The 72,089-nt window shown below is 34.5% G+C and overlaps 1 protein-coding gene across 2 annotated transcripts; it reads left to right on the forward strand.

Moving 5' to 3' along the window:
- The first annotated feature begins 1,910 nt into the window (after nt 1-1,910).
- Nucleotides 1,911-36,716, forward strand: RBM46 (RNA binding motif protein 46). 2 transcript variants are annotated; one of them, XM_051966994.1, is made up of 5 exons: nt 1,911-2,067; nt 2,712-3,179; nt 3,943-4,725; nt 29,810-29,873; nt 34,671-35,864. In XM_051966994.1, the coding sequence occupies exons 1-4, from the start codon at nt 1,917-1,919 to the stop codon at nt 29,863-29,865; spliced, it is 1,458 nt and encodes a 485-aa protein (XP_051822954.1). In that variant the 5' UTR covers nt 1,911-1,916; the 3' UTR covers nt 29,866-29,873; nt 34,671-35,864. The 2 variants fall into 2 exon arrangements, with proteins under 2 accessions (XP_051822954.1, XP_051822953.1); XM_051966993.1 differs by lacking the exon at nt 29,810-29,873 and having other exon boundaries at nt 35,772-36,716.
- The last annotated feature ends 35,373 nt before the right edge of the window (nt 36,717-72,089 follow it).

Here is a 72,089-nt window from a genome sequence, read left to right on the forward strand (position 1 = left end):
AAAATTATTGCCCCCAAAAAAGAGCCTAGACATCATCTTATAAGAAATTAAGGAAAAGTGCTTTAATATTCTAGAACCAGAGAATAAAATAGAAAATGAAAGAATTCACTGATTACCTCCTGAAAGAGATCCCAGAATGAAAACTCCCAAGGTTCTTATTTAGCCAAATTCCGGAGTTCCCACGTCAAGGTGAAAATTATTCTAATCAGCCAAAAAGGGACAGTTCAAATATTGTGGAACCACAAAGATTTTAACACGAGATTTGGCAGCTTCTACATTAAAGGACTGAAAGACTTAGAATATGTTATTCCAGTGGGTAAATTAGCTAGGATTACAACCAAGAATCACTTACCAGCAAAACTATTTTATAGTCTAGGGAGAAAAAAGGATACTCATTGAAATAGAAGGCTTATAGAGGATTTTCAAGATTTCCTGATTGAAAAAATGAGAGCTGAATAGAAAATCTGACTTTTGACTTTCAAATACAACACTTAGGAGAAGAGTAAGATGATAAGGAAGGGAAAGGAATTATAAGAGATTCAATAAGATTTAGTACATGGGAAAATCATACTTGGAACTTAAACTAGTGATTGCTATGGCATGGGTGTGAACTGAATATGCTAGGATGATTATCTGAAAAAGTGGTAAGGACGAATGTACTGAGAGGTAGAATAGGATAAATATTTGACATATAAATGGTACCAAAGAGTTTTTATAGTGGAGAGGAAGATGGGGAGAATGCATGAACCTTAAAGATTTCATCAGAATTGGCTCCAAGAGGGAATAATATGCTCATTTGGGTATAGAAAACTGTTTTACAATCCAGAAAAATAGGAGGGGAAGAGAATGGGAGAAGAAAGGGCAGATTTAGGAAGATAAAAGACTTGAGAATGTATAAGGTGAAAGGAAAGAGAATAGTATAAACAAGGGGAAAATAGGTTGGAAAGAAATACATCGTAATCATAACTAAAATTTTTTCCAGTAAGTTTCTTGGAGGATAAAGACTTCATTTCTCAAATATATAGAGAACTGAGTCATATTTATATATTGATATATGGTCAGGGATAATGGATAGAGAATCATTTATAGAGTTAGGAGGTTTAAGATTTAAGTTCTACCTTTAAGTATACACTTTGGGGAAGTCACAACTTTTAAGTGTCATAGATTTAAGGTTGCAGAATGGGAGATGAAAAACTTATTCTGCATTAGTATAAAGGTATTTTGAAAGTAGTAGTTTGTCTTGCTGATGAAATCATAGATCTAGACCAGGGGAAAAAAAGGAGAATGCAGGGAATGATTGATTATAGAGGTAGCTTGTTATAGTGGGGTAGAGTTCTGACCTTGAATCAGGAATTCAAATAATTTTAGAAAGTGTTCATTAGATTCCTACTTTTAAACTCTGGGGATAAGTTAGCTTAGATTCTACTCGGGGAAGAAAAAACATGGGAAACTGGTCAATTCACTTAGCTGCAAACATTTCTATAATGTTATAAATTGTATATAAAATGTAGATAAATTGTAGATAGGGTCAGAAACTGATAAATGATTCTTACTTGGGAGGACAAGTATTTGAAATGTTCTCATTGGATAGGACTGGGTAGAGCTTGAGATGTGTTATATAATCTTGGAGAAGTTGGGGGTCACCTTTATGATTGTTATTGAGATTGTGAAACTCTTTAGTTTTCTCTTCATGAGATATAGAATCCTAAGTGTATGTAATACTGGGGCAGAAATTTAGAATAGGTGGAACATATAGGAAACTTGTTACTCATGGTGACTACATTTTGTTTTTATGAACCCATGGAGGCCACACGATATAATGGAATGAGACAGCTTAAAAACTATAATGAATGCTGTGTTACTGCATGCTCTTACTTTAAACCTTTTCTTAATCTTTTTACATAGAAATCGCAACTATGAATGAAGAAAATCTAGATGTAACGAATGGATGCAGCAAAGTTCGAACTGGTACTCAGAATGAAGCAGCCTTGTTAGCTTTAATGGAAAAAACTGGTTACAACATGGTGCAAGAAAATGGACAAAGGAAATTTGGTGGGCCACCACCAGGTAAGACTTTGTGTACCAAATCTTTTTGATCTTATGCATTAGTCATTGAGGTTGTGACTACCTTCTTATTCTTTTCAAGTGTCTTCAGCAGAAATTTTCTCTTTTTAGCCACCTTAGTTATTGTTATGTTTGATTGGGAAAGAAAAAATGTTCCTGAATATTCTTCTCTGTAACTTTTTCAGATTTAATATATCAGTTCATGTTATTTTAAAAGACCAGCTTTGATGGATAGGGTAATAATGGGAAATCAACCCTGTCAAGGTTGTAATGATAGATGAATAGGAACTGCTCATTTAGAAGCATTAAAAAAATCAGGGAATTGTCAGGTTTCTTAACAAGTCATCTAATCTCTATAGGTTAGGTCTTTCCCGAAACATCTGGACTCACAGAGACTTAACTGACTTGCCTAGGACCATACAGGCTATTAAAGGGCAGAGCTAGATTTCAAACTCACTTTCTCTAAGTCCCTTTTTTGGTCACTAATATTTTGAGAGGAGTTGGCAACTTTGGGAATTTGACTGAATTGGCAGTGGGTTTTGGAACTGAAAATGGATCAGTAAAGCCAAGGAATAGCTAGCTATCTTTCAGTAACAAACCTATAAACAATTATTATACCTTCCTTGAAAATTATGCTTTCCTTTCAGGTTGGGAAGGTCCACCTCCACCTAGAGGGTGTGAAGTTTTTGTAGGAAAGATACCTCGTGATATGTATGAAGATGAATTAGTTCCTGTTTTTGAAAGAGCTGGAAAGATATATGAATTCCGACTTATGATGGAGTTTAGTGGTGAAAATCGAGGATATGCTTTTGTGATGTATACAACTAAAGAAGAAGCCCAATTAGCCATTAGAATTCTTAATAATTATGAGATTCGTCCAGGGAAATTTATTGGTGTGTGTGTAAGTTTAGATAATTGCAGATTATTTATTGGAGCTATTCCCAAAGAAAAGAAAAAAGAAGAAATACTGGATGAAATGAAGAAAGTTACAGAAGGAGTCGTAGATGTCATTGTTTATCCAAGTGCAACTGATAAAACCAAAAATCGTGGTTTCGCATTTGTAGAGTATGAGTCCCACAGAGCTGCTGCCATGGCAAGAAGAAAACTTATTCCAGGTGAACAAATCATTGTTTTGGTTTTTATTTATTTATTCATTCTTAATCTGGAACTGTGATTTCATAGGGGTAGAAAATTACTGGTGAGAAAATTCTCTCTTAGGGCAGGTCAATAAGTATTCTTCATCTTAAAATTTATAGAGCATACGTGGGATACTGAAAGATAAAGTGATTTCTTCAGGCTTATGTAGCTAAAAGGTGTCAGAAGTAGGACTTTAATGTAGATCTGACTTTAAGCTTCTCTATTATATGTTTTACACTTTTGCTGAGGAAAAAAAATCAATTTTTAAAGTAGATTTTCTAAAGGAAAATTGTTATAGATGTCAAGTAATATATCCTCATTATTTTTTTTAAACATAAGAGATTATACTGCTTTTGAGGTAAATTTTGTAAAAGCACATAAAGTATTTCAGAAGACTTTAAAAGTTAAGCAGGCCATTCATTACAAGAAGAAACAATTTATAAAAAAAAATTTTTGATTATTTCACATTTAAATTACTTGAATTTCTCTCTTTTAAGAATGAAACTTAAATATGGAGCTTGAAAAATATGAAGGTCAATATTTAATATATTGACAAACAATTTCAAACTAAATATGCCCAATTTAGATTTTATTTAAATAGAAAAAAAAATTGTTTCAGGATTTCAAATATTTCAGATATATCAGCTTTTCCTTCTTTGGGAGTAATTAGTCAAAACTTTGATCTTTATTTTGTCCATTTTAATTTTGTCTATTAGTGAGTATTATTTCTAACTTTTACAGGCACATTCCAGCTTTGGGGCCACACTATACAGGTAGATTGGGCAGATCCAGAGAAAGAAGTTGATGAAGAAACAATGCAGAGAGTTAAAGTTTTATATGTAAGAAATTTAATGATCTCTACCACAGAGGAAACAATTAAAGCAGAATTCAACAAATTCAAACCAGGTGCTGTTGAAAGGGTGAAGAAACTCAGAGATTATGCTTTTGTTCATTTTTTCAATCGAGAAGATGCGGTGGCTGCTATGTCTGTGATGAATGGAAAATGTATTGATGGAGCAAGTATTGAAGTAACACTGGCTAAACCAGTAAATAAAGAAAGCACTTGGAGACAGCATCTCAATGGTCAAATTAGCCCAAATTCTGAAAATCTCTTGGTGTTTGCTAACAAAGAAGAGGGTCATCAAAAAACTCTAGGAAAGCCACCAAGTCTTCCAGCTCGTCTCAATGGTCAGCACAGTCCAAGTCCCCCAGAAATTGAAAGATGCACTTACCCATTTTTCCCTGGAACAAAGCTTACACCAATAAGTATGTATTCTTTAAAATCTAATCACTTCAATTCTGCAGTAATGCATTTGGATTATTACTGCAACAAAAATAATTGGGCACCACCAGAATATTATTTATATTCAACAACAAGTCAAGATGGAAAAGTACTCTTGGTATATAAAATAGTTATTCCTGCTATTGCAAATGGATCTCAGAGTTACTTCATGCCAGACAAACTATGTACAACGCTAGAAGATGCAAAGGAATTGGCAGCCCAGTTTACTTTGCTTCATTTAGGTAAGTTAAATGCTCATATAAAATTTGAAAATTGTAATCTAAAACTAGGAAAACAGCATTACGGATTATACCTTAAATTAAGATTTTTTTTTGGCAACTGAATAGCAAGCAGCTGTTTTTTTAAACAAATTTTACCTTGACTTTATAAAGTCATAAAATCTTTTAAAATTGATTCTAATATAGCTTTTAAAATGTTGCTTTTTTGTGATACATGTAAAGTGTCTCTACCCTAGAGGATATGGCCCTCTTTATTTATTCTCCTTGGATCACTTTGACTAATAATTTTGATTGAAGTGATCTTTTTGAATGGCGGTAAGTATAGCATCTGCTACCAAAGTTAGTACATGAATTTATTCCTGCATCTTAAATAGTATCTTCACACTGTTCTGACAATTGGTCTGTAGTTAAGTCAGTTGATTAAATAACCATTTGATATAGTTAAAATATCAGTTCAGTTGTTGGATAAATTGATTTGTCTTTTCAGTCCAAACAGCCAATCCATTTAATAACTCTGTGTACACACAGACTGAAGTTCACCAATCTGGAATTTTGTTACTATTACTCATGATAAAGCAAGAAGCATCTTGAAAAATTCTTTTGTGTTAATTCTGATATTTTCATGCATTTTTGAAAAGTAAAAATATTTACAACATTGTGTGGATATTTAGTTTGTAAAAACTAACACAAGAGACTGAGCTTTTCAGAGATGAGTGGAAGAAAGTACTTGAAATTATGAAGAAGGTGGTTGCAATACTATTTTTAAAAAAATTTTTCTGTCTTGAAAAAAGCTATAAGCTTTTTTTTTCTCCTCTTGTTGGTCTCCGTTTACAATGCTGTCCCAAAGTTGTATCATTTCTACTAGAAACATTCACTGATTAATGGTTTCTTGAAAGTCAACAGTCAAAAAAATTTTTTTTTCCTTTTTGTTAAATAATGGCTATATACTCTTAATGAGGAATTAGAAATGGTTCTTGGCAACCACAGTTTTAGCCATTAAGTCTTTAAAGTTTGTATATCGCAAGAGTAATGAGAACAGACAGCAAAAGTAAATAGATCAAATAGTCCACAAGAGAGGATGTTTATATACATTATTTTTTAGTACTTCTAAAAACACCTCTTAGATCCACATTATTGTTTAGATTCGTTATAGACTGGTTTGTAAGTCTGAACTTTTGGCAGCAGTACTACCTGAAATATTAGATTTAGAATGAAATTTAAGGTACATATCTGCTAGAGAGAATGCAGATATGAGTATATTCAGTCAATATATTTTCATTTTTCTTGATTGATTATATAAGCATTTAAAAAATCTACCCTCCTAATAAAGACATTTTACTTATAATTATTAAAATATGAAAAAGTCTTAATAGTCTTTGACTTTACAAGGAAATAGTTGACTTTTTGGGGAAGGGGCTGGGTTGAAAATGACTGCAGAAGCATTTAGTTAGATAATTCTTTTGGTAAGATTTCATAGAGTAGTTGTTAGTGAACTAGATTAGTCATGTTAGAAAATCTTGTTGATATAGCCTCTGCTTTTCTTTTTCCTTCTTTTACAAACTCTTAAAATCTTAACACCTTATAAACCCAATACATATGCTTTCTATTCACTAATCTGTTAGTTCTTTAGACTACTATTTTTCTTTGCCTATTTTGTTGTTCCCATGAGAAGTTGGTACCATAAAAGGAAATTGCATGATACCAGAAGTGTAAACTACTAACCCTTGCCTCTGTTATTGGAGGACTTTGGCATAAAGAATAGGTAAGAGGACAATCATTGTAAGTTGGTACTAGCCTAAATAAAACTAAATATATGTTAGATTGAATAATAGTCCTAATTATCTCTGCTAATGGGTGTCAGGGGTTTGGGGGGGGAGAAATTAATATGTTTAAAAAATTGGTAGCTATTCCCCAAGTTCACTGTAGCCATCTATTTTGGCCTTCTAGCAAACCTTTTGTTAGCTGCAAATAAGCAGCATAATTTTTACTAATTTGAGTTTCTTTTCTCTCAGTCTCTTCGTGCTATCTGAGGGAAGGGCTAACAAGGAGTTCGCGTGGCCAAAAGGTAGGAAATAGGTGGAGTACAGGGCTTATTAATATTCTATTTGTGTGGAGAACACAGGGACTGAGCCTTAACCTATTTGACCAGGATGTGGACCCAGATGGTTGATAAGTGCTAGACTTAAGAACAAGACTGATGAAGGTAAAGCTTTGACTTATAACAGACTGAATGCTCTTCACCTTGAGGCAAGCTCCATCCTGTCCAATGTGGGATGGTTAAAGGATTGATATCTTCTACACAAGCTGGAACTAAAGAGGTCCATTAGATGATGGGGTCTATCTTTAAAATCAAATATAGTTATAAGAGCTACACATGTCCTCAAGGTTTGAGAAGGACTTTTGGGATTCTTAGTAAGGTGTCTATTTTCTTAGTTTGAAGTTTCTAACAGAGTTGTTTGTTAGGTCTTCAAGGTGATTTCTGGGTACCATGAAGCCGAAGTTATTCCTTGAGTTCACTGTGAACCATTGATGAATGATTATTTTTCTCATAAACTTTGAATCTGATTTTCTAGATACTCATGTTAAGTATTTAAGCTCAATTTGTAGTTTCTACTAATAAGACTTTTAAATTTTATCTCTTCCTTAGTTTTAAGTTTATCATCTTTTTAAAGGTGGGTTGGATTGATAGGCTTTTTATTCACAGTATTTTTGAGTTTCATGTTAAAATGGTGTTGTCCAGTTTTTAGTCATACTTTTACATTCTTGGAACTGTAACCTATTCGATCCTTAAAATACCCTGATCTAATGAATATGGGTATACTCTCCATGGATTCAAATTGAGACCCTGCCCATATTGTACAATTTTTATCTGTCTTATCAGAAAAGTGTTTTCTGGAAGCTTCTTCAAAGTCTCTAATATTACTTTGGCTGCCCATTGTTTTCTCCAGTGCTTTATCTCATGTGATTAACCTAATTTTTTTTCCAATTACAAAATTCCTAGTTATCATTTTTTATGCAACTTCTTGAACATATATCCTTCTTGGTAATATGCTTCCACCTACTTGCATCCGCTATACTAATATCCTTCGTCCTTGGGGTGTATGTTCAATTTTGCTTGTTCAAAAATCTGAGATTGACATCCAAAGATCAGTTTTGATATTGGTTTTAGAAAGATGGGTTTCTGTGTGAGGAAGCAGTTTTGGCTCACTGAATATGCTGCAGTTTTCCATTTTCATTATAGCTTTCTTCCCTCAATACAATTATAGGTCCTGCTCATTGTGATGCCTATACACACACACACACACACACACACACACACACACACACACACCCCTACATGTATTGGTATGGAAAATAATTTTCATTGCATTTTTTTGGTTGGTTTATTTGCTATTTAGATTGTTAGGCTAACCACTTTTTAGAGATTGTGGATTTTATTGAGTTCTATAGTATTCTTGGGTTTGTTATAGTCAGCACAATTGCATATGGAAGGAGGGACATGTGGATAATCTCATTATTTATAAGGAATCCTGTTATATTTTGTATAAGACATTGTCTGTGACGTGAATATTTTTGCCAAACATTATCTTTTATGTTTTAGACCTCATTTCATATTGATAACCATTAGAGGAACATTGGGAAAAATTATGCATCTATGAAGAAATTCTGTAAGGTTATTACTTATATATAAAAATAACTTTATAGAAAATAGACTTTTAAAGTAGCATTTTGGTCCATTAAAGCAGATCGTTTTTGGTAATCACTGATAAACTCAGTGGGATCTTATATTCCTTGGTCAGTTGTATTATTTTATTTATTTATTATTTCATTATTGTTAACTTGTAGTGTTCTATGGGAAGTAATCTACAGAAGTGTGCCTACTACCATCAGTTCACATGTTGATGATTCCCATAATGTTTTTATTTAGTCATACAAGTGAACGTGGGCCAGTTGTTTCTAGCTAGTATCTTTATAGTCTTCTTTTTCTTATGATAAAATAACTCTGATTTTCTCTCTCAACTTTTTGGTACCTTTGTCTCTTGAGATAGCTTGAAAATCAATTCTTCAGTGCTAAAACTGTTGTTACCCCCAGCATATATGAGAACTGCTTTCTTGGAGTCATGGGTAAATTGCTTGGAATAACCAATAAAACTGGATATGGTTTTATTTTGTGTTTGCATTGGTCATGCATATATGTTTGTGGTGACTTCAGGTTGACTCAGAACATCACTCTTTGACCAGATGAAACTAGATCTAGTTGCTTTCCCTACCTTTGGGGGGGGGGGGGAGAACACCTTGGATTTTTGTACCATCAAGTGTTTCTTTGATTTCTTCTGTTGTGTTTTTAATTCTTTGGTTTTAACATGGATGTTTTGCCATTAAAACGGGCAAAAGTTGTAGCTCTTAACTCTTAGAGATAATTGTAGTGTCTGTTGGTATTGGAAAATCAGACATTTCATTCAAGCATCTCTTAAACCTACAGTGAAGCAAGAAACAGACAAGAAAAGTAAAGTTGAACATGAAAACTGACAAACTGTTGCTCTGAAACAACTTTAGTTCTCCCTTATGCCACCCCCCTCCAAAAGCAAAAACCTTCAGAAGGACCCAGCAATTGGAGAAGCTGTTATTGATTGTTCTACAGTATATTCAAATTCTTGAATTTGGAAAAATAGCCAGTAAAGCAATAAATAGCTCAACTGACATTGAGAAAAAAATTTATTGTAATAGATAAGATTTGGTAGATTGGATTTTACTGATAAAAACTTTTTCCTTTAAGGCTATACTAGAATTTTTGTTAGAAGTATTCCAGATGAAGCTGTAATATCTAAGCATTTGCAAAAGGTTGGAAAACATCCACTGAGAAAACTGCTTTAGGGATTGTTTACTAACTGTGGACCTTGACGTCTTGTCCCCATTAAGGCAATTATGAACTTTATACTGAACTACTTAACACTCAAAATTATCCTGGAAATTCAGGAATTCCCAAATAAAGATGGAAAATTGAAGCATGATCTTGTGTCATGCCAAATATATCATTAATGGTTTATAAATTTTTCTGAGATATGGAGATGAACATATTTTACTAGTCTGCGAACTCTTAACTTATACCCCATTGAAAAATTTGTGGACTGCAATCAAGGATAGACTTGGGAAAATTGGTTGTCAAAGATACACTTTTTATATTCAATGTTGTATGTAGTTTAATGATGAAGAATTACCAAAATTCCATAAGCTCAGTACCAAACCATAGAATATGAGACATTTTGCAAAAGCACCTCAGCATATTAAAAATGATTTAGATGTAAAAAAGTCACATTAAAAGTTAATTATTTGTCTTTATCCCAGTTAATTTTGTAGGACATTGGTACTGAGATGTTTGAATCCAAACAGTAGTTCCATTGTATTTGATGGATCACTAATCATTATAGTAGTATAAACAGTATAAACAATATTCTCTTCTAGTTCTTGTCATCTTTTTTCTCTCATAGCAAGAATATTAATGTGGTTCAGTTCTTTCAATAATATTTGTCAGTGGTGTCAGTTAAATAAAGTTCTAAAATTTGGATTCAAGAATTAGATGCTGTCACAGATATGGTTTATCTTGTCTTTTCTCATATTCTTTTGAAGTTTATCTTCTAAAATTTGGATTCAAGAATTAGATGCTGTCACAGATATGGTTTATCTTGTCTTTTCTCATATTCTTTTGAAGTTTATCTTCATCTTTGAATAATCTGAATTCTTGGTTCTTAGGCTGAGCTTTTTATAGGCTCATTTCCCTGCACTTCTCCCCCCCACCCCATCCATGTTTTTGTTTGCTTTATGATGCAATCCTAGTTTAACCATCTCTTGTGCTTATACTCGAAACAAATGTTGTCTTGTCTACTACTATTTCTCCTTAGCAAGAAGACAGGTGTTATTCTTGCAGCAGTTTCTTGGCATTTTTTTTTTTTGCCTTCTTGTGTTACATGCTTTTCTTTGTTAAATTTCTTTAAGAAATGTGAGTTAGTTTCAATATTTAAGTCACTTATTGGGATTTGAATAGCAAGGAAACAAAGATGAATGAAAAGTAGTTCTTAATCTGCATCTTACTTAAAGAGATAATAAATCAAAAACAGTTTTAAGAGGGAATGCATTAGTAGTTTTAGGGTAGAGAAGTAGGGTATAAGGCAGGACCACATGTAGAAGTGATACTTGAAGTGAATTTTTCAGGATACAGTTCTTAAGAGGTCAGTATGAGGAAGTAGTATATCTCAAGAATGGGTGAGATGAGATGATAGGTATGTTAGATGAAGTGCTAAGGGTATAAATAGCAAAAAGGTCAGAATGACTGGAACACAAAGTGTGTGAAAAGGAGTGATGGATAATAAGGTAGAAAGATAAATCGGAGCTGAGTATATAGAACTTGGAATGCCAAACAGAAGTCTATATTTGATCTTGAAGATAAAATAGAAGCAATAGGGAACCTGTGGAATTTATTGAGTAGGGAAGTGACATGATCCAGACCCGTGCTTTAGAAAGATCACTTTGTCAGTTGTGTAGAAGTGTAGAAGATTGATTGAAGGAAGGTAAGACATGATGTAGCTGGACCAATTAAAGGAGGAGGGCAACAGTCCAAGTACAGAGAGTTGAGGTCCTGAACTCTGTGGCTTTGTGAGTAGAGGCTCCTCTTGTTATTGCCATATTATTTTTCTCTATTATATATTTTTAAACATTATTCTGAACCAATAATAGTGTGACTTAAAAGACTCCACTGACTGGGAAGTGCCACCCATGTCCAGTAATCCATTTGTTGTAATCTGTTAAGTTTGTTACTGTCCTTTTTTGGGTGCTATTTCAGTGTTCATTCTGTTCAGCACCTACACACTGTTTTTGAATAAAACATTTGGAATAGCTAAATGTCAGACTTCTGAGTCGTCTATAATTTTTGGATTCCTTTAAATCCTGAAACTTTTTTGTTGAAATCAGTAACTTATCAAGATACTTGGTAACTTGATTCTGAGGATCTTCATTGAATTTTTCATAGAGTTTTAAAGTTTTGCCCATTCAGGTAATAATGCATATGTTGCAGTGATCTTTTCAGTGGTCTTTTCACTTGTGCCCATTATGAATATTGGCAAGGTGAGATGATAGTATGCCATGAAATGAGGTTTCCTATTATTTTTTTCATTGCCTTTGGACATTGAATAAATGACATGGATTCTACCAGCTCCTCTATTTGACATTGGGAATCCATGAGCTATCTCTTCCATTTAACTATAACTTAATACCATCTTTAAGAAAAAAAGTTTTATTGATACCTTTTGTCTTTTTATTGTCATTTCCCTCTTCACTTAACCCCTAGATTTAACTCTTCTCTATCACATGGACATGGAAAAACAATTAAGCAAAAACATACAATATAGAATCCAGTTTTTGTCTTAGAATGCAAAAAGTTTTTGCCCTAGTTGTGCATATCTAGTTGATTTTCTTATAGCAAGAATGTAATTATTATTGTGGTTCATTTTCCTCCAGTAGTGTATCATTTTATTGATAGTTGAAGAGAAATCTCAATTTAAAGTATGAGAGGTTTAGTGTGTGTATATGTGCACATATATTTTATATATATATACATATATATATACACACACACATATACACATATATGTACTTGAGAGTATATATGAACATGTGATTAACATGTAATTAATTCTATGCCCACACAAAGACAGTTGCTTTACAAGTCCCCCCCCCCCCCCCCCCCGGGAGGTCTGGTTGAATGATTACTCAGTGTCCTATAGTTAGACAAAGTACAAACCCTGAGTTACCAGATTATTAGTATGCTGATCCCTCATCATGAACTCTGGTAGCTCACTCCCTGGCCTCCTGTACAAATAAGATTCCTGTCCTTGAATCTCTGTGCCATTCAATCTTAGTGCCCTCCTAGTTTTCTGTCTTGATCTAGATGCATGTGAATATTGTTAACAACTGACATTTGTTTCCATTTCAGCATGATCTTGGAAGGATTAACTAAAATGAAGGGTCATGTTAAAATTTTGGAGCAACAAGGCCTTTGTAGGCAGATCTGAAATCTAATTCCTACCCAAACTAATGTACCTGATTTGCACAGGAATACAGGTTTTTTTTTTTTTGGGGGGGGGGCAGGGTAGTGCTCCTAACTTTTTTTCTAGATCATCTCAGGAGAAGGAGAAGTCTTCCCATTACCCTTAGTTCCCACATCTTGGCTCCTAGATGCTACATTTCCTTTCCTTCTTGTCATTACTTCACCAGTATTACTATGGAAAGTTTTGAATGTTTTGGTTTTTTCGTTTCATCGGTTTCTTTGATCAAAGAGTTTCTTATCTTGCAGATATTGTATTTGTACCTATTTACCCAGGCTGAGTTTTGGACATTACATATGGTGGGCATTATATCTGCTAGTATCTTATCTAAGACCTTTCCATTTTGGTAGAACCTGTCAAAGTTTTTGCTTTGTTGTCATATCCTTTAAGAACATAATATTACCTCCATACTGTAATCAATCACTAAGAATTTATTAAGGACGAGTATGTGTTATTGATGAGGCCTGACTTTCTGAATGTTGGAATCTCTTCATTAACACTTCCCTTTTCATTTTTTAAAAATAAGATTTTATTTACATGCCCCAGACATTTCTGTGCATTTTTCATTGAAGGAATGACTTATAACAGCCATTTGGTGGCAGTTAGCACTTTGAGAGAAGAGCAAACCTGAGAACTCAGATGTAAAAAATATGCATTCTGATGTCATCTTGTTGCTTCTAAACTGAATCCCCGAATTGTGCTATTTAAATTCCATTTTTCCTCCTAATTTCTATTTCTCACTAAAATGGGAGTATATTTTAAGCAAATTAGCCTAAAGGAAATGGGTGAGAGTTAGATTCAAGGATATCATTGCATATTTCTACATTTTTCTACTCTCTTAGGACTCTCTAAGAGTGTTTGGATCTGTCAATTATGGTACATTTTCCATCTTAATATGATTGCATAAGTTATATCCTCAATTTGTATATTTAGAAACTTATAGTTAAGTTGGATTCAAAACTGAATAATTGAGTTTATGTATAAGATTACAGACTTGAAAACTATGTGAAATGAATTCTGTTTCTTTTTGTGATGCATGGAATGATCTTGGAAAACTCACTAGACCTCCACTGCATTTTCTATTTTTTAGTTTATAGAACTATAGTGGAGGGAAAACATTGGTTATTACCATTATAAAATAACTAATGAGTTTCCTTTCTCTGAACTTTGACTGCTTCTGTTTTTTTCCCTGAGACTTCTAACATTGTTTTTGTACTTATCGGGGATGTATTAGCAGGGACAGTTACATTGTGCAATGTTTAGAGCACTAGCCCTTAAGTCGGGAGGATCCGATTTTAAATCTGGCCTCAGACACTTAACACTTACTGGATATGTGACACTGAGCAAGACACTTAACCTCAATTGCCTTGCCAAAAAAATAAAAAAGGACTATATCAGCAGCTGTTATTTGCAATACACATGGAACATAAATTAAGCTATTTAGACAGAAGAAATCGAAGATAATTCAAGGAGAGTAAAGCCTCAAGCAATGGAAACAGAAAAAATTTCCAATGGGAAATGGCACTAGACTTGAACCTAGAAGGGAGGTAAGGATTAGTAGATAAATAAGAGAGGAATTCTAATTAAAGGGCATGTGGAACATGCTATCCACGTAGGAAATGGAATTCTGAATTTGGGAAACAAATTATCCCCTTTAGTTAAATTGTAGTGTGTGAAAGTTATTTTTTTTCATAATTATAACTTTTTATTGACAGAACCTATGCCTGGGTAATTTTTTATCCCTTGCACCCACTTCTGTTCCGACTTTTCCCCTGTCTCCCTTCTCTCCCCCCAAGATGGCAAGCAGTCCTATACATGTTAAGTGTGTGTGTGTTTGTGTGTGTGTGTGTGTGTGTGTGTGTGTGTGTGTGTGAAAGTTATTAATGGAAATTCAATTTGAAATATAGACTAGAGCCTGGCTTTAAATGCCAACCTGAGGTATTTTATTTTTTCTTAGAGGCACTAGGGAGCCAGTAAATATTTTGAAGTATAGGAGTAATGAAGTTATATTTTTGCTTTAGAAAGCTTATTTTGGAGGCTATGTGCAGAATAGGTTGGAGAGGAGACAAGACTATGAGTAGACGTACCAATCAGAAGATTGATGCCATAGTCCAGTTGAGAGAATGAAAGTTAAAAGAGTAAGGGTAACAGCTTTGTGAGTGGAGCAGAGAATGATAGGCGATTTTTGTGAAGGCAAAATTGACAAGATTTTGGCGACTAATTGGATGTAGCAGGTAAAGGAGAGTGAAGGAAAGTTCCTGAATGTGATATTAACTTAAAAGATATTTAAGACTTGGGAAGTTAAAATTATATTGGCGGAAGACCCGGAGAACTTGGGGGAAAATCAAGCATATGCAGTTAAATCCACAGTGTTCATTAAATGTTATCAAAAAATTGATTCTATACACAAGTATTATGAATAACAAATTTTCCCACTGTATATATGTACTTGAAGTAAGCAAGTGAACAAGTCAGTATTTGGAACATTGATAGCAGCTTTATCTTTTTTTTATCTTACATTAAATATTTAGAAAAGGATTCTCTTTATGCCATTTTGCCTCTAGGCAATATTGCTCTGGCTATAGTTGAAAATGATGACATTTGTATACCTGGTGTGACTTCAGTAAAAGTAAAAAGATTCAAGCAATTATAGAACTTTAAAAGATAGCTAACCAGTTAATCAAAGCTTTAAAAGTATGAAAGCAGTATGTTGATAGCCAAAACTTATATTAGCACATAACAATAACTGCTTAATTTAAATAATAGACTTTAAGAACATGAATTTTCTGTATGTTTTTCTGTTTGCTATTTCTTCATGTGTGCTTTTTCTTCTTTTTTGTCTGTGTAACTCTATCCTCCTCTTCATTTCTTTTTCCTCTTTTCCTCTTTTCCCTGTCTTTTTATTTCTATTTTCTCTCTCCCTTTTCATTTTTCTCTCCTTTTTCATTTCCTTCTCATTTCCTTACTTTTGTGCTTTGTGTCTGTAATATGGAGTTAAAATTCATTTTAAAAATATTTGCTCTTAAATATTGCCTAGATTTTTATGTTTCTTCTTGTTAAAGAGCAGGCAAGTCAAACATTGCACCTTTATTTTAAAAAAAAATTCGAAAGGCAGCACAAAGGATCATTGGGTAGAAAACTTGTTTTAATTGGAAAAACCTATATTATCTTGGTCCAGTCACTTAACCACTGAGGCCAGTGTTGTTGGAGGAGGTCTTCTCACTTAAGAGCTCTTTATACACATGAAATTGCAGGTTTTGAACACCTCCCCCCCAATTCCTTTCTCTCCCAATATAATAACAAAAGTTGCTTTTTTTGTGCGACCCCTGAATTGTGTGTGTGAAGAAGCAGTACACATTGTCATCAACAGGAAGGTTTAACAATCTTCATAGAAATAGAGAATGTGTATTTGTGGGTATTTTTCTCTTGCATGTTTTATAGATAGTTGGTTTTTCTACTAAAAATCTTTTTAGTAAGCCACTTTATTCCTGTAATAGTCTACTACTTTTGACTTTAATGTGTCAATATGTTTTTTCTTTTATATATTTTTATCATTTATAAAACTTCTTTTTTAGTATAATCTTATCTCTGGTTGAGCAACACTGGCTATACTTCCTTTATCAGAAATGTCAGTACTTAGGACATTTGGTACCTAAAAAGTGATAATAAATGACATACACTATTAATATCTTACATAAAATTTCTGGTTATTCTAAACCATTTCTGAAGCTTCCTTCCATGTACTAGAATTTATTTTCCCTTACATATTCTTAGCAGTAGTTCTTTTAGTCTAACTTTTGATTTTCACTGTTGACTTTGTCAGAAAGTGATGTAAATAGGAGACATTCCAGGGGAGAAAGAAATCTGCACTTAAAAGGCCTTCATGTCATAAAAATTGAAACATTTAATTGGTGCTTTCATTTCTACTTCATGAGATATCATTATTTCCAGATTGATGGGCAGAAATGCAAAGAAGGAAAACAATTCAGTTGTTCTCTTTCTATCTAACTTATTTATCATTTTGAAATAAATCATGTCTTTCCAATTTTTTTATTTTAGAAGTGTTATTTTCAAGAACATTTAAGACTAAATAAAGTTTTTAGAAATATAAAGAAATGTAATTTTATTAATAGTTAAGTCATATTTAATGATATTTTAAGAAATGGATATTATTTCCAGTTTTACAATCTGATGTTATTATTTCAAAGAATAATTTTCTCAAATTGATTTTAAATTCACTTGATAAAATAAAATGTAGCTATTAGTGGTAAAATTTTGCACATTCCTTTATTTTAATGGTGACCAATTTGTGAGTAGAAAGAAATTCCATTAACTCAACTATGTATCTTTGAGGCAGATGGGATCATGACAGGCACATCTTGAACACTTGACTTTTTTTTTTTTTTCTGGACAGAATCTTTTTTTTTTTTTTAAACACTGGTATGATCTATACTTTTAAGCTTAGAATGTACTTCATTAATGAACTAAGTGAATAGTAAGTTGAATTGTATTAGAAAGGTCTCAGATTGAGATGAGCTCTCTAGTCCCCCTAAATTCCTCATAAACTCATTGGGTCATTTTAGATTAATCACTTGACTTCTCTGGACTCAGTTAACTCACTAGAACACTGATGGAATTGAATTAAATATACTTTCAAGCCATTTCCATCTTAAGCATTTGAAATCTGATTAAAGTATTAGAATTTCTAAGATCCTAAGAAGGATCCAAGATAAATCATTGAATTCTTTATATTGTTGATTGAAGAGATAACTTCAATTTATTTTAGTTGTACTTAGTTTAAAAGCAAAATATTAGAAAAACCCTCCCACTGAGTTATTAAATAAAAATTGTATTGCTATCACTTCAAATCTTTTAAGAATGAATGGTTTAGTTATTCAACCATTTTGTTTGTTTCAATCTAAGCATTTTTTGTTGTTGCTTAATTTATCAATTGACCAAAATTAAAACTACTCAAAAATCTATTTTTTGAAACAACATGTCCAAGAAAATAACTACATGAGGTGTATTAGTATTCATTCTATGGTTAGGAATTTTGCTTATTTTTAGTGTCTTGTTTCTTTCCTATTATAATTTTGGTAACTGAAGAATAAATTTCTAAAGAAAAACATGATGCTTACTAGTTTGTAATATTTAACATTTTTCTTTAAATCTCAATATCATTTAATTTAAAATTTTTTGGTATCATTTTTTTCCTTCAAAATAATTGCTTTATTTTTCTTTATATCAAATGCCATAATTAATACTTTATATTAGTGTTGATGAATTGTTGTTTGGCAGAAGTTTGATTTTGCCACACATTGTCAGCTAACATGTATATGAATTATAATATATGTGGTATTTATGTAATATGTGTGTGTGTAGAAAATTGATATGACTATACGTTCTGAATTTTATTTAGTACAATTTTATTGTTAATAATCTATTTTAAAGCAGAGCATTATATTGTTCTTTGAAAATTGCTTAATTATAGTTTATATTTGACATCCACTGGTTTGTACTATGGTATGTAAATTTTTATCTTAGTATGACATGCTTTAAATTTCTACCTTCTACTAGATATTTCGTAGGCCCTTACAGTTTTATTCATAGACAATTATATGTTGCTAATGAGAAGTAATGTGACTTAGTGAGTGGAACACTGAACTGAGACAGAAACTGGAATAAAAGAAGAAGCTTTGGAGTCCTGTCTTCATCTCTGATGAGTTTACTTGAGGCCAGTTATGCTTTTAAGCACTTTGAAATGTTTAAAATGTACCCGCTATAACCTTGAAATCTGTTAGTAAAAATTTTAAGTGACAAGAATATTAGTAACAAAAATTAACTTCTTGATCTTTAAATTTATATCATTTTTAGTTAATTGTTAATTGATTTTGTAATTATAATTTGCATTATTACAGATCATATATAAATACTTGTTTATCAATTTCACTAAAACATATATATACACACATACATATGTATTACATATACATACACACATAGACATACACATTTATGTGTATGGATTTGCTGTAGCTCTACTCATTTTATCTACATAAAGAAACTATATAGAATTTATATGCCCAATGGAATGGTTCCATATATAGTTCCTACTCTAAAGATTGTTCAACTTTTATTCATGGCAGCATAATCATTAGAAATCTAACATTAGTTAGTGTTTGGTTGTTACACGTTAATATGTTGAAGGATACCTTTGATAGTTTGAATAGCAATGATCAAGTATTTCAGAACCATACTTATTTCTACAGGTTTAAATTGTATTTATAAAAGTAAGACTAAAAACAGGTATTAAAAATGCATTGTAAAAACTGTATAAAGAGGCTTTTCCTTCTAAATTTACTAAATTGTTTTAATTCATTCTACTTCTTTTTGTAGAAAGACCCAAAGGACTGAGGAGTCTCAGTATATTCATTTTATAAACTAAATTCTAATACTATGTTTATTTTTCATGGGAAAATTATTTTGGAATAGATAATGTAACTCACAAATAATGAGCTACCATTTTCCTGAATTTTAGCCTGTAATTACCTCTTTGCATTTGTTGAAATCCCATCATGAAATATAATTTTTCTAAAATTTGTTTCTACAGTGTTTCATAGTCTGTTTTCTGACTAGACAATAGAGTATAAACAATAACATGATTATTTTGCAGGTATGACAAGTTTGAAAATTTCTTTCTTTCCCTAACAATCCTTTTTGTTTATTTGCTTATATATTTTATATGTTGTTATATTTTCACTTACATTGTAATCTGTTAGAGAAAAACATCCATCCTAAGCAGTTCCCTTTTAATTTGATATAGTATTCTTTGTGCCTTACAGCTTTGGTTACCCATTTTTCCTTGCCTTTGTTGATCTACTAACTTGTTGCATGCCTGCCATTCTTTTATCTACTTTTGAGCTCCTTTTCTCTATTTATACATCTACATACTTTTTAATTTCCTTTTTTCCTTATTTTTTTTTTCACATACATAGACAACTTCTTTCTTAACATCTGAAGTGGTTAATAGATAAGATCTTAATTGTATATGTTGCATTGATGAGTAGAGCTGATTTTTGATGGTTGTTGCTGGAACAATTTATCAGGAGATAAAAATGTCTGTCTCTGAGAGACCTGCATGCCACTATGCGTGCAAGAATCTTTTTGGTTAGGCTATCAAGAGGCCATCAGGATGAAACCAAGCTGGAACAATAGACTAGGGACAGAACCAAATTTTCCTAGGTATCTGTTGTTGCTTTTAAGTACTTCTAAATCTTTAGTTCAGAACCAGTCTCCCAACCAGTATTAATGATTTCTGCCCTGGTGGGTTGGGTATGGGTTTATAAAAAATATGTAGCTTCAGTCTTAAAGTGAGAGTAGGATTATGACATTGTTTTCATAGACATACGAAATTGTTATTTATTTTTTACTTTTATATCAGTGATTTTACAATATAGGTATAGTACTACCCTTTTATTTTGAAGAATTAGTCTTTGAAGAATCACATCATTGGAAATGAATTTATTGTAGCCATTTTTAGTTACTGATAGCCATCCATACTTTCAAGAAATCAATGGCCGTTATCAACCTCTTTTGTTTATTATTTTTTTTTTTGTGATATTACTGCTGCTTATTTACACTTGTTCCAAATAAAATTTAAACTCTAGTAGGACCTGTGATGAACACCCAGCTGCTATAGTACTGGAGATGATGCTAAATCAAACTGTTTATCATTGTCCCCACTCATAAAGAAGTTAATGATTTAAATATGACAGCAACCATAAATTCTATTTAGATTTATACACTGTATCATCATGGGGAATGATTCTTCCTATTTCTAGCATTAATTAGGGAACAAAACAGCTTTATGGGAAAGATAAGTCTTTGCGTTCCATTCTGGATTAAATCTTTATACCATTATTTTGTTTCATTGACTGTTATAAATTTTCAGCACATCATATGCACCTATATTCAAATAAATATAAGTACATTAAAGTCATTCCAAGACTATTACATGTATAGTATGGATACTTAAAAATTGACTGTTCAGATATTCCTTGTTGTAAAACTCATTTTTTAATTTAATAATTAAAAATTTATAAAAGATATTCAAAAAAGTTTCAGACTAAGAGAATACTGAGTCTTTGGACCATGACACATTATCTGATTTATCAGTTCAGATGCCAAAATGAACCACCACTCTAAGGAGCATGTATGGTTCATTTTTTCATTTTCTCCTTGTATTCTTTTTGGGATTCAACATCATACTTTTTATGAATAGAGAGAAGACATATATCTTGTACTTTTGGTAGATTTTCAGATGTTTTGCTGTCCCACTGTTAAATTCATTAGTTTTTGATTTTAGCTAAACAGTGAGGAAAGAGACACTTACCCTTGTTTTTAAAATGGTAGCATAGCATTGTATTAGAACAAAAGACAAGGGTTTAGAGATGAGGAGTCTGATACTATCTCTGTTCCTGACCAGTTTGGGACAAGTCACAGCCTCTGAGCATACCTCAAGTTTTCTCATGTTTCAAAAGAAGAAGTTGGATTAGATGATTTCAGTGGATATTCATAATTATGTCATTTGGTAATAATGTATACTCTTGCTTCATAGCCAAAATGTTTGAATTGAAAGTGGTTCATAGACTTAGAAATTTTCTATTTGGGTTTTATTTGTAATGATTCTGTTGTCATCTAAATGTTGGACTTTTAGCAGTTTCATGAAGAAGTATGCAAAATATATTAGGGATTTTATTTAAAATGGTTTTCTATAGAAGCAAGATGTGGTAAAACATGTTATTCAGATCTTAGGAAAACTATATTTGCCATCCAGTGGAAAGATCATGGACCCAGGGGTAAGCAGGTGATGGAGTTGGTGTGCAGGGAGGTTGGTCTCCAATTCTGCCTTTGACACTTGGTCCTTGAGTATCGTGGGACAGCTTATTTAGCTTCTCTGACCCTCTGTCTTCACCTGCAAAATGAAGACATTGAATTAGATAAATTCTTACATGTATTCTAGCTCTAGATGGATGATCCTGTAAAGTCAACAGCACCAACCAGCACTAAAAGACTTGGACATTGAATATCCATGAGAAGAATTAAATAGAAACAAAAACACAGTTTAATTAAGAAACTTTATGTTTGGTCAGTTTGTTTACCAAAGAAAGGAATACTGTAAACTGAGAAAAGCTGTAAAAACTAAATTCTGGACATACTGATTATGAAGAAAGTTTGAGGAAACATAAGAGAACAGGAGTATATAGACCAGGGAGACATGGACAGAGTTGAGTTGAAAACAGGGATGAATGTCAGCATTTAAGAAGACATCAAATATAGCCATGATGAGTTGAGACTAGTTTGCAGGAGAAAAAATGAAACAATGACAGTCTGGAGATTGAGGTAGTGAAGATCTAAGAGACTTCTTCAAAAACCTGAGCAATGTGAGTAGGACACAATATTTTTCAGAAAGTTTTTAAGAGTATCAAAAAGTATGTAGATTATTAATAATAATAAAGACATAACATGGAAACTGTAGTTTTCAGTACATAAATATAGTATATAATTAAGAATAATGCTTATTTTAGGAATAAGTTATAATAGAACCATTTTATCCTTATTCATAAAACATTTTCCTTCTTTAAATGAACTTTGGATTAGAGAAAAGGGAATACTCTAATAGTTTGACTAAAAGTTTACTTGTATTCAGAACATAGCAGCGTTCAACATTTCAGTCAAGCATCACAACTGTACTTTCTGACTCCCCAAAAATGTTACATCCAAACATACCTTCTCCTTTAAGTCTCTGCTCTTTCCCTCAAATACTAGTACAATATGGTGGCTTTATGCCCATAAATATTTGAAGAATGGAATTGAGTAATGGTAAATAGCATTCTATCTATTCCACATAAATCTAACCATTTTATTTCTTGTATATATCTTATTCAAGTCCCTTACCCAAACTTGGCTTTTCTATTTAAAAGTAGCTATAAAATAAACACTATTATTCTGTGAAATAGATAAAATAATTATCTCCCTATTTAACAACAACAAAAACATTTCCTAAGACTAAATCTTTTTTATATACTTTTCAAATTTTTGACATTACTCTTGTCTCAGATGCATAGTACTAAATTCTTTGAGCTGTTCTCTATTTTTATTTCTCCTATACTTTAACAAGTTATTATATTTTCTTCCCTTTATAATGTTTTACTTTATTATTTATTCTCTTTTATTAATCTCCACCCTTATAACTAACAAATAGCTAAATTGTTCCATTATTCTTAGTGTGCTAACCCATATGTAATGATTTAATGAGGTTTATAATTCTTTTTCCTTAGTAATATCTTTTTTTCCTGAATCCCATTACTACCATTCTGCTGCTGTTTCCTTAAACATTGTTTCTGTGAATTATTTTTAAAATACTCAATAATTCTCCCTGCTTACAATCCCTTCCCAGTCCAGTGCTTTCTGGGATGCTGAAATTGTCTTAAACCACTGTTTTATGTTATTAATTTGTTCAGGAAAATCTGTCATGGCTTCCCCTCTAGGAAGGTCATACTAAATCCCTAACTTCCCCTTAAGAATTGTGACCCATCTTCTCCTCTAACTTCCCAACACATATTCTCTGTTCAGGTTTTGTTCCTTTTATTCATATGTACCATGCCTCTTCATAACCTTTCTCTTTTGTAAATTCTTTTATCTTTTGCCTGAAAAGACTTTGATCCTTTCTTCTCCTCTCCATCTGTTCTTTAGGATATGTCTCAAGCCTTGAGCCTTCCCAGATTGTGTTAGCTGATACTAATTTGTCAATTTTTAGAAATTTTGTAACACTTAGTATAAATCACAAAGTTTGGCAGTTTGTCATTTATTTTGTCTCTGGTTATTTCCCATCAATATTATTTTTCCTAAATCTTATCTCTCAATTGAAATTTCTTTAAGCATGGTCTGTATTTTACACTTTGTTTTGCTTTAATTCTTCATACAATTTTGCTATTTGTTGTATAGAATCTTCATGGTACCTAACACCAAGTTAATACTTGGGATTATTTTTGTGATTAGAAGAAAAACAAACTTGTGGATTTATTAAGAACATTCATTAGTAGTCAGTATTATGGAGACATGGTGTGTTATGTTAGAAAAGATACTGGGTTGGAGTCCAAAGACTTGGGTCAAAGTTTTATTTCTTGTACTTAGCCTTGTTAACACCCCATCCCCAATCTTAATTTTCCTCATTTGTCAAAAAGGAATAATAACTTGTATTACTTATTTGCTGTGAGAGCAGTTCTTTGTAAATCTGAAAGTGCTAGATAAATGTGAATTATATGTTGAGTAACTGCTAATAGGGGCTGACTAATAAAGTGGAGAGAAAAGAGGTAAAGTCTAAGAAATAAAAAAAAAAAAAACTCCCCATTTTTAAGGACCATATCATTATCATCTCACAACTGACCAAAAGATGTGGATAAAGGCAAAACCTTTGTTTGTGGTCTATTTGATTTTAATAGAGCAAAATGCTGCTTTAATGTCAAATCATTCAAGGTTAAAATTAGGACATTCAAGAAAAATTAGGACAGAAAAAGCCCTTTTCATTGTCCTGCCAGATGTGTCTCTGTTGTGATTGAAGAGATACAGTGCAACCTCTCAATAAAGAGGTTTTCCTGTGGATGGTGAAGACCCTCAGAAGTTCTTGTTTGTAGAAGACAGTATTGATTGATCAAGCCTTTCAACATGGCAGAGATTCCTGGAAGAGACTATTATTATTCATAGAATTGTGATTTCACAGAAGAGATGATGATGAAGAATTTTTACTGTCTAAATGCATTTGGTTGGGCACTTTATAAACTTAATTATTGTATTTATTTAGTATAGAAAGCACAAAAGGGTAAACTGGGTCCTGACCTGAACAAGAGATTTTTGAAGTGTGCTATGTTCTTTTTGGGAAATCATAAATATTTTTCCCACCTCCACTTACTTTCTACTATCAAACTTCCTATTATGAAAGCACAAACCCATCTTTATCTTTCTGTATGACAGAAAAACTTGAAATATAATTCTTTCCAGATAAAATGATTAGTCTAGTCATATTTCACTTCATTCCTGACTCTGGTCCCTTCCACTATCTTCTTACCAACCTCCTAGCTGGTTTTATTATATTTTTGGAGGGAACTTCCAGATCAGTATGATCACAGATCCTTTTGAGTATCATAAGTTTAGATGAGTTAGAGGTGACTAAACCAAGTTAGTAGACTAATAGTGACATTTCTGTAATTCTAGAAGGCTTACTTTTTTTTTTTTTTATTACAGTGCAGTGTGCAGTAAGAGGTAGGTAATTAGAAACAGTTATTTAACCAGTTTAAAAGAAGAGGAAATTGAGATCCAGTGTAGTTAAGTGACTTGACCTCTGTCACTTGATTTAAATTTCATTGTTCTTTTTACCTCTGGGAAAAATTTTATTTTCTGACCTAGATTAGGCATTACAATAAGATAAACTGCCTCTTCAATTGGTTTTTTTTTTAATTTACATGATTGTAAGTGTGCATGAAGAAATGAAAAAATTTTAAATGCTTATTATGTGATAGGCATGTGCTAAATCCTGAGGTTGCAAATGAAAAAAATGAGCAGGGCCTCTTAATTCAGGGAGTATACATTCTAAGGGAGAGGAAATAATGTATATAGGCACAAATATGATTTGAAGGAGGGATTTTTTTGTGATTAGAAGAAAAACAAGCTTATGGATTTATTAAGAGCATTAGTAGTCGGTATTATGGAGACATAATGTATTAACGTTAGAAAGGGTACTGGATTGGATTCCAAAGACTTGGGTTAAAGGAAGAAAGGAATTTTTAGTCTAGGAAATCACAGGAATACTTTGTTAGTGGACATGCTTCTTGAAGAAGCAAAGGAATATATGATTGTATCGAGTTACTGCCCAAGATGAGAAATGAAAAGTCAGGGGTAGGGAATAATTGGTAGTACATATATGATAGAACAACTGACAAGCTCTCATGGATGGATGAATGAGAGAGGCCAAGTGGTCTGTGGCTACCTGGCTGTTTACATTCAGTCATGACTCAACCCCATGATTAGAGTTCTAGAAGTTAATGGATCAATTTCCCCAAGTTTGAGGGCATGAATTCTAAAGGACTGATAAGGTAATTGTTTCTTTTTAGAAGCAGGACAATAGCAGTAGGGTAGATAGCAACTGGATGGAATGTGAAACATAGTCTAGTGGTCTGGGTCTCTGTAAAATAGTGAACAAGAGATGTATGTTCATTTTGTTGGGTTCTGCTTAATTAGTTTTGCATCAGTTCATGAATATTTTTACAAGTTTCTCTGAATCTTTCATATTCATCATTTATATGGTGGGAATATTTCATTATATTCCTATGCTACAACTTGTTCAGCTACTTCCCAACAGTTAGTTGTCCCTTAATTGTTCCTCCTTCACAAAAAAATACTGTCATACTATATTGACTAGGTATGGGATCTCATCCTATATTTGATCTTTGGGAAGTATTTACCCAGTAGTAGTATCACTGGGTCAAAGGGTATGAACAGTTTGCTTTAACATCTTCTCATATAGTTATTCCAAATTGTTGTGCAAAAAAATTCATATCAGTTTGTGGCTCCATCAGTAGCATTTAGTGGCTGTATTCTCTTGGCTCCTTTTACATCGACTATACTTTTTTTGATCTTCATCTATAGAATAGTATGATTATTAATATACATAACTGGAACAGTACAAATGGAAATATAAATGAGTTGGGTCCAGAATTACATTGAATAGGGAAGGTGGGATAGAGTACCTTCAGAAAATTATAAAACTCCTTTTTAATCCTAGTAACAAAGGCTAATTTTAGTACCAAAAGTTTATTAGTATGGTTTAGCTGTGAACCATGGCAACATACCACAATCTCTAAAGAATTAAAAATATTGCTTCTTTGTGATACTTACGATGAGTATCTCAAAATAAGTTTCATAAAAAGGGCAATAAAGAGAACTACAACAGGGAAAAAACAGAACTTGAAAAAACAATTGGAGAGGACAGCCTGGGCATGTGACATGTATGAAAGGTGACAGGTGGAAAATCCATGTGCTGTACTGTTACCTTCACAATATTTGTAAAAGGCAAGGAAGGCCTAGAGCATGTCAGTTGTGGGAGAATGTGGAGGAGTCGTGTAGGAGAGTCAGGCCTGGCCATCCCTTAGAAAGAGCAACCAAATCATTGAGTTCACAAAGACATTTGATTAGTTGAGTGTCATTTGTTTCCATTTTGGGAGGGGTGAGATGCAATTTAAGAGGTATTTGAATTTTTTCTTAGTAATATGGAACAATTCTTCATCATGTCAATATTTTATAATTTTTGAAAACTTTTTACTTAGCTATTGGGAAATGACTCTCTTTATATGTACCTTAAGTACAGTTTTGTAACTCTGAGTCATACTGCAACTTAAATTTAACACATATAGTCTACAGCTATTTAATATGAATAAAACATTTTATTGTCATCTACAACAGTTTTATAAAGTATGGATAATTTAAGATAGCCCGTTTTACATATTATTTGAGAGCTTTAATTATAATAGCATTGTATTTCTCCTTCATTCTCCTACACAGGTCTAGACTGAGGGGATGGAATTCTTTCCAGTATATTGATGGAGGCAGAAAAAAAACTGAAACTTCAGGATATTGCTAGTTTCCTCATTTGGAGTGCATTGGAATCCTGCACATTCAGTTATTTTCTGTCTTCAAAAGAGAAAATAACTGTGACAGCTTTGTATAAAAGTCAGAGAAACATTTCATCTTCATTGTTAGTTAACTACCTTTGTCCTTCTTTATTCTTCTAACCTGTAAAGTACTCATCCTGTGAAGTTCAGTTTTAAACAGGACCGTACAAAATTTACTTTCTATTATAAAGGTTTTTGGAAGTTGAGAAAAAGGATGAGATTTTCACCTAGTTTATTTACTTTTTTCCCTAGCTCAAATACTTAAGTGGATCTGTGATCTCATTGATTTGGGAGGAGGTTGTAATAATTTTAATGATAATAAATCATAGCCTATCCATTTTTTCATATCTGATGTGATTCTTGTTTATGACCTTCCATATTTTTGTTATAGGAGATCCCACCCAACATGCTAGGGGCCTTCCTTACTTTCTGTTCACGTGGTCAGGATACCAGTAAGTTATCCCTTGCTCTTTCCACAAGCCTAGCCCAGATTATTATTTATTTATTTCTTTGATGATATTCTTCACAATTTCATTTTTTTATAATTTGTTTCAATCTACTTATACCCACTTGAGGGTTCTTTCTAGTAACCCTCTAACTGTATATACTATAAAGTTTTGAGACTGTACCCATATAGTAACACTGGTAAAAATGGATCTTTCTGCAGATCTTTGGGCTATAATTCCTAACAATAATAGAAAAGTAGGAATGTTATATTAAAATTTTGAATTTTATAGAAGATACCAATCAAATTAATCAGACTATTAAAAGGATTTTACTTCTTTCTATAAGTCTTTAAGTTAGAGTTCATCCTGTTCTGTTCCTTTTCTACTAGTAATTCCTATGAACAAATGTAGCAGTAGGAGCACTTTGTCAAAACAACTGTTCTTTTCCCGTTTTCTTTGCCTTATATCTTAGTAAAAAAGACATTTCTGAATTCATTTTTTTCAAAATTTCTCATAAGATCTTTGAGAAAAGAATGGAGTTATGAATAGAAGCATGTTAGAAGTATCATGTTTTAACCCTCCAATAAAAACTTTGCATTAGATATTGTCAATCTTTTAATTGATCCTAACAGTTTGTTAGTCACACAGATTTAAATCATTTGACATATTTACCATCTCTTATTTCTTTGATTTCATATTAATTAAAGATTAGTAAAGTAATTCCAGAGCCCAGATGTTAGCTGCTGTAAATATTAAAAAGAGAAAAAGAGTTTTTTTTTTCCCATATGTTATCACCATTTCTAGTGCTCCTCTGGGAGAATTTCCATTAAAATCTGTTTTATAATGTTATTGTCACTAGCCTAGGTTATTATGGTCATAGGATTGAAGATCTTAAATTATTTTTTTAGTTCTGTTCTTTTTCTTAGGTATCTTTATTTCATGATCAGTGAGTAATTCTTTTTGGTTACTTATAATATCATCGTCTTTTTGTGTATTTTCATTCTATTGTTATATTTGTAAATTCTTAGTAGAGATATTTACCTAATTAAAATTAAACATCTTCGGAATTGCAAATTTCTAGTTCTATTCTTTATGAAGAATATATATATAAAATTAGAATATTCTATTGATCATCAAACTTCTAAACTAATTAAAATCTTAAGCAAAATAGCTTGGAGGACCAATTAGACCATGGCTTTTCATGGACATGAAGAGAAAATCAAAAGATTAGTAGTTGTCCTTTATTGTGTACTATTGTTTGCATTGAATTAGGTCTTATATAGGAAAGCTTTTAAGTATTTAAGGCAGAATATCTTTTATTGCCAAGAGTATTGAGTACTCAGGCAGTCTTTCATTACTTTTCAAGCAGATTTCACCATATAATACAGCTGCACTTTACATATTTCAGATTTGCTACAATAGTGTCTTTAATATTTGCTATTAGGAGAAGTCTGAAACTAGTAATTTCTTTAAATATTTTTAATTCTTTCTTTATCTTACTAGTTTGGCCACAGTTCTTAGCCTGTTATTTTTATCTGTGTAGAAAAGTTAAAGAGAAAAATTTAATCTTTTCTGCTAATTTATTACCTCATTAATTCTCTTTGGCAGATTCAAATATCACTTTCTTCTGTAGTAAATCTCTGTAGTCCTTGAGAAAGCATGACTGTAACTTGTTTCTTCCTAATTAATTTCTTATTTGCTGCTCAAGTGGTCCAAAAATTTTTTTTTTAATCTGAAGCTGCCAGGGTTCCATGCACTTCCAGTTAGGGATAACATATCCTAAAGATTCAATTCTTTTCTGTCTCCCTGCTTACAGACAGGGAACACAATCTCTTCAGCCTGGACCTGTGTAGGCGAATTTGGAGAAAATAAATTAAGAGGTAAGAAACATACCCATAGGAATATTTTATTCTATTGCTGAAATATTTTACACGATGTGTTTGGCTTTTTAAAAGCCAGTATCATGAAAATAAATGCTAAAAACTGTCAAATGAAATGCTGATAACTATCTTGCTATAATTAAATCATAGTTTCCTTTTATCATAAAAGTTGACTTCTCTTTGTTATTAAAATTGCAGTTGTTAATATTTTTAATATAAAATAAATTAATAGGATTTGTTTTATATCTTTGTATTTTCATTGTACATTAAAAATAGATTATGGTGGTTTTATTGTAAAGCAATGAAATTACATGACAGATGCATTACAGCTAGTCCTTACAGCTTTTTGTATAATTTCCCTGTTATATATGAAGAAGAAAAAATCCTGAAATCATTATATGAAAATCAATAATAAACCCCAAAATGTGATATTACTACACCTGTAGAGAATTAAAATTGTGGGGTGGAGATTGATGATTATGATACAAGAACTTAGCTTAGTTTTTATAGTGGTTCCTAAAGCAATGATGTATTTACTTCCATTATACACACCACTGATTTACATATGATGGATGTATTTTTTTTCCATAAATTCATAGTTAAACACACATTGTTCCCCTTACAATCTGAAATGTGAACTGTGATTGTTTTAGTAGCTGAAATGTTCTTTCCATTGAATTTGTGTTTTTATTCACAGGCACATCCGTAAAAGTAGTATCTTCTTTTTTTTTTAACATTTTATTTTTTTAATATTTTTAAAAATTATAACTTTTTATTGACAGAAGCCATGACAGGGTAATTTTTTACAACATTATCCCTTGCTCTCAATTCTGTTCCGATTTTTCCCCTCCCACCCTCCACCCCCTCCCCCAGTCCTATACATATTAAATATGTCACACTATATCCTAGATACAATATATGTGTGCAGAACCGAACAGTTCTCTTGTTGCACAGGAAGAATTGGATTCAGAAGGTAAAAATAACCCGGGAAGAAAAACAAAAATGCAAACAGTTTACATTCATTTCCCAGTGTTCTTTCTTTGGGTGTAGCTGCTTCTGTCCATCATTGATCAATTGAAAATGAGTTAGATCTTCTCTTTGTCGAAGAAATCCACTTCCATCAGAATACATCCTCATACAGTATCATTGTTGAAGTATATAATAATCTCCTGGTTCTGCTTATTTCACTTAGCATCTAAAAGTAGTATCTTGACCAAGAAAACAAAAAGACTTAAAACTAAAATAACTGGTCTCATATACGTATATAATTGTTACATATTATTCAACTTTAGTTTTTGAAAAATAAAAATGCCATCTTTGAACTAGACTATACTTAAATAAATCTATAGGCAAAAATAAAATCTTTAAATCTAAAATCAAATCATTTTAAAAGAATTCCATGGAAAAATTTTAATATTTGAAAAATAAACATTTAAGCTTGAAAATAAAAGCAGGCATTTTGAGTCTAACCCTATACAAAAATGGTTATTTTTCAGTAGCAAATATTGTAACACCTAAATCAAAATTTTAAAAGATAGTGATTATAAGTAATATGGTATACTGTTTTCTCATTCCCCTGATGAGTATAATTCCAGACTACCATATTATTCTAGAAATTAATAGAGGATTTGAAAAATATATTTTAATTGTAGAATTGAAATTTCAAAAAAAATATTTAAAAGTATTTATGGAGACCTTTGAGAACTGCTGTGGTTCCTCTCAGGAAAAATAGAAACAGGAAGTTCTTCAAATCTGCCATTTATGATAAAATGTTGGAGGGGGGAGTCTTAACATTTCTTATTATACTTGTACTAGAATGGAAAGAGTAGTGAAGAGGAAGAAAATAGAATAATAAATATAGTAACTCCAAATTATATGAAGATGTACCTAAGAATGAATTTTTGTGGGTTATAGACAACTTGTTAAGAGGATATTTGTAAAAAGTGATTCTGAATAATGCATATTTTGTACTGCATTACAATAAAATCTAAAATTATGATGGAAGGAAACAATAGGTTATTAATTTACATTCACCTTGGAAAAGCATTTTATATTTATCTTTTAATACTATGTTTCTGTTCTGATAATTCATAATTATTAAGATAATATTCCCTGGAATGCTAAAGTCACCATTCTGATAGGAGAAAGAACTATTATAAAGGAAGAAAAAATATTATTAAACTATAGAAAAGGGAATTAAGTAAAATGGGGCCACTAGAAAAAATATAAAGAAATAATTTTAAAAGAAAATAATCTACTAGAAATGGAAAACTTCCTTTAAGAGACTTCTGAAGCCAACTCCTTTCCCCCATGTGTTCTATGGGTACAAAAGACAAGACAGTTAATGAACAAAAACAACAAAACAACCCAATTTTGCTTGGCTAATAAGTAAAAATAATTGAAGCCATCACAAAAAAGAAGACATCTCTTATTACCGAATATAAAATGGCCCATGTGGGTAGAAGATAAATTTTTAAAAGTATAAATGGATGATAGGATTATTTGAGAAAAATCATCTAGGGAATTCCTGAATCACTGATAAGCAGTTTTAAAAATATCAGTAGAAGTTAGTGAATATTGATAATCTATTATGCTTGTGTATACTCAGGATATAGATTCCAGGGACTTTTTGGTTTAGGCTATATTAACAGATGTTAGGAATATTCCTTTTTCCAAATTCATTTGAGACTATGGATAAGTCCTTTTATTTATAAGAAGCCCAGTTCTTAGAGCTAGTAATAACAGATTCAGGGTGTTCCTGTTTAAAATTTAAATTGACTATTGAAGTACAATGGGAAATCATTCATTTCAGATATTTGAATGAAGTCATGGGTGAGATTGTGGAACTACTAGGCAATAATTTGTTGTTATAATCCACCATTTTACTATGGGATTTTTAGTATTGGGGTCAGGAGACCTGTATTCTTGCTTGTATCTATGGACAAATTTTTAATCTTTAGGTCATAGTTTTCTTAGTGAATGGGTTGAAGTCTGATTATCACTCTAAGGTCTTGCCCATTTCTAAAATTCTTTTGGGAGAGTTTAGTTACTGGTTCATCAAATATTCCAGTTTAAATTCACTTCCTATTATTGTAAACCAGCTTTAACTGGTTTACAGTTAAAGATGGAATATGATGGAATTCCAGAAGAACTTTGACTATCCATGTTTTTTAAACATGAAAATGTAAAGTTGTCTCTAGAAAAGTTAATAGAAAATTAAAACAAACAGGAATGTAGAGTGGTTAAAAAAGAGAGGTAAGGAGGGTATAGTTAGTATACATGAGGACGTTTCATTTATTTAGTAATGAAATTGTCAAGAATTTCAGAGACTTTGATCTTCTGTTTTCTTTCTTTTTGAATTCAACCTAGAGAAATAATTGTAGCTTTGAAACTCTACAACTTTGATTTAAAAGCCTTTAGAGATTCTTATAGCTAATGTTCCCTAATAATAATAGGAAGTGAATTTATTTTTCTGTCCCTACCACTTTAGAGTCTGAATATTTTAATGAATATTTTTAAATCATCATAGTGGATTTTTTCTTTGAAATACACCCTGTTTTTTTCTCATTAGAGGATAAATCTCTTTAAAGGGCACTTATTTTTGTTGTTGTTTACTTTTAAAGATCTTTGTAAACTCTAGTGTAAATTTTTGTCTTGAATTCTTAATTTTTTAAAGTGTAATTTTTCATGAACTAAAGTTCCAAGGAAAGATACATTTCTGCCCATTTTCATTAGATTTCATTCGGAGTAAGATGGCACCAAAAATCATGGCTTTTAATTGAAGGATAGAACTCTAGAGGTTATTTAAGTCCAATCATTTGGAAGATTGGGTATATTAAGTGGCTTGTCTAACATGACACACGAGGTAGTAATATGAGCAAATGAGTACTAGGAGTGGATGCAATCATTTCTCTAAACATTCTTAATTACAAAAAAGAAATATTTAAATAATCTTTTATTTTTAAAAACTGAGAGGAATATGAAATCAGATCTTGGGTTTCACCATTCTGTTCTTTCCTACTTTTATAGTCTCTGACAAATCACTTATATAAAAGGCTTGAATTTTTCTTCCTATGAAATGGAATTGGATGAAAATCATTTTCAACTCTAAATCCTCACCACACAAGTTGTTTCTTTTTTCACATTTTGCATTTCATTGTCTCTTAAGACAGATACAATTTTTTTGACTAGAAGATTTGCTCTTCAAGATATTTTGGGAATATACAAGGATGTTTCTGTTTCAGTAGTCTGATAAAGAAGACTACATTTAAGTATTTTTAAAGTTCTTTAAAAAGTTATAGAGGGATAGATAATGCAAAAAGTGTATACTTTGTAGTAATAGTTACCAGAAAGTAGTTTTAATAACTTTTCATATCAATTTAGCAATACTACTGATGTGTGGTGAGATTTAAAAATTACTTTTGTGATCATCTCATCTTAATGTTTGTGTTTAATATACTTAGATTTATTTAATGTAGTTCATTTTGTAACTTTTCAAGAGAGAATTGTTAATGCGTGGGAGAAGGTAGTACGTTTTTCACCATGATTTCTAAAGGCATCTTGTTTTGGTAAATGAAAACAAATCCTTCAATAAATATGAATCCAAATGAAAGATTGAACCTGTTATAAATATATTTCTTTATTGTAGTCCAAATCATTTCACTTCCTATGTTAATGGTGCAATATACATGCATGTAATAAAATACAGTGAAGATATATTTTATAATACTAAAAATACTAAAATTGAATATTTGATAACTAATTTTTAATTTTTGCATTTTTCTTTTTCTTAACTAGGTCCTTTCTGATGTTGCTTGAGCTTATTCTCCTGATGTCGGTCTCATTCCTGTTGGCTAAACATTGTCTCATTGGCCACATTAAGTTAATGCTTATATATATTTTAGGTGCCTCACTTTATAGTAATAGGAAATTAATACAGTGTAAACCTTAACCTGTGCATTAAATGACCTAATTTGTCCTTTTCTTCCATTCCTAGATAACATCATACCTTTTGGAAATAATACTTTTTATAGCCTACTTCAGATCCTTTTAGGCTTATCCTACACTGAAGAGCATAGTTGAGTTTTTGGAAAGTTCAGGATTTACAAATTTGGTCGTTGATATATATTAAATTACAATTAATGATGCAGGAAAATTACTGGAAATAAGATATGTGTGTTTATTGTGGAATGATAATTTTGCAAATATAATCGAATTTTAAACATTTTGCTTCAACATTTTTGATATTTTTCTATACTATAAGTTGATTATGGTTGACTGAAGTTTTATTTTAAGAGGTGATTAGTTTGATATGTTTGTGACAAATAGTACTACAACTTTAAATTGGTGAGTTGAGTTGTATAAAAGGTTTATATAGTAGTATTTTAAACATGAAATATTTGTAGTTACTTTGTAAACATCAAATATTTCAATAGTCCAGGAAGATGAATGGTTCTGCTAGTTAAATGTTAATAACCATAATTCATAAAAGAAGTAAAAATGAATTGGCCTTTTAAACTTTTTCTCTGAGACTATACACCTTAGCTTCAGTATCAAATCCAATGCAAATAAAGCTTCACTATGGAGCAAGATAAATTGGACATTTTCTTTTCCTAAATACTAAAAGACACAAAAACTAATGGCAAAAAAGTCCCCCTCCCCCACAAAAATCTCTGGAGAATTGTGTCAATGAAGGGCAAATAATACTAACTGATAAAAAAAGCTATCAAGATTTGCAGTGTTTTGCAGGCTGAAACAATCTTTACTAATAACATCAAGATTTTGAGTGTTAGAACATATTATGTTAAAATGTGATTAGTGTTTCAATGCTTTGTCTCTTTGAATTAAATTTGTATCCATAAAGATATGCAAAGTAACTGTTCATGTATTTATTTACAGACTACAATTTCCGTCGCAGCTCAGTAAATAGTATTTCCCCTGTTAGTGCTACCCTCTCTTCTGGGACACCCAGCGTGCTTCCTTATACATCAAGGCCTTATTCTTATCCAAGCTACCCCTTGTCACCAACAATATCGCTTGCTAATGGCAGCCATGTTGGACAACGACTATATATCTCCAATCAGGCCTCATTCTTCTGAAGAAGATGTTGTAAACATTAATGTAAAAATTTCTTTGTAAAAAATCTTTACAGATTAAAATACTGTTTTATTTTTAGATCGGGTTTGCACATTTGGTTTGAAAGGAAAAATGTTTATTTCAATATAGTAACCTTTGATACATATGAACATGCATATGTTTATTGAACTTATCAGAAACAAGTTTACAAAAGTTATTCAATGGTTTTCCTTGAATTAGGGTTCAGTAGGCTACTATTCTTTTTAAACTTTTGGATTTTAAGTATTGCCAATTCCTGATCTAAGAGTGGGCAGTAGAACCCAGTGGTTTATGTTAAATGTTTTTCAAATAATTCTTTTGCCAACCAGCATATCTTTAATATTGTAACACATGCAGACATTATATTAGATTTAGTTACCAAGGATCACTTACAGTGTTGGAGATTAAAACAGTTATTTAACCAGAAGCATCTAACCATTATGTGGCCAGAGAATGATGAGAGAAAAAGATTAAGAAGTAAATTTTTTTAGTAGTAAATAAAAAACAATTTACTATTGTGGTCCTTGAAAATCATTATAAGTATTTTAGTTAATAAATACTTGTTATAAAAATTATCATAATTTTTGCTGTTAATTTATTGAGTTACTATAGTTATTTTATTTGAGTTTGTGATATTCAGTGTATAGTAGTTGGAATAAGTGTTATGGTTTTTTAATGTTGAAATCATGTGTTGTTTAATTTCTGTACTTGAATTCAAACACTTTGACATTAAATTTAACATGTGTCTTAACATCCGTCTGTTGTTTTAATTTTTTAGATTGCTGAAAATTATTTACAGTTCTTATTTACTTCTCTTTCAAATTTCCTTATTTCTTCTTGGAGAGAAGTAGGGAACCCTTGCAAGGAAATCACAGTTTATGCATACATAAAAAATGAATCCAACATTTTGCACAAAAATTTGTTGATGTTGCACAAAAGCACAGCTGCAGTAAACCTCTTTGAGAGTACATAAAAATAACTTGTGGTTGAACCTTTCTTCAGTGGCTGATTACTTTCTTTCTCTCCCCAACTTTTTTATTATTATTTCTGAAGAATTTGTTGAAGCAGTTCTATGGTGAAGACATAATTAGAAGCATTTCTTTTCAAAGTAGCATGTTGGTGCAGTTGGATAGAGCACTCACTGGCCCTGAAATCAGGAGACTTTTAAGTTCAACTCTATCCTCAGATGGCAAACACTTACTTAGCTGTGTGATCCTGGCAAGTCACTTAACCTCAGTTGCCTTGTAAAATACAAAATAAAAAAAACAAAACAATTCAAAGCAGTATGTTTTTCAGTTGGAAATTGGACTATCTTCAACTCTGCTGAACCATACTTGGCATTATTCATGTCTTTCAACTGGACATCTTAACTGAAGTGATTTTCATTAATCAATAAAAATATTCCATATGTATTAAAGGATAAATATTTAATACTCTATGATCTATATAAAACATATCTGTGGCTTTAATAATTTTAGTAACATTTTTCTCCCAGGGCCCAATGTGAAGTTTAAAGTCATTTTTCTTTCATGAAGAACCACTCTAGTGAGATTGACGTATGGTTTTCATTTTCCTTGCCTTCTCAGTAGTTTTTGGCCATTAGCTAATGGGCAACCCAAACCAAAGGAAACGGACTAACTTAGTTGTGCTATTTATTAAAAATGTTTTGAACATCCTTTTTTTTTATAGTTCTGAACTTGAACACTACCCTCACCTCTCAAAAAGGTATTTATATATAAAACCAGAGGACTGAATTTCCATTTTAATAGCATTTGCTTTATAATAAATTATACATTTTACTTTCAAAACTGCCCTGCTTTTCTCCTCTTTCAAGAAATATTTCAAAGGCCTTCTTAGCATTATTAATGCTAAAGTTCTTCTAATGCCTACACCCCCATTCTCTCCTTGATATTTATATATCATGAAAAAAGTTAGATGTTCCCCATTCTTTTTCCTGTGCTTATATATTTCTTTTATCCTCCCTTCTCTTCACTTTAAACTCTTCAAATAGTACCATTTCACCCTAAGTAGCTCTATTCATATTTAACTTTCTCAGTATACTCTGAAGAGAGAAAAGGTTTTTTTCTCCCTTAATTTGGATACTATCATTTAACATAATCCAACAACTCTTATAATTATTCAAATTTGCCTTTTTAAGTTTTTCTGGACTTGTTTGCTTTATATTTCAAAGTTCCTACTCAGTGCTAATATTTTACTCTTGAAAGTCTTCTATTTCACTAAAGGTCTGTTTTACTCAAAATGAGATTTTTCTTTGAGGGTTTCTTGTAGGTGACAACCAGTGAATTTTTTCTGTATTCAGATTCTTTGACTTGTGATTCTAAAACATTTGGGCAGCTAGCATATTTATAATTTCTTTAAATATTTTGTCTATCCTTATTAAAAGTACCCATATTTTTTTAAGGGATTGTTGATTTTTAAATAAATTCTCCTTAATCCATTTTCCAGATCAGTGGTTTTTACTATCAACTCTCTTACAATTTTTTTGTTTTCCATTTGTAAATTTTGTTCTAACCGTTTTCATTTTATTGGAGTCACTCAATTCTGTTAAGTGTTTTTCTAGTTTTTAAAGGTTCCATTTTCTTGGTTAAGATTTACTAATTTTTACCTCCAACAAGCCACAGCTACTTATCCTTCCAATTCTTTCCTCTAGAGCTTTTATTTAATTTATTTTATTTTATTTTCTTATTTCTTCTAGGTATTCATATAGTCCACATGGACAATTCATTTTTTCTTTTACTCACTGCTTGAAATTGCAGAGCTTGACAGTCTACAACACTGGACCTAGTATCAAACAAGTAACTGAGACAAATTTAAACTCTAAATTGGGTTTTCTAAACTTCAAAGTCACAAAAAGACTTGGAGAGGAGGCATGGTAAGGTAAATGGTTTGAAAAGACTACTATCAGTGACTGCATTCTCAATGAGTTGACTAAAATTTCATTTAAAAAGTAAAATAATTGAGCTACATTTAGAGACATCTTCCAAGAATATAGGTTTAGTAATATTACTGTGCTCTAACAGACTTGTTTGGACCATTCATTTAGTTCTGGATATTATATTTTTTGACATTGATAGAGGCCAGTGAATAACAAGAATGATTTAAGTGGGGTTTTTGTTTTCTGAATTTCAAAAAATTTTGCCTCATCAGGATAGAGAAGAGCAAAATTGTTTCTTCACTGAATCTAGATATCGTATCTCTCAGTGACCCATATTTATTTTTTTAACGGCATGTTATTTTCTTGACTCATACTGGGTTTGTGTCACAAGCAGCCAGTACATTGATATTCTGACCAGGTGCCATCTTTCAGAATTGAATCTCTATGTGTAGCAGCCAGGACACCATATTCAAAAATATGGATCATGTGTTAATCATGTATTATCCCCATTTGTCATGCATATTATCCAATGCCAGTAGGCATGCTAAAGGTAAGATCTCTGCTTTCTTGCTCTGAGCTGGCTGCTTCTTCATTTTACACAAATCTTTTGTGGGTGGTCTGGGCTTGAAAAATTTTTATAGCTTTTTATATACAATACATATGCATGGGTAATTCAATTTTTCCCCTCCTTCCCTCTACCCCCTTCCCTAGATGGCAGATAGTCCCATACATGTTAAATATGTTAAAGTATATGTTAAATTCAATAGTTGTATAATATTTATACAGTTATCTTGTTGCACAAGAAAGATTGGATTTAGAAAGAAGGTAAAAATAACTTGAGAAGAAAAAACAAAAATGCAAGCAAACAATAACTGAAAGAATGGAAATGTTATGTTGTGGTCCACACTCATTTCCCAGTGTTCTTTTTTCTGGGTGTAGTTGGTTCTGTTCATTACAGATTAATTGGAACTGATTTAGATCCTCTTATTGTTGTAGAAGCCCACATCCATCAGAATTGATCATCATGAAATATTGTTGTTGAAGTATATAATGATCTCCTGCTTCTGCTCATTTCATTTAGCATCAGTTCATGTGTATCTCTCCAAACCTCTCTGACATCATCCTGCTGGTCATTTCTTATAAAACAATATTACATAACATACATATACCACAATTTATTCAGCCATTCTCCAATTGGTGGGCATCCCTTCAATTTTTATTTTCTTACCACTACGAAAAGGACTTGGGGCTTTTCAATTTTAACCAGTCAGATTCTTTCCATTCTTCATTTACTCATTGCTTCATTGATTTACTTATAAAAAGTTGTATAAAAGTTTTAAATAGTGTTTAAAATGGGAAAGTAAGCAATATTGATGCATCCAAAATAATTGGTCCCTCTACTTCCAATATGAATGATCCTCTTCAGACAAGACAGAAACAGTGTTATCTAAAGGCAAATCAGATATCTGGAAACCCAGTTTCCCTCCCAGCCACACCACTGGAGAGTTTGTAAATCATTTCCCCAGTGGCTTTTCTAATTCCATAGCAAACATCTCATTAGGTCAGAGTCCAATATATAGTAGTGCCTTTGGATCTTAGAACAGTTCTGTGGGTATTTCTTGAGGCAATATAGGATCTGCGGGATAGATTATATATAGCACTTATGTTGCATCATAATGTTTCCATCTTTATCCTTATATTCCAGGTTCTATTCTTTCATAATTCATACTTGGTTCCATTGAATTCCTCTTTGTACCTGACTCTCATTCAAATCCCCATAGGTCTTGCTATCTTGATACTAAAATCATAATAAAGGTAAGTAGAAGACTTGGACAATTTGGTTCCATTCTGATGGACATTTTTATCTTTCTTTGATCTTCAAATTATTAACTTGACCACAGTCAGCAAATATGATCATGTTCATATACAAAAATGAAAGATGCATTTTTTTGAAAAGCACAGTTACATTTATGTTTTCATATATATAATATATAAGTAAATAAAATTTTAACACAGTAATTCTAATGGTATCTTGTGTCTCTGAACTTCTCTTCTGTGTGTGTGTGTGTGTTTTCTCAATATTTTTTTCTTTTCTATTACTACTACTACTTTTTTCTTATTAATTACTACTCAAAAATGACCTCGGAACAACAACAAAGTATAGTTAACCAAATATTTCCATACATTGTCAGAAAATATGTATATCTCATTTTAAAGTATCCCTCTGTGAAGAGGAAGGAAATATAATTCATCATTGGTTTTCTGACATCATTCTTCACCATGATCAGAATGTTTCCTCCTAATTTAATGTATTTTTTTTTAATTTTCCCCAGTTACATGTAAAACATGATTAGAATGTCTAGCTTTTCCAAAGACATTTTTCTTTTTCAGTGTTGTAATCATAGATTTTTGTCCTGGTTCTGCTTGCTTCATTTACATTTATATCATAGATTGTGAGAAATCTACGAAGATTTCTATCTCATTCTGCCTGTGTGACCCTGTATGACTTGATCTCAACTTCTGCACCTCTTAAATAAGGGGGATAGATTAGATGATTTCTGAGGTCTCTTCTTTCTTAATATTTTTCATCTCTCCTTATTCAGCAACCTACTATTATTTCATGTGGATGGGCCACCTGCACCATTCTGAGTTACCAACTCCTTTGAAGCAAACAGGGACTCAGCCCTCTGTCACTTCTGACTCAGGTTCTAGGTCTCTGAGCACCAAGAGCCTTTTTAGGATCCTAGACAAGAAGGTTGATTGGCAGGTATTAATTTACAGGGTATTTTCTTGATGCCCATATTTGCTGAAATGGTGAAAATATTGATGAATGAAACAGATTGGTGATGAAACAAATGAGAGTTCTTTGAGGCACCTGAGGACTTGATCATTAGGTTTTTATTTATTCAGAAATTCGCTGTTTCTTTGTTGACAACTCCCCTCTTTCCTGATGTTTGAGGTAATATAGATAGATGCTCCTCTCCATCATCACAGGATCTAAGAGGATAATAGTAGTCACTAAAACTTAGTACCTGCTATGTGGCAAGCCTCAGATGCTTCCTAGTCATGTGAACTTGGACAAGTCGTCATCCTGTTTGCCTCAGTTCCTCATCTGTAAAATGAGCTAGAGAAAGAAATGGCAAACTACTCCAGTTATTTCTGCCAAGAAAACCCCAAATTGGGACAGACATGGCTTTCAGCCATGATTCAGTGACAACCAAAAGCATATGAAGTTGTGCATGCCCTTTGATCCAGCAATACCACTACTCAGTTTGTATCCAAAAGAAATTTTAAAAAAGGAAAAGAACATATGTATGTGGAAATATTTATAGCAATCTCATTTATAGGCATTAGTAAAAAGTTGGAAATTGAGGGGATGCCCATCAAATGAGAAGTGGCTGAACAAATTGTAGTATATGATTGTGATTGGAATACAGTTGTTCTATAATAAATGAACAGGATGGTTTTAGAAAAATTTGGAAAGATTTACATGAACTGATGCTAAGTGAAGTGAGCAGAATCAAGAGATCATTGTATACAATAACAGCAATATTGTACAATGATTAATTGTGAATAACTTAGCTATTCTCAGCAATATGATGATTTTGAATTCTGAAGGACAAAGATGAAAAATTCTACCTATCTCCAGAGAAAGAGGTGATAGAGTCTGAATGCAGATTGAAGCATACTTTTTTAAAACTTTATTTCCTTGTTTTTTTTTTTTGTCCTTATTTTCTTAAACAACATGACTAATGCAAAAGTATGTTTTGTATAATTGCATATCTAACCTACACCAAATTGCTTGCTTTTTCAACGAGGTGAGGAGAGAAAAAAGGGAAAAACGGAATTTAGAACTCAAAATTTTAAAAAAAGAATGTAAAAGTTATTTTTTTACATGTAATTCACAAAATATTAATACAAAAATGAAAAAAAAATAGATGAGTCAGTCTGTATGATGATGAAATTTCAGGGGATTAGCTTATCCTGGATATTGCATGTTTGTGGAGTCAAATCCAATTAGAACCATTGATGGAAAATGAAGGTAATATCAATTAATTGCTGTTTCCTCTTCTCCCATCCCTGTAATTCAGAATTACTAGGTGCTAAGGCAAACTCTCTCTTCCCCTTCCATTATTCTTTGCTGTTAACCCCCTTCACCTTAGCCTTTGCCTCCAGGCAATCTGTCCTCTTCTATATACAAAAATGTGTAATATCATGGATATATTGTCTTTTTTTTTTTTTATAAATTTTTTTATTTAATAATTACATTATATTTACACTCATTTCTGTTCCGATTTTTTTTTCCCCTCCCTCCCTCCACCCCTCCCTAGATGGCAAGCAGTCCTTTATATGTTGGATATGTTGCAGTATATCCTAGATACAATATATGTTTGCAGAACCGAACAGTTCTCTTGTTGCGTAGGGAGAATTGGATTCAGAAGGTATAAATAATCCGGGAAGAAAAACAAAAATGCAGATAGTTCACATTCGTTTCCCAGTGTTCTTTCTTTGGGTGTAGCTGCTTTTGTCCGTCATTTATCAATTGAAACTCAGGTCTCTTTGTCAAAGAAATCCACTTCCATCAAAATATGTCCTCATACAATATCGTTGTCGAAGTGTATAATGATCTCCTGGTTCTGCTCATTTCACTTAGCATCAGTTCATGTAGGTCTCTCCAAGCCTCTCTGTATTCATCCTGCTGGTCATTTCTTACAGAACAATAATATTCCATAACATTCATATACCACAATTTACCCAGCCATTCTCCAATTGATGGGCATCCATTCATTTTCCAGTTTCTAGCCACTACAAACAGGGCTGCTACAAACATTTTGGCACATACAGGTCCCTTTCCCTTCTTTAGTATTTCTTTGGGATATAAGCCCAATAGAAACACTGCTGGATCAAAGGATATGCACATTTTGATAATTTTTTGGGCATAATTCCAGATTGCTCTCCAGAATGGTTGGATTCGTTCACAACTCCACCAACAATGCATTAGTGTCCCAGTTTTCCCGCATCCCCTCCAACATTCATCATTATTTTTTCCTGTCATCTTAGCCAATCTGACAGGTGTGTAGTGGTATCTCAGAGTTGTCTTAATTTGCATTTCTCTGATCAATAATGATTTGGAACACTCTTTCATATGAGTGATAATAGTTTCAATCTCATCCTCTGAAAATTGTCTGTTCATATCCTTTGACCATTTATCAATTGGAGAATGGCTTGATTTCTTATAAATTTGAGTCAGTTCTCTATATATTTTGGAAATGAGGCCTTTATCAGAACCTTTAACTGTGAAAATGTTTTCCCAGTTTGTTGCTTCCCTTCTAATCTTGTTTGCATTAGTTTTATTTGTACAAAGGCTTTTTAATTTGATGTAATCGAAATTTTCTATTCTGTGATCAGTAATGGTCTCTAGTTCATCTTTGGTCACAAATTTCTTTCTCCTCCACAAGTCTGAGAGATAAACTATTCTATGTTCCTCTAATTTATTTATAGTCTCGTTCTTTATGCCTAGGTCATAGACCCATTTTGATCTTATCTTGGTATATGGTGTTAAGTGTGGGTCCATGCCTAATTTCTGCCATACTAATTTCCAATTATCCCAGCAGTTTTTATCAAATATTGAATTCTTTTCCCAGAAGTTAGGGGCTTTGGGTTTGTCAAACACTAGATTGCTATAATTGACTATTCTGTCTTGTGAACCTAGCCTTTTCCACTGATCCACTAATCTATTTCTTAGCCAATACCAAATGGTTTTGGTGACTGCTGCTTTATAATATAATTTTAGATCAGGTACAGCTAGGCCACCTTCATTTGATTTTTTTTTCATTAGTTCCCTTGAGATTCTCGACTTTTTATTGTTCCATATGAATTTTGTTGTTATTTTTTCTAGATCAATAAAATATTTTCTTGGAAGTCTGATTGGTATAGCACTAAATAAATAGATTAGTTTAGGGAGTATTGTCATCTTTATTATGTTCGCTCGGCCAATCCAAGAGCACTTAATATTTTTCCAATTATTTAAGTCTGACTTTATTTGTGTGGAGACTTTTTTATAATTTTGCTCATATAATTCCTGACTTTCCTTTGGTAGATAGATTCCCAAATATTTTATGGTATCAACAGTTATTCTGAATGGAATTTCTCTTTGTATCTCTTGCTGTTGGGTTTTGTTGGTGATGTATAAAAATGCTGAGGATTTATGGGGATTTATTTTGTAGCCAGCTACTTTGCTAAAATTATGAATTATTTCCAATAGCTTTTTGGTAGAATCTCTGGGGTTCTCTAGGTATACCATCATATCATCTGCAAAGAGTGATAGTTTGGTTTCCTCATTGCCTACTCTAATTCCTTTTATATCTTTCTCGACTCTTATTGCCGAGGCTAGTGTTTCTAATACGATATTAAATAATAATGGTGATAGTGGGCAACCTTGCTTCACTCCAGATCTTACTGGGAAAGGTTCCAGTTTTTCCCCATTGCATATGATGCTTACTGATGGTTTTAAATATATGCTCCTGACTATTTTAAGGAAAAGTCCATTTATTCCTATGCTCTCAAGTGTTTTTATTAGGAATGGATGTTGGATTTTATCAAATGCTTTTTCTGCATCTATTGAGATGATCATGTGGTTTTTGTTTGTTTGGTTATTGATATAGTCAATTATGCTAATAGTTTTCCTAATATTGAACCAGCCCTGCATTCCTGGTATAAATCCTACTTGGTCATAGTGTATTATCCTGGTGACAATTTTCTGTAATCTTTTTGCTAATATTTTATTTAAGATTTTAGCATCAATATTCATTAGGGAGATTGGTCTATAATTTTCTTTCTCTGTTTTCAGCCTACCTGGTTTAGGTATCAGTACCATATCTGTGTCATAAAAGGAGTTTGGTAGGACTCCTTCAATCCCTATTTTTTCAAATAGTTTATATAACATTGGAGTTAATTGTTCTTTAAATGTTTGGTAGAATTCACATGTAAATCCATCTGGTCCTGGGGATTTTTTCTTAGGGAGTTGATTGATAGTTTGTTCTATTTCTTTTTCTGAGATGGGACTGTTTAGGATATTTACTTCTTCCTCTGTTAGTTTGGGCAAGCTGTATTTTTGGAGGTATTTTTCTATTTCATTTAAGTTGTCGAATTTATTGGCATAAAGTTGGGCAAAGTAACTCCTAATTATTGCTCTAATTTCCTCTTCGTTAGTGGTGAGTTCTCCCTTTTCATTTTTAAGACTAACAATTTGATTTTCCTCTTTCCTTTTTTTAATTAGATTTACTAAGGGTTTGTCTATTTTGTTGGTTTTTTCATAGAACCAACTCTTAGTTTTATTAATCAATTCAATAGTTTTTTTACTTTCAATTTTATTGATCTCACCTTTTACTTTTAGAATTTCAAGTTTAGTGTTTGACTGGGGGTTTTTAATTTGTTCCTTTTCTAGCATTTTTAATTGCAAACCCAATTCATTGACCTTCTCTTTCTCTATTTTATACAAATAGGCCTCTAGAGATATGAAATTTCCCCTTATTACCGCTTTGGCTGCATCCCATACATTTTGGTATGATGTCTCATTATTATCGTTTTCTTGGGTGAAGTTATTAATTATGTCTATGATTTGCTGTTTTACCCAATCATTCTTTAGTATGAGATTATTTAGTTTCCAATTATTTTTTGGTCTACTTCCCCCTGCTTTTTTGTTGAATGTAATTTTCATTGCATCGTGGTCTGAAAAGGATGCATTTACTATTTCTGCCTTATTACATTTGAGTTTGAGGTTTTTATGTCCTAATATATGGTCAATTTTTGTATAGGTTCCATGAACTGCTGAAAAGAAAGTGTATTCCCTTCTGTCTCCATTACATTTTCTCCAGAGATCTATCATATCTAGCTTTTCTAGTATTCTGTTTACCTCTTTGACTTCTTTCTTATTTATTTTCTGGTTTGATTTATCTAATTCTGAGAGTGCAAGGTTAAGATCTCCCACTATTATAGTTTTACTGTCTATTTCTTCTTGCAGCTCTCTTAGTTTCTCTTTTAAGAATTTAGATGCTACCCCACTTGGTGCATATATGTTTAATATAGATAGTGCTTCATTATCCATGCTACCCTTTAGCAAGATATAGTGTCCTTCCTTATCTCTTTTAATTAGGTCAATTTTTGCTTTAGCTTGATCTGAGATCAGGATGGCTACCCCTGCTTTTTTGACTTCACCTGAAGCATAGTAGATTTTGCTCCAACCTTTTACCTTTAACCTGCATGTATCTCCCCGCTTCAGGTGTGTTTCCTGTAAACAACATATTGTAGGATTCTGGCTTTTAATCCATTCTGCTAACCGCTTCCTCTTTATGGGGGAGTTTACCCCGTTCACGTTTATGGTTAGAATGACCAATTCTGTATTACTTGCCATCTTGTTAACCCCGGTTTATGCTTTCCTCCCTTCTTTCCCCTTTCCCCCCCTTCCAAGTAATAAGCTTGTGAGCACCCCTTGCTTCTCACAGCCCTCCCTTTTTAGTGTCCCTCCCCCCGCCTTAGAGTTCCTCCCCCTATCTTACCCCTTTCCCTCCCAGTTCCCGTATTCCCTTCCGCTTAGCTTATTCCTTCCCTTTCCACTTTTCCCTTCTCACTTTTCAATGAGATGGGAGAAGTTTCACCATAGATTGAATATGTCTTAAGATTTTTCACTTAAAGCCAATTCTGAAGGCAGTAAGGTACCCACTATATTCATCCCCCTCCATTCTTTCTCTCAGATATAATAATAGGTTTCCTATGCCTCTTCATGAGATGTACTACCCCCACTTTACCCTTTTTCTGGTACAATGTCCTTTCCACATCAATTTCTAGAACAAGGTATACATGTATTCTTTATACATCTATATAGTCAAAATATAGTTCCCAAGATTAATCTTTACCTTTTTAGATTTCTCTTGAGTTCTATATTTGTAGATCAAACTTTTTGTTAAGTTCTGGTTTTTTCATCAGAAATAGATGAAATTCGCTTACTTCGTTGAATGTCCATCTTCTTCCCTGGAAAAAGATGCTCATTCTCGCTGGGTAAGTTATTTTTGGTTGCATACCAAGTTCCTTAGCCTTTCGGAATATCGTATTCCAGGCCCTTCGATCTTTTAATGTGGATGCTGCCAGATCCTGGGTGATCCTTATTGTGGCTCCTTGATACTTGAATTGGGTTTTTCTAGCCGCTTGCAATATTTTTTTCTTTCACCTGAGGGTTCTGGCATTTGGCCACTATATTCCTTGGTGTTTTGATTTTAGGATCCCTTTCAGTGGGTGATCGATGAATCCTTTCAATGTTTATTTTTTCCTCTGTTCCTATGACTTCTGGGCAGTTCTCTTTGATGATTTCCTGGAAGACAGTGTCCAGGCTCTTTTTTTCATCATGTTTTTCTGGGAGTCCAATGATTCTCAGATTGTCTCTCCTGGATCTGTTTTCCAGGTCTGTTGTCTTCCCCAGAAGGTATTTCACATTTTTCTCCATTGTTTGATTTTTTTGGATTTGCTTGACTGATTCTTCTTGTCTCCTCGAGTCATTCAATTCCACTTGTTCAATTCTGATTTTCAGTGAAGTATTCTCTTCACTCACTTTTTTAAAATCTTTCTCTAATTGTCCAATTGAGTTCTTTTGTTCTGTGGAATTTTTTTCCATTTCGCCAATTTTGTTTTTTAGAGAGCTGTTTTCTGTTTCCAGTTCACTAATCCTATTTTTCAAGGATTTTACTTCTTTATCCACTCTCTCTTTAACTGACTTCTCCAGGCTCTTTTCCCATTTTTCTTCTAGCTCCCTTGTGAGAGCCTTTTTAATCACTTCTATGAGGTTCATCTGTGCTGAGGAACAGATGATTTCCTCCTTTGGGGAATCACCTGGGGACTGCCTGTTTTTAGTCTCCTCAGGATTTAGAGTCTGCTCTCTATCTGTATAGAAGCTGTCAAGGGTTAAAGTCCTCTTCAGCTTCTTGCTCATTCTGTCTATTAATCAGAGATAAACTACCAAAGAAAAACAGAAAAAACTGGAGTCTTTCTTTGGGGGGGGGGGGCTGGGTGTGTTATCGAGCTTCCTCTACAGACTGCAGGGGGCAGCAGTGAGGCACTAGCAGGACTGTGCTGCGCCTGCGCTCTGAGATCCCAAAGCGTGCTGAGTCACTGAGGGGGGGGAAGGGGGGGGGGCAGGTCCTGAGAGACTCCAGCTGTTTGCGGTTGTGTTCTTCAGCCCCGGTGTTTTTAGCTTCTCTGCTGGGCTGCTGACTTGCTGCCGGAGCAAAGTATCCAAACCTGTAGCGAAGCTCTCCCCGCAGAGACGGCTACGATCACTCCCCACCCCCTCTCAGCTCTGCTCCCGTGCTCTCACTGCCGCTGCCCTCAGCCTGCGCCCGATCTAAAACCGCCCCAGCCCTCCAGTAAAGACAGACCTTTCTTGGCGGATCTCAAGGATGGCTTCTCTTGGTAACTATTTGTGGGTTTTTTTCAGTCAAGCATTGATTCAGAGGCTTGTAATGAAGTGGATAGTGAGAGAAAGCGCGGAGCTTATGCAACTGTGAGCCTCCTCTCCGCCATCTTAACCGGAAGTCCTATATTGTCTTTGCCTTTAGTATACTACACGTCCCCTATTAGGTGCATAATAAATGCTTGTGTATTTGGACTTTTGAACTCCTTGGAGTCTCTGTTCTCAGAATTCTGGGAAAGCAAACTTACTTTCATCCTAGATTTTTCTCTTACATTTGTCATCTGACAATGAATTGCATTTATTTTGCAATTTTCACCAGTGCTTAACACAATACTTTGGACAAAGTTGATGCCTAATAAATATGTATTGATTGCATTGTTGAATATAAACCTGACTCAGTATGGAAGGCATTGTATCCCTTGTCACCCTCTCCAGTACTCTCCATACCTTCTCTCATGAAGAACAGGAATATTTGATTGTGACTAACCCTTGTTCCCACCCCATTACCACTGTAACTCAGTAACATCTCCTTTGAAGTTGCAATGTGGGGTATAGACAGGATTCCCTGGAGAATGGTAACTCCCTTCTTCCAGTGCAACTGTGCTGACAAAGGAAAACTGCCCTGGGGGTCACGTGCCTGTCTCCCTTTTCCTATGGAATTATGTCTCCAGGACTCTTCCTCTGTGGGAACTTGTGTCTCTCCCTCCTCCTACCCAAGAAATTTGCTCTTGGTGCTGGAATTCCTGGTTATAACTCTTCATAGAGGTGATTCTTGTACTTAAAGACAGATTTCCATTGTTGTCCCTTCCTCTGAAATTCTGATTCTTTGGCTTCAGTTTACTCATTCACATAATAATGAATCATAGGAGTACAGAATTTGAACTTGGAAGAGTTTTTAAAAATCATGTTATCCAAGTCTTTTCAAGGTATATACAAAATCCTTAAGAATTAAAGGACTTGCTAAAGCTCTCTTATATGTTGTTAAGTTCTCATGTACCTTCCAGCTAAAATATGTTATTATTCTGTGACATCATAGACTTCTGGGTAGTAGAAACTTTTTCAAAAAATCAGATAAAAAGAGTTGTGATCCATGGCCAAAAATTCTGATGTTCAAGTTGCAAATGATGCCAATTAAAATACACAGGAGAAGCATTTAAAAATGATGGGTCTGCAGAATTTTTTGTTGAATTCACATTTTAAAAGGACTTTGACATTAACACAAGGTTTTCATCTTTTACTCCTGTGTCTCACTATGGCGCAGACATGATCTTGGATTCTTGATTGTGGAAGCTCCTCCCACAGGAAGAAGTTTGGACTAATTATCAATGGATAGTGTATTCTCTATAAAGGCCATCTGGCAAGTTCAGAGCAGTTAATTGCCAAATTGGCTACAGGGTGAATACTTTTCCAGCCATAAAATAATGGCAATGATAATTTTGATAATAATTATGACAATTATTATTAAGGACACCTACGTTTAGAGCAAGAATAAGGAAGGAAAAGGCTCATTGCTTAGGGTGGTTAGCAGAGCCAAAAACTTGGATAGGAGTGACAGCATCATACCATCTTAGTATGCTAAAGAATGTTAAAATAAGTTAACAGTAACAACTAAGTACTTAGGAAGAATAATTGCAATTTTAGCAGTAGTAGCAACTTAGTACTTTCTTAGGAAAATTAATTAGCAACCTGTTAAAACACTACTGGAAATGAATTTCTCCCCAGCCCAGGTACACCCTGCTTCCTTCTCCACTGGTAGCCTCCTTGGTAATGGACACAGCTTTCTGATGTGTCTCCTCATAGGGATCATTGACCTGTGGTATCTTTCTCTTCCCTAATGAGTAAAGTCCCAGGGTTTCTCCTCCTGTGCCAAGATTTAATGGTCTGTTCTTGTCAGGATCTGTCCTTGATGCATCTTGGCTACCACTCCTGTATTCCTGTTTAGCTGAATTTGCTTTAAATTGTTGATTGGAGGGCACCGTTATTTAGCACTGCTAACCGTTATGTTTTTTGACCTTTGTTTCAGTCAGATAGATTGTTATGGCTTTGACATATACCAAATATTAAGTTATGACAGAAGAAGGTGAAACTATTCAGCTTCCACTATGCTTTTGTCATCTCTATCAAGAAATATATTGCTCCAGTTGTAGGTAATTAAAGTACACAGGTGTGCTTTTATACTGATAGACCAGGGAACCTTCAGAGCTATCTGGAAAAAAAGTAGAGAGGGTGGGTGACTCCTTCTTAGAGATCTTTAAAATCTGGGTGAACTCTTGTCTGGAATATTGTGATGGATATTCCTGTTTGGGTGCTAATTAGACTGCGCTCTCTTTTCAGTTCTGAAACTGATTCCTTGCATGAGTTTCATGTCTCATATTGTATACATTGGACACTTGAGGAGGGAAAAATGATGACCAGATACTGTCTTAGTCTTGAGAGTTTTCAAACTGAGAAATATGTACAAATGCTTGAAGGCATCTCCTCTTTCAACTTGTCTACCAGAACTCTTAGAGAGAGTCTTCTTTTGACTCAAGTATTTCTGATAATTCATGTGTACTCTTCTATGAAAATATGTTATGACTGACATTTTCCTGTAGAGGGAAACATGAACCAACTTATAAAGGAAAATAAAGATTTGTTTTAAGACATCTTGCAATGGTGGACTCAGCAAAAAAAAAAAAATGACATGCTCTTTTGGAATACTGTACAACATAAAATATTTGTTTTCTTTATTCATCTGAATATTGCTTTATGGGGCAAAGGAAGCTCAGATGAATTTTACAGGTAGTCTTTAAGATTGGCCTTGTCTAGGGAAAGAAATTATCTTTTTATAGACAGTGCTGATAACAATAGCACATCTATTTCATATTGTCCATTAGGGTTTACAAAGTTGGGTTGGGTAACAAATTTACCCCTATTTCACAGGTGGGAATTTGGGGCTCAGTTAAATGACTTGTTGATGTTTATACCTTCAGTAAATATAAAAGTTGGAATTCAAACTGAGACTTCCTAATTACAAGGGCTACATTTTCCCCCAAAATCACATTGATGTCTCAGATGGTCTTCCAAAGTAAAGTAGCCACTCGTTCATCTGATTGTTCTCAGGGTCACAAGGTCCCACCAGTGAAATTGGAACAGAAAAGCAAAGGGAAATGCTAAATGTAGGGCGTAATTTAGGGATGATTGGAAGAAAAATGAGTATATTCTTGCATTTCATTCTTACAACCCATCCTCAAAAGTATGTATGTGGAAGGTACTAATATTATAACATTATACCATTACATTTGACTTTGGATTGAACCTGTGATTTCATTAATATAGGGATTCCCTAATGTTTTCTCATCAGAGAATCCACCCTCACACAGATTATCTCATTTTATTTTCATCAAAAACAACCACCCAACAACTTATGATCCTTACAATAGTCATTATGATGCCCATTTTACAGATAAGGAAACTGATTGCTCTTGGTCCCATAGCTAGTCAATGTCAGAGGCAGGATTCCCACCTAAGTTTTCCTGCTCCAAGTTCAGTTCTCTCTCCATTATACATTTCCTTCTTCCTGGTAAAAATTCAGTCATATGTCTAGTCCCCCAAACGCAAGTCCTGGGAGGAACTCACCGATAAGAAAAGGAGGCCAGAATGGGAGAGGGACGTGCCTGAAAATATGAATCTCCATAGAGATGGATTGATATTCTAGGACAAGAAGGCCCCAGGTCCTGAGGGAAGGTACAGGGTGAAACATCATTGGGGTAGGGGGAAGTCCAGGAAGTCAGAATCCCCTTTGGGAGGGGATATTGCCAGCATCCTTCAGTGAAGCTGGGACTTCAGCTCTCAATCTCTGAATTATTTTCTGACTATATGCTGTGTTCTTCATTTTCCTCATAACCATCTTCATCTACTTCGAAGTCTTGGAAGAAATTAAATGTCTCCAGAACAGCAACAAAGTATTAAAAGAAGCCTCTTGCATAATGCTCTCTGTCACATAAAGTCATTTCCTCACAGTGGTCCCTGAGTGGATGCCACTGGGGCCACAGATGCTCCCTTCTCTTCACACCATCCTCAACCTTAAAATGTCATTGCCCCGACTCCCCAGTCCCACCACAAAAGGTTACGATTTCCCTGGGAAGAAATCAATTGTGCTGACTTTGGCTTTTGCTGAAGTCCTGCTCAGACAGCTTGGAGAAAATAATGAAATCCTGGAACTGAACTGGAACGAGTCAGGTGTAGCCCGCCAACTGAGGGAGAAAATGCCATCCCATTCTCCCACCCCATCCAGCCCTGGGCCTCTACTCCTTCCCAAGAAGTCAGGAACGACTCAGGATCTCAGACCTAGCTGCTCCCCTTGGCCAAGAAGGTTTATTGGAGAGTTCTAAGGCTCATGGGATTGATCAGAGCATTAGTGATTGATTGTGACAGGTGAGGCCCATGGGGGTTGGGTGCCTTATCTGGAACTCAAGAGTCCTCCAGGTCTGGATCCAGCCTCTCAGCCTCCCACTTAACATAACCAAGAGAGCCTTGTCTCCTAGTGATAGTCACAAACCAGGAGCTGTCTTACCACAGCTGTCACTTAAATGTCCTTGCTTTTAACTTTTAAAAGAAGGAGAATCATCTCACTTTTAGGATGCACTCCTAGAGGATAAATTAAATTTCTCTGAGTGCTTTTTTTTTTTAAATTTAATTTTATTTAATAATAACTTTGTATTGACAGAATCCATGCCAGGATAATTTTTACACAGCATTATCCCTTGCAATCACTTATGTTTCGTTTTTTCCCCTCCCTCCCTCCTCCCCCCCCCCAAGATGGCAAGCAGTCCTATATATGTTAAATATGTTGCAGTATATCCTAGATACAATACATATTTGCAGAACCGAACAGTTCTCCCGCTGCACAGGGAGAATTGGATTTAGAAGGTAAAAATAACTCGGGAAGAAAATCAAAAATCGAATAGTTCACATTCATTTCCCAGTATTCCTTCTTTGGGTGTAGCTGTTTCTGTCTATCATTTATCCAATGAAACTCAGTTAAGTCTCTTTGTCAGAGAAATCCACTTCCATCAGAATACATCCTCATACAATATCGTTGTTGAAGTGTATAATGATCTCCTGGTTCTGCTCATCTCACTTAGCATCAGTCCATGTAGGTCTCTCCAAGCCTCTCTGTATTCATCCTGCTGGTCATTCCTTATAGAGCAATAATATTCCATAACATTCATATACCACAGTTTACCCAGCCATTCTCCAATTGATGGGCATCCATTCATTTTCCAGTTTCTAGCCACTACAAACAGGGCTGCTACAAACATTTTGGCACATACAGGTCCCTTTCCCTTTTTTAGTATCTCTTTGGGGTATAAGCCCAATAGAAACACTGCTGGATCAAAGGGTATGCACAGTTTGATAACTTTTTGGGCATAATTCCAGATTGCTCTCCAGAATGGCTGGATTCGTTCACAACTCCACCAACAATGCATCAGTGTCCCCGTTTTCCCGCATCCCCTCCAACATTCATCATTATTATTTCCTGTCATCTTAGCCAATCTGACAGGTGTGTAGTGATATCTCAGAGTTGTCTTAATTTGCGTTTCTCTGATCAATAGTGATTTGGAACACTCTTTCATATGAGTGGTAATAGTTTCAATCTCATCCTCTGAAAATTGTCTGTTCATATCCTTTGACCATTTATCAATTGGAGAATGGCTTGATTTTTTATAAATTTGAGTCAGTTCTCTATATATTTTGGAAATGAGGCCTTTATCAGAACCTTTAATTGTAAAGATGTTTTCCCAGTTTGTTGCTTCCCTACTAATCTTGTTTGCATTCATTCTGTTTGTACAAAGGCTTTTTAATTTGATATAATCAAAATTTTCTATTTTGTGATCGGTAATGGTCTCTAGTTCATCTTTAGTCACAAATTTCTTTCTCCTCCACAAGTCTGAGAGATAAACTATCCTATGTTCCTCTAATTTATTTATAATCTCATTCTTTATGCCTAGATCATGGACCCATTTTGATCTTATCTTGGTATGTGGTGTTAAGTGTGGGTCCTTGCCTAATTTCTGCCATACTAATTTCCAGTTATCCCAGCAGTTTTTATCAAATAATGAAATCTTATCCCAAAATTTATAATCTTTGGGTTTGTCAAACACTAGATTGCTATAGTTGACTATTCTGTCTTGTGAACCTAACCTTTTCCACTGATCAACTAATCTATTTCTAAGCCAATACCAAATGGTTTTGGTGACTGCTGCTTTATAGTATAATTTTAGATCAGGTACAGCTAGACCACCTTCATTTGATTTTTTTTTCATTAATTCCCTTGAGATTCTTGACTTTTTATTGTTCCATATGAATTTTGTTGTTATTTTTTCTAAATCATTAAAATATTTTCTTGGAAGTCTGATTGGTATAGCACTAAATAAATAGATTAGTTTAGGGAGTATTGTCATCTTTATTATATTCGCTCGGCCTATCCAAGAGCACTTAATATTTTTCCAATTATTTAAGTCTGACTTTATTTGTGTGAAAACTTTTTTGTAATTTTGCTCATATAATTCCTGACTTTCCCTTGGTAGGTAGATTCCCAAATATTTTATGCTATCAACAGTTATTTTGAATGGAATTTCTCTTTGTATCTCTTGCTCTTGGATTTTGTTGGTGGTGTATAAGAATGCTGAGGATTTATGGGGATTTATTTTGTATCCTGCTATTTTGCTAAAATTATGAATTATTTCTAATAGCTTTTTAGTAGAATCTCTGGGGTTTTCTAGGTATACCATCATATCATCTGCAAAGAGTGATAGTTTGGTTTCCTCATTGCCTACTCTAATTCCTTTAATCTCTTTCTCGACTCTTATTGCAGAGGCTAGTGTTTCTAATACAATATTGAATAATAATGGTGATAGTGGGCAACCTTGTTTTACTCCAGATCTTACTGGAAAAGGTTCCAGTTTTTCCCCATTGCATATGATGCTTACTGAAGGTTTAAAATATATGCTCCTAACTATTTTAAGGAAAAGTCCTTTTATTCCTATGCTCTCAAGTGTTTTTATTAGGAATGGATGTTGGATTTTATCAAATGCTTTTTCTGCATCTATTGAGATGATCATATGGTTTTTGTTTGGTTGGTTATTGATATAGTCAATTATGTTAATAGTTTTCCTAATATTGAACCAGCCCTGCATTCCTGGTATAAATCCTACTTGGTCATAGTGTATTATCCTGGGGATGATTTTCTGTAATCTTTTTGCTAATATTTTATTTAAGATTTTAGCATCAATATTCATTAGGGAGATTGGTCTATAATTTTATTCCTCTGTTTTCAGCCTACCTGGTTTAGGTATCAGTACCATATCTGTGTCATAAAAGGAGTTTGGTAGGACTCCTTCAATCCCTACTTCTTCAAATAGTTTATTTAGCATTGGAGTTAATTGATCTTTAAATGTTTGATAGAATTCAGATGTAAATCCATCTGGTCCTGGGGTTTTTTTCTTAGGGAGTTGATTGATAGTTTGTTCTATTTCTTTTTCTGAGATAGGAGTGTTTAGGATATTTACTTCTTCCTCTGTTAGTTTAGGCAAGCTATATTTTTGGAGGTATTCTTCTATTTCATTTAAGTTGTCGAATTTATTGGCGTAAAGTTGGGCAAAGTAACTCCTAATTATTGCTCTAATTTCCTCTTCGTTAGTGGTGAGTTCTCCCTTTTCATTTTTAAGACTAACAATTTGATTTTCCTCTTTCCTTTTTTTAATCAGATTTACTAAGGGTTTGTCTATTTTGTTGGTTTTTTCATAGAACCAACTCTTAGTTTTATTAATCAATTCAATAGTTTTTTTACTTTCAATTTTATTGATCTCTCCTTTTATTTTTTGAATTTCAAGTTTAGTGCTTGATTGGGGGTTTTTAATTTGTTCCTTTTCTAGCATTTTTAGTTGCAAGCCCAATTCATTGACCTTCTCTTTCTCTATTTTATACAAATAGGCCTCTAGAGATATGAGATTTCCCCTTATTACCGCTTTGGCTGCATCCCATACATTTTGGTATGATGTCTCATTATTGTCATTTTCTTGGATGAAGTTATTAATTATGTCTATAATTTGCTGTTTCACCCAATCATTCTTTAGTATGAGATTATTTAGTTTCCAATTATTTTTTGGTCTACTTTCCTGTGGCTTTTTATTGAATGTAATTTTCAATGCATCATGGTCTGAAAAGGATACATTCACTATTTCTGCCTTACTGCATTTGAGTTTGAGGTTTTTATGTCCTAATATATGGTCAATTTTTGTATAAGTTCCATGAACTGCTGAAAAGAAGGTGTACTCCTTTCTGTCCCCATTACATTTTCTCCAGAGATCTATCATATCTAATTTTTCTAGTATTCTATTTACCTCTTTGACTTCTTTCTTATTTATTTTGTGGTTTGATTTATCTAATTCTGAGAGTGCAAGGTTGAGATCTCCCACTATTATAGTTTTACTGTCTATTTCTTCTTGCAGCTCTCTTAATTTCTCTTTTAAGAATTTAGATGCTACACTATTTGGTGCATATATGTTTATTATAGATACTTCTTCATTATTCATTCTACCCTTTAGCAAGATATAGTGCCCTTCCTTATCTCTTTTGATTAGATCAATTTTTGCTTTAGCTTGATCTGAGATCAGGATGGCTACCCCTGCTTTTTTGGCTTCACCTGAAGCATAGTAGGTTTTGCTCCAACCTTTTACCTTTAACCTGCATGTATCACCCCGCTTCAGGTGTGTTTCCTGTATACAACATATTGTAGGATTCTGGCTTTTAATCCATTCTGCTAACCGCTTCCTCTTTATAGAGGAGTTTACCCCGTTCACATTTATGGTTAAAATGACCAATTCTGTATTACTTGCCATCTTGTTAACCCCGGTTTATGCTTTTCTCCCTTCTTACTCCCTTACCCCCCTTCCCAGTATTAAGCTTGTGAGCTCCCCTTGCTTCTCACAGCCCTCCCTTTTTCAGTATCCCTCCTCCCCCTTAGAGTCCCCCCCCCAACTTGCCCCTTTCCCTCCCAGTTATCGTATTCCCTTCCACTTAGCTTATTCCTTCCTTTTTCACTTTTCCCTTCTCACTTTTCAATGAGGTGGGAGAAGTTTCACCATAGATTGAATATGTCTAAAATTCTTCTCTTAATGCCAATTCTGAAAGCAGTAAAATACTCACAATATTCATCCCTCTCCATTCTTTCTCTCAGATATACTAGGTTTTCTTTGCCTCTTCATGAGATGTAGTACCCCCACTTTTCCCTTATTTCTGGTACAATGTCCTTTCCACATCTAGTTTCTAGAACAAGGTATACATGTATTCTTTATACATCTTTATAGCCGAAATATAGTTCCCAAGATTAATCTTTACCTTTTTAGATTTCTCTTGAGTTCTGTGCTTGTAGATCAAATTTTTTGTTAAGTTCTGGCTTTTTCATCAGAAATAGATGAAATTCGCTTATTTCGTTGAATGTCCATCTTCTTCCCTGGAAAAAGATGCTCAATCTCGCTGGGTAAGTTATTTTTGGTTGCATACCAAGTTCCTTAGCCTTTCGGAATATCATATTCCAGGCCCTTCGATCCTTTAATGTGGATGCTGCCAGATCCTGGGTGATCCTTATTGTGGCTCCTTGATACTTGAATTGGGTTTTTCTAGCAGCTTGCAGTATTTTTTCCTTCGCCTGAGGGTTCTGGCATTTGGCCACTATATTCCTTGGTGTTTTGATTTTAGGATCCCTTTCAGTAGGGGATCGATGAATTCTTTCAATGTCTATTTTACCTTCTGTTTCTATGACTTCTGGGCAGTTCTCTTTGATAATTTCCTGGAAAATAGTGTCCAGGCTTTTTTTTTCATCATACTTTTCTGGAAGTCCATGATTCTCAGGTTGTCTCTCCTGGATCTGTTTTCCAGGTCTGTTGTCTTCCCCAGAAGGTATTTCACATTCTTTTCCATTGTTTGATTTTTTTGGATTTGCTTGACTGATTCTTCTTGTCTCCTCGAGTCATTCAATTCCAATTGTTCGACCCTGATTTTCAGTGAGGTATTTCTTCACTCACTTTTTTAAGATCTTTTTCTAATTGTCCAATTGAGTTCTTTTGTTCTGTGGAATTTTTTTCCATTTCGCCAATTTTGTTTTCCAGTTCACCAATCCTATTTTTCAAGGATTTGGTTTCTTTATCCACTCTCTCTTTAACTGACTTCTCCAGGCTCTTTTGCCAAGCCTCCCTCTCCTTTTCCCATTTTTCTTCTAGCTCCCTTGTGAGAGCCTTTTTAATTTCCTCCATGAGATTCATCTGTGCTGAGGGACATATGGTCTCCTCCTTTGGGGATTCACCTGGGGACTGTTTGTTTTAGTCTCCTCAGGATTTGGAGTCTGCTCTTTATCTGTATAAAAGCTGTCCAGGGTTAGATTCTTTTTCAGTTTCTTGCTCATTCTGTCTATTTATCAAAGACAAACTATCAAAGAAACAGAAGGAAAAAAACCCCTTGAATGGAGGCTGCTTTCTTTGGGGGAGGGGCAGGGTATTCGTGAGGCACGGGTCCTACTGTGCTATGGCGCCTGCGCGCTGAGATCCGAGCGCTCTGAGATCCGAGCGGGCTGAGATGCTGTGGGGGAGGGGTGGCCAGGTCCCGAGAGACTCCAGCTGTTTGGGGTTGTATTCTTCACCCCCGGTGTTTTTAGCTTCTCTGCTGGGCTGCTGACTTGCTCCTGTAGCAAAGCTCTCCCTGCAGAGACGGCTGCGATCGCTCCCCACCCCCTCTCCGCTCTCCCCGGTTCTGAGCTGCTTTCTGTGCTCTGGTTGCAGCTGCTGCCCGCAGACTGCTTCCAAATACCGTCCCCGCCCTCGCGCAAAAACAGACCTTTCTTGACGAGTCTCAAGGATGGTTTCTCTTGGTAAGTAATTGTATGGTTTTTTTTCAGTGGAGCATTAATTCAGAGGCAGGAAATGAAATGAATAGTGAGAGAAAAACACGGAGGTTACACAGACGTGTATTTCCTCTCCGCCATCTTGGCCGGAAGTCAGCTATTCATCTTTGAAGCCAGAGAGTGGTATTAGGAGGGAGCAATTCTAACTGAAAGCAAAATCACTTTGTGTCCAAATTCTCAGCAGTAGAGTTGCTATCTACAGTAGTGGAGAACAGAAACTTAAGTGTCCGAGTTCTGAGGGATGGGGAGTGATGGGCACAGACTCTGAGTTGGAGCACAAGGTAGCCATCATGCTACCCCAAGCCACGAACCTCAGAAAATCTAAAATTGGATTGCGTTCCATTCTTGAAACTTGGAAATGGGGTCTGTCTGCCCCCAAAACCAGCCCCCCCCCCCGTCCATTCAAAAGTAATACCCCATGCCCTTTTGTTTCTTTCACCATGGCTAAGGCAGGATCGGATTTTCCCTCCCTAATTATATCTGGTGTTTCCCCACCCCCTCCTGTTCTTAGGTAATCGTGCTGTCCACGAGACTCCTGAACCCACTTAACAGTGCCGAGCTGTTATTTGCAACAGATCGACTTCATCCAGACGTTGGCATCTGAGCCAGAGCCACCTACTATAAGAGAACACAAGACTTAGCCGGTCTGGAAAGACCTGCTCTATTGTCAACTGTTGAGATACATTTCAGAAACTGAGCCTACCCTGTTACTAACTGTAACTGTAGGAATAACTGAGTTTTGCCTGAAGGCCTTCGATAATGGGGAGGGGAGAGGGGGGAATGTTCTGTTGCTAAGACTGTTGCAATGTTATGTTGCCAAGATTATTGAAATGTTATATTATTGAGATTGTTACTGGTTTTAAAATTTTTTCTTTTTCTGTTTCTGAAGTTGAGATGTTATATTGAAATTGTTACTGATTTTTAAAAAAAGTCTTTTTCTGTTTCTAAAGCTAAAGATGTTATATTGTTGAGATTGTTACTGGTTTAAAATAAAAATCCTTTTTCTGTTTCTAAAGGTGTCAAGCTGTCATTCATTCGCTCCCACATGATTACTGATATTTCCCAGTTTCTTCTGTGCTATCTGGTGATTAGACTTGCCGGCTCGTTAATCCTAAAGAAATACTTATTGGCAAACTTATTAGATAAATTAAATTTTTCCCCACTTATTGGCAAACTTATTAGATAAATTAAATTTTTTCCCCTATTTGCAGCTAGTCAATACAGCCGATGGGTAAAGCCTGGCTATCTGCATTTGAGAATAAGGGAGAGAGGCAGATGTGTTCTTCTTTGAGATTGTGAAACAACTGTAAGCAGGACCTTTGCAATCAGAGACTGGGGACCGTCTGAAAGTCTGGAGGAAAGAGGTAGTGGGGGGTTGGGTTAGCAACCAGAGAAGTCCCTGGGAAGCTAGGAACTGGCCCTCCTGAAGTCTTTTGGATCTTTCTGGAGGGGCAGAGCAGCCATTCCACACCGCGGAGACAATTCAGAATGATAGGGACTGGCTTAGATAAGATTCGCATCCCGGTGCTTCCTCTCTGCTCTAGGGGAAGGCTGAGACAGAAAATAATTGGTCCCCACAGGCATGTCCTAGAGGCCCCCCCCCACATTCCCCTTTTGAAGTTCTCTTCTGCCTGATTTTTGCTCATTCAATCTGTATGGCTGAAATGTAAAGCTTCTGTTTCTGAAAATCTAACCTTTCATCAGAAGGTGGGAACCTCAACCCAACGGATGAAGGGCTAACGTAAGAGTCCCAGAAAAGCAAATGGGTGCTCTAGAGCCGGCATGATTGGAGATGGGAAAACCCCATCTGATTTGATTCCATCGTTAATGGCAAACCTGGGTTAGCACAAAAGATGTTTGCCCTGATTGATAAAGCTGGAACAATACCTCTTGTGAATTGATGTACAGGCCGTGGCAATAAAATGAAACCAAACAAACTCCCAAGCAGGCTGCAGCCTTAATTGGCTGAAGAAGGCACTGGACAAGCCAGTCAAGCCGGCTTCCAGAACAAGTCGTTAGCTTGGGCTTGGGAAGCCTCCTAGGGTGTGGAAGAGGAGGTCTGGATTTCTCTCTGACAGCACCTTCTCATCCTTCGACTTGGGCTTTCCGTTCTGGCTTTTGGGGTTGGATGGTCTTATCTACAGAAAACTGCCTTCTTGAGGGCAGGAACTGTTTGAGTTTGGCCTTTGTAGCTCTGCCATTTTTCCAATTCAAATCACTTCAATTTACCAACATTTATTAAGGAAGGAAACAAGCATTATTAAACTCCTACTATGTATCAAGCTCCCCATTACCTTCCTGAATTCCCCAAAGTTCATATCGCCATCTTCCAAATAGAAGATTTTGGGTTAGATGTGTTTTTCAAGTATTTGTATGACCAAGCATATATCATCCATATTGTATGCTGGTCAACACGAAGGAAAACAGTAGATGATTTGAATAACTTTTTAAAATAAATAATTCACCTTTTTAGAGGGGCTCAAGGGTAAAAGAAAGAAAACTAGATTTGGTGTTTCAGAGATCGGAGTTAAGATCCCAGATTTGATGTCTCTGAAAAATGGTTTCATCATCTGTAAAATGAATGGATGGGACTATATGGTCTCTTTTCAAAATATACACTATAGTTTCTTATTTATAAAATACACATGATTATCAGTATTATGCATGATTATTATATATTGAATTTACACATGTTTTCCCCAGAAACTTTCCCTATATATAGTAAAGCCTTAATTAATCAGAATGCTTAGATAATATTAGTCTGAGCTTGATTTACTTTTGTATAGCAGAATTCATTTTCAATTCAATTGATTGAATTAAAGCTTAAACAGAAAAGTGTATCTGTTGGAAATCTTTCAGAAATATAATATTCCATTTCCCTGCCTTGGAAAAGAGTGCTTGAGAAGGATGTCTTGCCATGTGTCAGGATCATCATTCTGATCACCTCCTTGGGACAGCAGCACGGCCCCGGCCCTGGTGTGGTCCGCAGGACTCACAGGACTTAGCTGGATGCTCCCTAGCTTTTCACTCTGCTTCAGCAGCCCCTGCACCTCTTCTTCCTAGGCTCACTTCAAGGCCTTTCCCTTTCCTCTCTGAGTAAGGCTATTCTGAGTCATTTTGCATTTTCTCCCCTCCACCCGGGCTCTGGCCACTGCCTTCCTTTGGATCAAGTACCTTCCTCTGAGTCTCTTGGAAATTGGAAATATTATTTGTGCCTCCTTTCCCTCTGCCTTTGCAGCACGGAACCTGACAATAAAGTTAGCATTTATATGGCCCTTTCCTGTTTGCAAAGTGCTTTATAAGCGTTCTCTCAGTTTGTCCTGAGATGCAGGTGCTATTACTATCCCCGTCTTCCCTGGTGGGGGAAACTGAGTCAGGCGGGTTTGAACTCGTCGTCCTGACTCCTGAGCCAGAGCCCTGTGCGCTGGACCCCACAGGTGCCTCCGAGTGCACTGGACTCCACGAGTGCCTCCGACTGCACTGGAGAAAGCGAGCCCTTACAGACCAAATGACATCTAGGGTCTGACTGATCTCGCCCCAGAACTGAGCCATTGCTTCACAATTAAAATGCTGACTCTCAGTGGGGCTGGAGAGAACACGAGCTATGCAATGATCCAGGAGTCCTTGGGTTCGCTTTGCCCCTTAGGAAGACCGTCCGCTGCCCTTATTGTCACCAGAAAACTGGTCCGAGGGCCCGGTCTGCTTTGGAGTCGCCACGCCGAAAGTGTCCAGGCTCTTTTTTTCATCATACTTTTCTGGAAGTCCGATGATTCTCAGGTTGTCTCTCCTGGATCTGTTTTCCAGGTCTGTTGTCTTCCCCAGAAGGTATTTCACATTCTTTTCCATTGTTTGATTTTTTTGGATTTGCTTGACTGATTCTTCTTGTCTCCTCGAGTCATTCAATTCCAATTGTTCGACCCTGATTTTCAGTGAGGTATTTTCTTCACTCACTTTTTTAAGATCTTTTTCTAATTGTCCAATTGAGTTCTTTTGTTCTGTGGAATTTTTTTCCATTTCGCCAATTTTGTTTTCCAGTTCACCAATCCTATTTTTCAAGGATTTGGTTTCTTTATCCACTCTCTCTTTAACTGACTTCTCCAGGCTCTTTTGCCAAGCCTCCCTCTCCTTTTCCCAAGCCTCCCTCTCCTTTCCTCATTTTTCTTCTAGCTCCCTTGTGAGAGCCTTTTTAATTTCCTCCATGAGATTCATCTGTGCTGAGGAACATATGATCTCCTCCTTTGGGGATTCACCTGGGGACTGTTTGTTTTTAGTCTCCTCAGGATTTGGAGTCTGCTCTTTATCTGTATAGAAGCTGTCAAGGGTTAAATTCTTTTTCAGCTTCTTGCTCATTCTGTCTAATAATCAAAGACAAACTATCAAAAAAACAGAAGAAAAAAAAAACCCTTGAGTGGAGGCTGCTTTTTTTGGGGGAGGGGCAGGGTATTCGTGAGGCACGGGTCCTACTGTGCTATGGCGCCTGCGCTCTGAGACACTGTGGGGGGGGTGTGGCCAGGTCCCGAGAGACTCCAGCTGTTTGGGGTTGTATTCTTCACCCCCGGTGTTTTTAGCTTCTCTGCTGGGCTGCTGACTTGCTGCCAGAGCAAAGTATCTAATCCTGTAGCAAAGCTCTCCCCGCAGAGACGGCTGCGATCGCGCCCCACCCCCTCTCCGCTCTACTCGGCTCTGAGCTGCTTTCTGTGCTCTCGCTGCAGCTGCTATCCGCAGACTGCTTCCAAATACTGTCCCCGCCCTCTCGCAAAAACAGACCTTTCTTGACGAGTCTCAAGGATGGTTTCTCTTGGTAAGTAATTGTATGTTTTTTTTCAGTCGAGCATTAATTCAGAGGCATGAAATGAAATGGATAGTGAGAGAAAAACACGGAGGTTACACAGCAGTGTATTTCCTCTCCGCCATCTTGGCCGGAAGTTCTCTGAGTGCTTTTAAGCAAAGTCCATATGCAAATACAGTTCCATACTCATTTAAAAGTTCTGAAAATTAAAAATGTCAAAAATAAAAGAAAAAATGCACATATAATTTTGTTGTATATTTGAAAGGAGTTGTGCACAGTAGATTTGAAGTTTCACATACAATCTTTTTTTATTGTATTATGTTATGAAAGTGCTTTTTATTCCATAAATTAAGAAAGAAAAAAAAATCAGTCACATGGATCCTATCCTTATTGAAACTGTCTAAACAGTGAATAGAAACTATTCATGGCACAGAAACGAGAAATGCATACAAAGTATCTTTACAATTAAGCTTGATTTTGTTTCTATTCCTTGTATCAAAAGTTCTTGGTATGCAGTAAGCACTTAATAAATGTACTGCTAGTACATTCAGAACTAGTAAACTATTACTATAGTAAACTAGAACTATTGGACAAACCTCCAATACTGGAAAATAATTGATCTTACTGTTTACTCTTCACACTTTACTTTTTAATCTCAAACTGAATCCCTCAATTTGATGAATGAATGAAAAATCACATATATATGCTTGCTTGGTATGTACGAAGCACTGGGCAAAGTCCTAGATACACAAATAGAAAAAGTAAGGCAGTCTATATTTTGAAGGAGCACCCCTTTTGACGGTGATAAAAGCTTCAGAGCAAATGGGGACATTCTCAAAGTCTTATGGGTTCATTGGTGGAATGGATGGTGAAGTATAGAGACTCTGTATAGGTAGTTAAGATGACAGGTCATGGAAATGACTGCACAAATGGTAGACTTAGTGGTCTTTCTCTTCCTCAGAAAGAATGGAGTTACCAGTTCCCCTCTCATCCAAACCCTGGAAGCAAACCACTCACAAGTTGGGAGGAAAATTGTTCTTCTATCACACTAAATGGACTTTGCTTGCAACCAGGGGAAGGAAGTTTATGTAACTTCAGAGAGATGAAGGCTAATCCTAGTTAAAAGACTTGACTCTGAATGACTATCGGAGAAAAGAAAAAACTTCACGGGGAGGTGAAAGGGAAAAAAAAAATATTGTGGGGAAGATGAATTAGACGTGTGCTCTTTTGTCTCAGAGAGAACAACTGGGAACAATGAAATCATGATTTCAATTTAGTTTCAATATAAGGAAAAACTCCAAAAGTGGAATGGGCTTCGTTGAAATTCCTGATTCTGTCTCATTGGACACCATAAGAAAGACATGAATGATCACTTGTCAGTGATACTGTAGAACGGAATTCTTGTTCAGGTATAGGTTGGACCAGATTGTTTCTGAAGTTCCTTCCAACTGTAAATATCTGCCACTTTGGGCTGTTCCAGAAATCAAATCCATCCAGCAAAAGACTAAAACTAAGGATATATTAAAAATGTCATGTAACTGAGTCAGCAGACACTCCTAAATGAGAAGTATTTAGAGATATTTGAAGAGGTTGAAACATAACCAGGAAAAAATCCAAGGTCATTACTTTGAAGGGAAAAGCTCTCACAGAATTCCTGTAAACTTTCTGCTGTATCTGTTTGAAACAAATGAACTTGAATTTGTAACATAACCTATGAAAGCACTTTTACTGCTGTGAGGTTTTTGTTGTTTATTAGTTTTTTAAAAAATTGTCATTTATTAGTTTTTTAAAATCATATTTCTCTTATGGACAATAGTAATTAATTGTAGAGAGATTTTGAAAGGTTTCCTAAGACTTGGGAGTTGACTATTCCTTTATGCTTGCTGTGTGGAGAATTCATCCATCCATTAGAGTTAATAATACAAGATACATACTAGGAGAGTTGTTCTGTCCTTCAGCATTTTATCAGTAAAAGGAAATGACAATGCAGCATGTTCAGTAAGAGCCATTTTCATTATATTAAATGGAGTTTGTTATTAATGGACTCCAAGCTCTGATTATTTGACCTTGTTTTTCAGACATATTTAAGGACTTGGCTGGGTCAAGTGATATTTGAGGAATCATGGGTATTACTGTTGTTTGGGGCTTTTTCATTAACGAAGGTACTTCTTCAATAAGTATCAACAAATTTATTATGTGCTTAGCATGTTTACAGCACTATGCTAGATGCTGAGAGTACAAAAATAACAAAATAACAGTCTCTACCTATAGATGACTTAGTAAATAATAAAGATGAAGAAAGTGCAGTGAGTAGAGGGACTGGGCTTGGAGTCAGGATGTCCTGAATTCAAATCCAGATTCAGATACTTACTAGCTCTGGGACAATGGACAATTCAGTTAACCTCTATTTGTATTAATTTCCTCATATGAAAAATGGGAATAATAGTGTCTACCTCTCAAGGTTGTTTTAAGGATCAAATGAGATAATTATAAAGCACTTAACAAAGTGCCTGACATATAGTGAATGCTATATATAAATGTTCGCTATTATTATCATACAAGGTAGAATGTGATAAAAAGGTGGCAACTGAGCCTTTTAACTTCCTAGTTTCATGTGTTTTATTAGTATCTCCCCTCCCCAGTGGTGGTGTAATAAACTTTTAGAGCACATGCCCCACTTTTGCATTTTTCAGAGGCCCTTTTTTGACATTTTATTTACTCTGGTCTTTTATTACATCTTTCCTTTGAATTAATGTGTTTTCTGGCTTGCTGCCTTAGCACTGGGAGCTCATAAACTGTGGTCTCAAATGGGTGCTGACTCACAGAAGTTCTTGAACTTGGTATAGATTTTTTTTTGAGTAAAGGGCCTGTATTTATGTAAATTACATTATTTTGCCCTCACAATAATTTGTAGAGGTAAAATATTGGTAGAAAATGTTATCTGGAGAAAAAAAGCTAAGACTTTGTTGAGATCACAGAATTAATTCACCTCAGAACAAGGTCTACAATGGCAGAGCCTGCACACCCATGGAGCTACAGATCTTTGAAGCCCTCAAGTAAACCGAGGAAGTAGAAGCATCAGCTGATGACCCTTCTTTGATATGATCATTACTTCAGTTCTTCAGAGAGCTGTGCTTTTGTGTGTGTTTGTGTGTATGTATTTGTGTGTGTGTGTGCTGGCCTTCGGTCAATGTGGAGGGACTGTGGTCCCTGGACATCTTAGGAAATGGTCTTTGGGAGTTGCCATGGCTTCCAAACTCATCCACCTGAAGCCAACATGATAATAAGCTTTTCTGATCTTAAGAAGGCTGGTGCTCATCTTTCTCTCTGTATTTGTCTCTGTCTCTATCTCTATTTCTGTCTCTATGACTCTTTCTCTCTGTCTGTGTCTCTCTGCCTCTCTGTCTTTGTCTCTGTCTCTCTTTCTCTGTCTCTGTCTCTGTTTCTCTCTTTCTCTGTGTGTGTCTGTCTCCTTTCCTCTTTCCCTTCCTGCTTTCTCCTTTCGCTTCTCTCTGTCTCTCTTTTTCTGTCTCTCTTTGTCTGTCTCTTCTACCTTCCTTTCTTCCCTCTCTCCCCCCTTCCTCTCCCTCACTCCCTCCTTTTTTCCTCCTCTTTCTCTTAATCTCTGTCTCTATCTCTCTGTCTCTCTGATTCTCTGTCCCTGTCTATCTATTGCTCATAAACACACACACACACACACACACACACACACACACACACACACACACACTTCATGTCTGTCTCTGGACCCATTGCAGAAACCTTTCCATTTACATGCAAGACTTGCCAAGAACTTGTGCTTCTCTGGAATAGCTATAGAGAATACAGGATCACTTCCATGTGGCTATGACCATTAGGGTGAGACTTCAGTTGAGTTATTCATTGCCCCTGAAGGAGAATTACCAAAGGCTCTAAAGAAAAAGTGAGCCGCTTAAGGATAATAAGGTTTCTGATAGCACAGCACACAAAGTGCTTCATGTTCTAAAATGATTCACCATAGTCTTGTTTTCACAATTTATTTATTTCTAAATTAAATTTATTTTTCAAGTGAAAAGAATTGTTAATGAAATGAACAATTTCAATTGTTAATTGGCCTTCCCCTTCCCATCAGGAAAAAAAGAAAAGAAAAGAAAAAAGAAAAGAAATCTTTGTCATAAATACCCAGAGTCAAGCAAATTCTTGCCTTGTTCATGTCTCAAAATGTAGGTCTCATTCTGTACTTTAAATCCATCACTTCTCTGGCAGGAGATGAGTAGGATAAATCTTTCTTGGATATCTGGAATTTTGGTGGATTTAATTTGGTTCTTCCCACTCTAAACATATTCCCTCAGAGCAACTGGTATCTGTAGGGATAGCTAAAACAAACTGATGGAATGAATTCATATTAATGGGACTGATAGCCCTCTAATTCTTCCAGGGTATATGTATTTTCAAAGGAGCTACTTGCCATCTAAGAGAATCTCTAAATCCCGGACCCCCAGATAATGTAGCTAAACTACATATAAACCATACTTGGATGCATTGCGCCATGTATTTTTATTATATCCATAATTTTAGGTTTACCTTATTCTCCATTTCCATGTTAAAGAGCCCAAGTTGCTTCAACATATCCTCATAGGGAATAATCTTGAGGCATTTTACCATCTTAATTACTCTTCTCTGGATACTCTCTAAAGTTGTTAATATCTTTCCTGAAATATAATGGCCATAAATCAATATTATACTGCAGATGTGGTTGGACCAGGGGAGGGTACAGTGTGATTCTTACTCTTTGATATGATCCCTCTTCTGATGGTAGGAAAAAAAACTGTGGACATACATTGAGCTTGCTATCTACTAAACTCCCTAGGTCCTTTTCAGGCTTTAGCCAAGATTCCCTTTTATATGAAATTGATTTTTTGAAGTCAAGTATTAGATTTTATATTGGTTTCTGTTAGTTCATATTATTAGATTGATGTCAGTGTTATATAGTCTCTCATGATCTCTTTCGATCTAGAAGCTATCACCTAGTGTGTAAGTTAACCCTATCTGACTTGTGTTATATAAAAGTGTTATAATAATCTAAGCTATACTTTTATTCAAATCATTGATGAAATTGTTAATCACAAGGTCAAGTTCCTTCTTCTATCTCTCTTCCGCAAATTCTTGTCTTCATTTTATATGTTACTCATTTTCTTTTCTCCACTTTCAGCTTTTAAATCCTGCATTTGTCCAAAATTCAATCTTTGATCTTCACTATTACAAAGTCCTCCAAATGAACACTTCAGGGTATAATTCTTGACTTAATTCTGCAAGGCCTGACTTTGGTTCCTAAATTGTGCATGTACCTTTGCATTGGATATGTTATTTATTATTTCTGAGCCTCAGATTTCTCATCTATAAAATAAGAAGGTTGGATGAGATGCTCTCTTAAGGTGTCCTCCGGCTCTTATTCTAGAAATCTGTCTTACTAAATCAACTTCATAGCTTCTTATCCCCCTTTAGATCAGTTCCAGTTCCAGTTCCTTCTCTTCCACAGCCTTCTTTCATAGAAGGCAGATCTAAATGTGTGTGTGTGTGTGTGTGTGTGTGTGTGTGTGTGTGTGTTTAATATAGTAGGATCAACTTTTTTTCAAGGTGATTCTTTGATTGCCTGACATATGATCTTGGCCATCCTTTATCCTAATCTTCCTTTCACCAGAATCTTGAACTCTGCTTTGGGTTCCCTGGCTCCAATAAATAAGCTTTGGCTTTATTTTGCCTGAACTCAGGCCCCCATGTTACTTCCCAGCCATCTCATCACACCCCTGAGCAGGTTTGCCCCCTCTCCTCACCTTGAAAAACCCTCTATGTGTGGTCTTCTTCAAGAGAGAACTTGTTTTACAGCTTTTGTTTATATGCCTCATGGTCAGCACAGTGCCTGGCACATAGTAAGCATCTAATAGCTATTTTCTCTCCATTACTCTATATCTCTATCTCTGTCTCTGTTTAAGGATGTCTCCCAAATGCTTTGTGATATTCCAGATAGAGAATCTCTCAAAATAACTTGCCTTAGAATTTCACAAAGGCAATAGTGATTGTCATGGACAAAAACTATTTCTAGCTTGCAAATCAATTTGGAAGGTCCAAGTCCTATGCTTATTCCATTGACTACCTGTAGGATAATTACATATTCATTTCTCAAGTATGCAAAGATTTCCTTGGCTTGATCCCCATTACTTAATTAGAATGTGCTCATTCATTTAATTGAGTTAATTTTTAAAGAGCTATAGGGAGATTGGACTGATACCTGACTATCTTTTTTTGATCCAAGAGAGCAAAAGTAAGAATCTTGCATGGAACTTACAAAGAAGCTGATTTACATTTGTTGAAAGTAAAACGTTCCTAATAATTAGTGCTATCCCAAAGTGCAACTCATTGCCAAGAGAAGTGGTGGATTGCTCCTCTTTGGAGGTCATTAAGCCAAGATGCTGTACACTTCAGTAGGGATTTTTGTTTTGATACTTCTTGTGGTAGACAGTCTTTGAAATCCCTTCTTTAAGACAATTTCTTAAAATTTTAAGGCAATGTAATTAATTACATTTTGAACTTTTGATTTGCCTTCTTTTTGAAATTTGATAGGAGCATATCAGATCATAGGATAGAGAGCTGGAAGCAGAGACTTTAGAGATTATCTGGAAAGTCTGTTCTCTCATTTTATAGACAAGGAAATAAAGGCCAAAAGAGTTTACTTGCCACACAAGTAGCAAGTAATAGAGGCAAGACTCTACCATAGGACCTCTGATATCAGAGCCTTGTCAGTATATGTACTTTTGATTCTTATGACTATGTGCATCTCATAAATAACTGGTTAAATTTATTTTGGAATTGCTTTTGTGAGGATTTTACTCAGAAGTGCAATAGAATTATTTTTAGTAAAAAAGAGGGAACATCTATTGCTATACGCTCATATTTATAGTAGCATAAAACACAAGCGTGAATGTTTGCCTCCTTCACTCAAAGATGACAGTGAAAAGAGTAGTTGATCTGAGTGG

Source organism: Antechinus flavipes, chromosome 6, assembly GCF_016432865.1.
Source record: "Antechinus flavipes isolate AdamAnt ecotype Samford, QLD, Australia chromosome 6, AdamAnt_v2, whole genome shotgun sequence".
In the NCBI taxonomy this organism is placed as follows: Eukaryota; Metazoa; Chordata; class Mammalia; order Dasyuromorphia; family Dasyuridae; genus Antechinus; species Antechinus flavipes.

Coding starts and splice junctions, on each gene's coding strand:
- RBM46 (XM_051966993.1), top strand. CDS start 1,917: ATGAATGAAGAAAATCTAGATGTAACGAATGGATGCAGCAAAGTTCGA. Junction 3,180..3,942: donor AAGAAGAAAACTTATTCCAG/GTGAACAAATCA, acceptor TAACTTTTACAG/GCACATTCCAGCTTTGGGGC. Junction 4,726..35,771: donor GTTTACTTTGCTTCATTTAG/GTAAGTTAAATG, acceptor ATTTATTTACAG/ACTACAATTTCCGTCGCAGC.